Source organism: Ciconia boyciana, chromosome 12 (genome assembly GCF_034638445.1).
Source record: "Ciconia boyciana chromosome 12, ASM3463844v1, whole genome shotgun sequence".
Classification (NCBI taxonomy): Eukaryota; Metazoa; Chordata; class Aves; order Ciconiiformes; family Ciconiidae; genus Ciconia; species Ciconia boyciana.
Genome location: NC_132945.1, coordinates 9,190,144 through 9,261,502, shown reverse-complemented (window position 1 = coordinate 9,261,502; position 71,359 = coordinate 9,190,144). Strand labels below are relative to the sequence as shown.

The 71,359-nt window shown below is 41.5% G+C and overlaps 2 protein-coding genes and 1 long non-coding RNA gene across 7 annotated transcripts in view; 2 read left to right on the top strand and 1 right to left on the bottom strand.

Annotated features, from left to right (window-relative positions):
• PHF6 (PHD finger protein 6) overlaps positions 1-20,745 on the top strand; it is a 27,339-nt gene extending 6,594 nt beyond the window's left edge. The window contains exons 4-11 of one of the 4 annotated variants that reach the window (XM_072877030.1): positions 2,849-2,982; positions 3,292-3,335; positions 12,832-12,998; positions 13,177-13,320; positions 14,552-14,656; positions 15,487-15,620; positions 16,292-16,421; positions 18,026-20,745. In XM_072877030.1, coding sequence (XP_072733131.1) covers positions 2,849-2,982; positions 3,292-3,335; positions 12,832-12,998; positions 13,177-13,320; positions 14,552-14,656; positions 15,487-15,620; positions 16,292-16,421 — 858 coding nt within the window. In that variant the 3' untranslated portion in view covers positions 18,026-20,745. Of the gene's footprint in view, positions 1-2,848; positions 2,983-3,291; positions 3,336-12,831; positions 12,999-13,176; positions 13,321-14,551; positions 14,657-15,486; positions 15,621-16,291; positions 16,422-16,713 lie in introns of all 4 variants that reach the window. The other 3 variants (XM_072877033.1, XM_072877029.1, XM_072877031.1) reach the window with 3 other exon arrangements.
• Positions 20,746-32,044: 11,299 nt separating this feature from the next.
• On the top strand, positions 32,045-54,005 carry HPRT1 (hypoxanthine phosphoribosyltransferase 1). 2 transcript variants are annotated; one of them, XM_072876807.1, is made up of 10 exons: positions 32,045-32,296; positions 32,793-32,885; positions 34,433-34,539; positions 36,042-36,225; positions 41,747-41,812; positions 42,819-42,836; positions 45,176-45,258; positions 47,630-47,676; positions 49,922-49,998; positions 50,639-54,005. In XM_072876807.1, the coding sequence occupies exons 1-10, from the start codon at positions 32,117-32,119 to the stop codon at positions 50,684-50,686; spliced, it is 903 nt and encodes a 300-aa protein (XP_072732908.1). In that variant the 5' UTR covers positions 32,045-32,116; the 3' UTR covers positions 50,687-54,005. The 2 variants fall into 2 exon arrangements, with proteins under 2 accessions (XP_072732908.1, XP_072732909.1); XM_072876808.1 differs by lacking the exon at positions 32,793-32,885 and having other exon boundaries at positions 32,124-32,296.
• Positions 54,006-59,353: 5,348 nt separating this feature from the next.
• LOC140658654 (uncharacterized) lies at positions 59,354-66,303 on the bottom strand. The gene is made up of 4 exons (XR_012044803.1): positions 66,250-66,303; positions 64,429-64,593; positions 61,958-62,032; positions 59,354-60,206 (listed from the first exon to the last, which is right to left on the bottom strand). It is a non-coding gene; the product is annotated as an uncharacterized lncRNA (long non-coding RNA).
• Positions 66,304-71,359: the final 5,056 nt, after the last annotated feature.

Here is a 71,359-nt window from a genome sequence, read left to right as displayed (position 1 = left end):
CTGTGAATATAGATGTCTTATGAGCTATGTGGGTACAATAATGATTACAGCTCTACCAAATTCATGAGAATTGAGCAGCAATGGCTTTTTTTTAATTCCCAAGAAGCTAATTCATTATTTTTAATTTTTTTTTTATTTAGAACTAGTTGTTTTCCATTTGGGGAAATGAGTGAGGCTTTTAAAAAATATTTTTAACAAATGATCAATTCACTCCTCACATTAAAAATTTTCAGCTTAGTTATTTAAAGCACTCTTGTTTACCAGTTCTTGGACTACTAAGAGTAGTCCGAAGTATTATTGTAGAACTGCAACTATATAATAATAGTCTAATATTTCATCCAGTGTTTCGTTTGAATCTTACCCAACGCAGGGAACTTTATTTGCTCTAATTAGCTGAAGCATAAATAAATAACTATTCACAAGTCATTCATCTTATGATTAGGAATTTCCAGAGAACATGGTAGTAAATGGAACTAATGAAACTTTTTGATTCTTGGGTCTCAAATGTTTTTGAAGGTTATTTCTTTTTATGTCATTGGTCGTTTCTGTCTTTCTGCTTCTGAATCTCTTTATGTTCCTTCACTGATGCAACAGCTGGATATATTCTTGGAGCTCACTAGCTGTACGTATCAGGCACTTTGTTCAGCTTTTTGCAGAAAACCTGGGTCTGGTTAACCTAGTAGATTCACAGTCCTGAGATGTTTCCTATTTGGAGAGAATTTGCAAGATAATTTTAGATCTTAACTTAGGTGCCTTATCCCTGTCTGTAGCTGTCAGAAAACTACAGCTCTGAATCACTCCCTGGAGGAATCTGTCTTTCTCCACTGACTTGTATAGGAAGCTTGAAGCTAAATGTTTATAGTTGGCCCAAATACCCCCTCTAAGGTCTGCTTTCTGTTCTGGCCTGTTCTTTTATGTGGGAATGCATTGAGCAAAAATATCTCAGCGTGGTGCACTGAGTTAAGTAATTATATTGATAGCTTGGACTAAATTTGTCTGCTGACAGATTTTACGTAGTTGCCCTCCTTCAGGAGGTGCTGCTGCTGACCAGGTATGCACTGAAAATTGAGGCCTGTTCATTACTGAAGTGATAATGACTGACATGTAGAGCCTTTCTGATGGTAATGTATTTCTGTCTGAGAAAAGTTTGTAGGTTCAGACCTTAACAGGCCAGTCATAAAAACTTGTGAAGTCTAAACATTTGGGAGTACAAGGCACTGATATCATTATTATTTCTGTTAGCTGTGCATGGGAGGATTTTTTTTAAAGAGCTTACCTATTTTGCAGCTTGGCAAACTTCACATGTACCTGATATAACTTGGGAATTAACTAATCTGTTGACAGTGACCGTTTGGACAGCAGGACTTGTACCAATGGAATAAATATTTTATTAATGTCAGGAAACATAGACCAATAAATCAGTATAAAAATTCCTGTGGTCTGTTTTGTTCATACGGATACATCATGATGTTCATAAAAAGAGTTTTCTTTTGGCCATTTCTGGCTTTAAAAATCCTCAAGTACTGACTAAAATTAATTGGATCGATATAATTTCAACCTAGGCTTTTATAAGGAGCCATTATTATATATTAAACCATAACGTATAAAAAATTTATGAGATAAAATAGCCATACAAATTAGATAACAACTAGGGAACGGTATATAACTATACCATTTCAGAACTTGCAGAGGAGTAAATGGAGATGATCCAAGGCTTTGACATTTTTATTGTTCAGTTAACTTTGTTAAAATTGAAAAACAGGATGGTGATACGTAACTTTGGTGATATATTTATTTGGTATATTTGAGACTAACAAGAACTTGACTGAGCTAGTGCGGTGGGCAGAAAGTGTATTCCACAAAGATATATGTAAGGAGTATCCTACGTTGCATGCTTATGGTTATGGATTTGGAATTAATCTTTCGGGGGCGTACGCAATGTGCAGGATACAAACAAAAAGCTCCGGTTGTCTTGTGAGGGGAGTTTAATGGGAAGTTCTGAGATTTTGGGGCAATATTATATATTGGGCAATATTTGGGTCAATAGAAAATAATATAGAGAAAAATATTGTTATTATATCAATGACTTCCTTTCCCAACACGGTATGAGAAGGGCAGTGAACAATTTAGAAGCATGATAGTTGGTGTCTCCTAAGCAATGATGAGTCTAATACGAGAAGAATTAATTATTGGGAAGGAAGAGTAAAGCAACAGGCTCCCATTTAACCTTTTCTGCAATATAAGTATAAAGAGCAAAATTTAGTATAATTGATATAAATTAATTGTATTTAACAAATACTTCACTAAATTCAGTGTTTTGGAAATGACAAGGAAATAACTGTATAGAAAAAAGAGGTAAAGTTAGCTACTGAGGCTAAGGTAAATTTGCAGATCATCAGTATTTCTGACTCTGCAAGATTCAGTGCCAAATGAGTGTCTATTTTTTTTTCTCCTACCTTCATAATGTAATTCAGAATTAAACAGGTACAATTTATGATTTTAACTTTTCTGAAATGTTTAGTATAAACAGACTATCCTTGGGAGTGGGATATTTAGGTGAATAGCTGTGTCGCTTTCATCAAACATATGATATTCCACAAAAGTAAATTACTTATTTTCTTAATTGAATTGATAATCAATGTATGATGGTTATTGTATTGTTGCATAATCGCAACGAATTTCTCCTTGGTTTTAAAATAAATTATGAAAACTACCTGAGAGCAGGAAGAGTAAATGCCAAGTGCATAACTCAATTTATTTTGTCACCAGGAGTGGCAACTATATTATTTTTAAACTCAGAAATACTAAGCCAACAGTAACGTGGATTGTGCTTTCTTTTTCTTTACAGATGTGCTCTTTATGCCATTGTCCTGGAGCAACCATTGGCTGTGATGTGAAAACATGTCACAAGACATATCACTACTACTGTGCTTTGCATGATAAAGCTCAGATAAGAGAGAAACCCTCACAAGGCATTTACATGTAACTATTATTTATTTGCTGTGTTTATTTTTGTATTTATATTTCATGTTCTTTTTTAAAAAAAACAACAACAAAGCAAAACAAAAAAACACTTTTGGAATCTAAACAAAACTGTTGCAAAAAAATTCTAATTATGATTGTGGCATTCAAAATAGTGATGTGCTAGAAAAGCATATTTTCACTGCAAGATTTGTATATCAGTGAGTCTTACAAGTGGGAGAAAAATGTACTGGCATTTAAATTTAAAAGATGAGTAAATAATCTGTGAATCGTGACTGACTTGACAGTTTTCAACTACTTTGTTTATAGGATTTTATGTCGAAAACACAAGAAAACTACGCATAACTCTGAAGGTAAAATTATTCAATATAAATTTTTCCCATTGTAGAAAGATACTTTGGTTAAATTTAATTTTTTTTGGAGAATATAAATGTTTTCAGTAAAAATTAGAACTACTTTTTTTTTGAGAAACAATGAGTTTGGAAGCCCATCTGATTTCTGTATTTTCTCTAAAAATTATTGGTTGAGGTGGAGAAAAACCCAAAACATAAATTTTAGGATGTTCGAAAGATTTGATGTTCTGTCAAAACAAAGTTTGGGTAGAAGTAATGCATTCCCTTCCAGGAAGAAGCTGCCTTATATTTGTAGTTAAATACTCACAATATGAACATCTAAAATATTTTCTCAGGTAATAGCTGATTTTTGGTACTGCTAATGTTCCTAAAAATTCACTATATTTTTGGAACTATTAAATAGAGTTTAACTCTTCAAATAAGAAGGACCCAATAGTAAATGAAAAGGTTTGTGATCAGGTCACTTATATCTATATTTCTGAGTAATTTTGATTTAAAAAGCTGTATTGGATACATTCATAAAAGCTGTGCATCTTTGCAGAGGAGTGAAATGCGCGAGGGGTGATATGCCACAAATGTAGACAAATCGTGTGGTCTGTTGAAATTCCAAACTAGTTGTGCTATTGTGTGTTTATGCAGGTATTTTTCCTTTTTCCTACTGTATCTGAATTTGGGTAAGCGAAGAGTTGTTAGTTTACTTTTTGCATTACTTTCAACTGAAATGTCATCAGATTTAACTAATGAGGGGTACGTGACTTTTTATTTAGTGAAGATCAAATTTAATAAATTACTTCAGTCTCTTTCTGCCAAATGTATTTTTAAAGTAATACATTACTTTTTATGCTGCGGGTAGTAGATATATTAATGGTAAGATATGGATGTTACTTCAATGTTCAGAAAGATACTGAAGGCAGTAGAAAATCCCAAATGAAAACTGATTGATTTTTTGGTTTTAGTCTATTTAAATAATTATTGTCATGTGCTTTGTATAAAACAGTCTTTGATTTTGCTATTACTAGGTTTAAACAAGAAAAGCAGTATACATGTTATATTAATTCTCCAAAGAGACAAGGCCACGTTATCTTGTAGTTTGGCACTTTGTTTCTTTGTTTTGGGGGTTGTTTTGCTGGTTAGCAGAAACAGAGTATGAAAGACATTTGAGTCCAGAGAGAGATTAATCTCTTTAATTGATATTTAAACGTAATCTTTCATACTTATTCACAAATGGCTCAGTGTTTGACATCTATTGAAAAATGCCTCCAATTCTGCATGGAGCCCACTGCCAATGGACGACTTTTTCTGCTTGGAATTCCTCACAGGATCTGAACTTGTGCTTTTCTTTAAAAGTTTTCAGAAACCATTATCTCTAATTCTACGATGTCATTCTCTAACAGCAAAGGCTTTTAAATTTTGTATGGATATATTTGTCTAAGAAGACATGGGAGAAATTACTACAGAGGCATAGTGGCTTTTTTCTTAAATGTTGATGATGGCAGTTTATTGAAACATTAAACTAGACTCATCCAAAGAGACTCTTAGATTGAGGGTATGAGAAGGAGGAATAAACAACATCATTCAGTAAAACTGAGGCCAGAGAACCCAATAGTATCTCATTTAACATTTAACTTTGCACTCATTTTTTTGTTTAAAATATTCAGTTGTTATGCTTTACACTTTTAGAAATATGTGTAGCTATACTTCACATTTTTGGTTTCTGTTTTTCATTTAATATTTGACTGAAATTTTACCCAGTGCTCTTTCCCAAAGAATATGTTCTCTTTTTAGTCCATACAGTTTAGGGAACCATACCCATAGAATATTATTACTTACACTTACGGATGTGATAATGCCAGAAGTTGGGGCTCTTTTGTGATAGACCTCCTTTAAACCAAAGAAAGTAAAAATACATACTGCATCTGTCTTATGGAAATGACCTATAGCGTTGTATAGCAATGGTATTTTGGTACATTGAAAACTAATTACCTTTAGAAGACAGAAATGTACAGGGTGGTTTTCAGAGTTTAAGAAGGGACTTCGGAGGGTTTGTTTCTTAATATTTAAACGCTGAAGTTTGCTCAGTGAAATGGTAACTGGAAGATGTTGGATGGTGAGATTAAGCTTAGTATATGTATTTTGTTGCTTTATTTCTTGAGGAAAATGTGAATATCAAAGCGGAATTTAAATATGAAAGAATGGTAGTGTGTGAAACCAGAAAAGACTTGCAGAGAAGAGTGAATAGACTAGGTAGGGATACTAGATGCTAACATAGTGGCTTTTTTTTTGGTCTTGTTTTTGTTTAATTTTCGTGAATCTTTGCTCTCAGCACTGTTTTCATAACAGAATAGTTAAACCTCATCTGTGGTTACGTCGCTCGATGTAGGTGCACAGAGGCACTGGAATTATCAGTCCTTTTTAATGGAAACTTACTGCTCCTGCTCTGGGATGTTGGGGTTTGGTTTTTTTCTTGGTCGGTGTAGAACATCTGGGTTTTTTATCCTTTGTTCTCTGTATCCAGATTTAATTGTTGCAGTCCAAATATTTTTATTACGTCACTTCTGTTAGTGGATGTTGGAAGAGTTTTTAGGAGTGTTTGGTTTGGTGCAGTCCAGAACAGTTTATTTTCTGTAGGCAGTACTGCTGCATAATGGTGAGATTTTTTCCTTCTGTTCCCTAGAAAATAGATGCTTTTGGGGGCATGCTTGTTCAAGTCTGAGATCTGGCTAATGTACCTTTTGTTAGAAGTTCTAGTTTAAAAGAATATGTTAACCATTTAATAACAGTTAAAGAAAGAAAATCTATTGAGGCTGCATTGAAATGTGGTTGAAGGACCTATTTTGGAATTAAAGTTACCCAGTTAAAACCTAATAAAAAGGACCTCTTAGATGTTATTTATTGCTTTCATGAAGTTCAAGTGGAGTGAGAATTCATCAGACTAAGTATCTCCCTACTCATCAAGACAAAATTAATGAGCGATGGGAGTTCATTTTCCTTTAATTGACAGGAGTTGCTGAACTATCTTCTGTTTTCTTTCAATATAAAAATATGAAACATGGCAGCAAAGTATTGTGCTCTTAAATTCATTATCTGTTTTGGCAGATTGCTGGGTTTGTCTAATTTATCTGTATGGCCTAGCCTTCAGGTGACATAAAATAGGAGAATTGTATTTCTCCTGTATTTCCTTTGTGTATATATATTTCAGAGTGATTCTTCTGTGCTGTGTTCCCACTAATTGGAAAAAGGACAGTAAAAGTGAGGTACTCTCGCACTTTGTACTAGACTTTGGCTGTGGGGTCAACAGATTTGAAGACACCTGCTCAGAGGAGCAGACCAAGTTACTGAAAGCTTCATGTCCAGATTTTTGTCGTGCTGGTTACAAATCTAACAAAATAATCTGACCTGAACTTCAAGTAATAGCTTAATTCATAATTTAGGCAAGCCGTCTTAAGTTTTCAGTACCTAATAGGTTATAGGCATTGGTGCCAGTGCTTTCAAACTATCACAGCTAACTATTAGTTGAATTACTGTTCAGTTTGATACAATTGCATTTATTCTTTTTGAAGAATAGAGTATTGTTGAACCAAGGTTTTGGATCTGTTTGTTGGAGCTTATTCCAATGTACTGGAAATAATTGTTGAAAAATTTAAAATCTGGTATCTTTCAGTTCCCTGCAGGTGGGGCTGCCCTGGCCCCTGTGTTGAATTTAAAAGAAATTCAGCTGATCAGGAATAGTTTAATATAAACTAAGACAAGAATGTAATTTAATTCTTCTGTTACGTAGTAGTAAAACAAAGAATAATGAAGACAGCCATGTGACTATCTACTGTTAGTGTTTGAAACAGATGCTTGGGAACTGTGGGGTCAGAAAATAAAGTGTCCGTAATTCCTATTGTAGCTGTACTCAAAGCCTCAGGGAATTATGCTTCCACAATGGAAATATGGACATTCCCTGTCTCAGCATGCTTTTCATCTTATTCTAAAGACCAAACATGAAATCTGTGCTTCTCATACTGCTCAGTAAGTTGAGTCAGGGTAATATTTCTCTGTGAGACCTATTTAGAGATGCTGCAATCTATATCAAACCGAGTACTTTTTCGAAGCACTGTGTAAGCCAGAGGCTGGCAGGAAAAACATCCAAAACTTTTTGGCGTTCTAGTTAGGTAACATCCTGATTCATCTTTGGATTCTTTAATCCGTGTTTGTTCGTAGTTGCATTTTCTGTAACCCTGTTCACAGCATAAGCTTGCCTAACATTGTATGCATTAATGCAGTCAGGTATAAAAGTTTCCGTAACTTTGCAGTTCGGTGTTGTTTCCGTTCTGCTGGTGGATGGTTACAAATTCTTCCTAGGCTCTGCTAACTCAGCCTTCTTGTCTGTCTTATGGAGAATGCTGCTCTGAATGTGGCGTCAAATGTACAGGTAGTGTTACGACAAAAACGGTTGGTCCAGGCATTAAGTTTGCAATCTCCTATGCAGTCCATTATAGACTAATGAGGTATTCTGCAGAAGCATCACAGTGGTGTTTTCTTATGGAAAAACTCACAGCTAATGGAAAAGGAAAGAAGGTAGAAGTAGTGTGGTGAATGGTTTGTCCTATCTGAGGAGCTGTCCTGTGTTGTTTACATTATAATTCTCCTTCCTATCTAGGCAAGACGTTATACAAATAGAAACTTGGTCAGCTAACTCATACTTAAAAGGTTTATCACACCAGTTGTCATAAGCTTTCTGATTATGCAGATAAGCCAAGTGTATTGTCTGTCTTTGGTCTTTGCTGACGATTGTTTGCTTGAAAAAGCATTCAGATTGGCTATGGAGGACTATTTTATTCATTTTCTATGTTAAATGTATTTAATTAAAGAAATAATCTCAAGTATATCATAACATAGATACTATTCAGTCAAAAAAGCTTTGGGACAAGAGTCATCAGTTCCTTGACGTATCTGGTACTTTTGAAAGACATATTAGTAACGGGACCTAAGGGGTAATTTAATTTTTTTCCTCTCCACTCTTACTTTCTCCAGTTTATATATGTTTCATGTAACTTAGTCCTTTTCCATTTAAAAAAAAAACAACTTAAGAATTATATTCAGTGTTTCGATTGTTAATTTCACATCATTTGCTGATAAAAGCTACTATTATTTATGATCGGATTACCTGATTCCCTATTTGCTTGCAAGGATTTTTATGCAAATCTCTGTTCTTATTAATGCTTATAGATGCATTCACATTTTTATTATTGACTACTGGGACAATAAGGTTTTCAGGGGTTTTAGACATTTCTTTTCAATTTAAAATAATTATGTTGCCACGTATGGTTCATTGGGTCTCAGCCATATTTTAAGGACATCTTACTTGAATATGCTAAAGTACTTTTTCTTTCTCAGTTATATTCCGTTTCTCTTCTAAAAATCTAGTAAGGTTGATTTTGTTCTTTGTAATTTTTAGAGTCTCTTTTTTATCCCAAATGCACTGTAAAACTTTAAATAAATAAGTGTGATTTCAGATTTACATGACAATATGTCTAAGCCACTTCCACATTCTCCATTTTGGCTTCTTTTTATGTACAGTCCTACTTGCAAATATATTTTGCCAGTCAGTTTTGTTTATTATCTTCCTCATACAGACTTAGCCCCCTTTGCTTCTGGCTCACTTAGTCCATTGTTTAAGGTAATGTAGGAGGTGGATGCAGAGAGCAGTATTAGCCTTTATTATACATCCTCTTTTTATTTGTTCTTTCACAACCTTTAAATCACTTAATTCTTTTATTACTTTGCTTTAACCTAGCTTTTGGAAAAGGGTGATTCCATGTATATTTCAAGCTGATGCAATACAGAATAGATCAGTGATATCTCAACCTCTTCTCTGCCAAGCCTCATTTTAAACAGCAAAACATCTTGATCCTTTTTCCTTCTAGTCATGATCAAAGGAGAATTTTTAGATTTCTCTCTGAAGCTGAGTCTCCCTGTTTACAGTTTATGTAATACAGCATTTTGCTCGTCTTCTTTTTGTGGTACTTTGTACTGCTCATGGATTTCTAAAATGCAAATTTGGGGCTTGTTGTTGCTCATCTTTCCACTCATCTGAATTTACAATATCATGTTCTTAGGTGCTTCTGAAAATGTAGAATGTTTCCTCTTGATTTCTACCCCCACCCCTCCTCCTCAGACCGTATTGCGTATTAAGCTTGTTTTTTCAGATACAGCATTTAGGGACTTCTGAATAAAGCTCATAAGATACCTCCTTTGAAGACTTTAGATTAATTTATGTTGAGAATATTGTGATGATTTTAAATATCAATGCAGTAATGGGATATGGGATGGGGGGCAGTTGAAGAATATCTAGGGAATCTCAGGGGATTCAGAGTATGGGTGATATCCATGATAAAACGTCATCTGGTCAGGGAGGAGTTGAACAACTTTTTGTGTTTTCCTTAGTTCAAGCTGACATGAGAAGTTGGAAACACCCAACCATCAGATGCCAGGGAAACAGGGTAAGCTGGCAGTGGGCTTGAGGGGAGGGGTAGGGCACAAACCAAATTGTATATTGAACAGTAAAGACCATCCAAGGCAGGTGTATTTTAAAGCTGGTTACAATCTCTTTCTTCCTGTACTGTTAACGCTAGTTCACAGTGCTGTTAAAAATGAGAGAAACTTTAATGTTTTGCGGTATCGGTCTTGCAGATAGATGTGGTAGAGCAGATCCTCACATCTCGGTGGTAGGTCCATGTCAGTTGTAGTAGGAGGCCTAAATCTGCAAGGAATTTTATTTTAATGAAGGGGTCATGTAGCATCTAGATTTCAATGAACTCTGAACTTTTTTGGAAGTACTAGTTTGGAGCACAGAAAAGCAGTTCTCCTTTGAGGAAAGCTGTGCAATCTTGATTTTTTTTATCTTACACTGAAACCATCTTTTAAAAATATAGCATTTTTACTTTTCAAATCTTAAATATTCTAATAATTGTAGACTACAAAATAGCACTTAAGAACTTATTCTATAAGGAGGCTGTGACATTTCTTATAAAAAGTTGGCTTTCATAATGTGTGCTTGGTTTTTAGCAATTATGATTCACTTCCAGTTGGGAAAGTGTGACTGTAGAGAGTTCAGGATATGCTTCAATGTTATTTAGAAAATAAGTGTGGACTAAGAGGTGGAAAGCATTATGGTTGACAGAATTGATAAGGAGCTTTGGAAAAAATAAGGAATGTTGGTGAATGGACTACATTTTGCTTCATCAAACACAGTAGGGAAATCCATGGAATGATTTCGGAAGGAATATTTTTAACTTCTTACTGATGTTATTTAAAGGGTCATGAATTCAATAGTCACATTTTTGTAAGACTTTTTTTTTCCTAGAATAACCATCTATGATTTCTGTAAATGTAAAACTAGAGACAAAGATTCACAAATTTCTTTTAATACATTGGTGGAGAGTTCATATGATGAGGGACAAGATAAAAGAGAATTATTTTCTTTGAAAGAGGTTTTCAGGTTGTAATAAAGTTTGCTATATGCAGTCTGAGAGGTACGATATCTAAATTGCATAATCTTGCTTGGGGAATTTAGCAAGTAATGATAAATGAAAAATAATGTTAGATAGTAAATTCTGAGAAGAAAATATGAAATATGTTGTTTCATTAGATAATCCATGTCATCACATACCTTATTTTATTTTTTCAGAGTGAAATAAATGGTGCTTTTGTCATCTAATTAGAAATTAATAGTATCTATATTAAAGCATAGGAATGTTGTGGTAGATAGACTAATGTATTTTAGTAGCAACCTGGGAGTATCTGTATATAGCTGAATAATCTGTCAATTTAAGCCAAAATAATGTGCAGATTTGTATTAATTTATTCTCAATTTTTTGCCTTTTTCTAACCATACAACAGAGTAAAGCTTTGGGGGAATTATATTTCATTATAACCTGTTGTGATGCATTTGGATTAGTTTTCTGTCCTTCGTTAATAAATGTGCAAGAAGCTGTAGCTTTCTCAGGGATTAGTGACAGATATGATAGACTAAGCTTAATGGGATACACTTGTACGCAAGGCCTTGGGCCAGTAGCTCAGTTATCTTCTACTCCAAGCTGATGGCTGTGGAATATGCTCAAGTCTTTGACTTCAAACTTTTGTGCAGTTGAGTCGCTGTTAATCATGAGATAGAAATGTGATCTCATTCTTACGTGATAGTAGATAAGAAAGACGAGTTCGGGCGAAGCAGCATTTAGTCTCAAAATAAGATGTCCTGTCCGGATACTGAGACCACAACATAATGGCAATAAGTGCCATAGCAATGCTTTAATAATAATAATAATAAAAACAGTTAAGTGGCCCATTAATGTATGAAGTAGATGTTCCGAATCTTCTGATTAGGACTTCCTTCCGTTTGGGGACTCATACTGATGTTTGTGGTTTGGATTTTGAGAAGCAAGTTCTTTAGCGGTGTGTGTGCATGTTTCCTTAAAACAAGTCTGCTGAAATATCTTTGCAGTTTGAGCAGGGGTGGGTGTTACATGTTAAAAGGAAAAAGAAAGATGGTCCTGCAAGCAGCTGATGATCAGGAAAGTTGTTAGCAACTGAATAGAGCTGGTTATTCAATATCAGGTATAACTTAACTAGATCATATTGGAAGCAATCTTAAGAAGTTTCCAGAATTGATCTGTATTACCTGTAGAGCTTTGAGTAATCAAAAGGACAGTCTGCTAGAATACTGGACTACGGTTCTGTGTAGCATTCAGCAGTTGAGCTGACATTTTCAAAGGAACTTGTCAGACCTCTTTGGTATGTCTGTATTAAAAATATATGTTCTTATATTCTTAATGGTCTATAAATACTTTATCTGGGATATTGTCAGTGTGGATGATTTTCTGTAACCTGGCGGCTGCTTTTAGCTGTAGATGTAAAAATATACTGTAACTAAAATGAAATTTTAGATTTGTTTCATGGAGGCAAAATACATTTCAGTTTTAAAACTTGATGTTAATGTTATAGCCAAAATGGGTGAATTTTTTTCTTAAGTCAAAAGCCATTAATTAATAAAGCAAGGAGAGAGGTGTTATTTAGAAACACTGGCATAATATCAAGGGCAATTTACGTTGAAGTTATGCATCTTAAAAAAAATAAAAGCTTATTTCATTATTGAAAACACTTTCTGGTTTCAGTGTAGTTTAAAAGAGTCTTATTTTCAGTGGAGGTGAATATAGGTATCTGAGGACACGTTTTGGGTCTGAAAGTAGAAGTTGTAAGAAATGCTAAACCTTCTTCATATGTTATAAAGATGCAAAGCTGTGTGATATGTATAATGAAGTAAATAATGTTTTCAGGATCCGCAGTTGCATGTTTGTAATAAATGGGAAAAAGTTGCTATTTTTATTTCTGACCAAAATACAGAAAACACAGGTTATGTTTTTTTCTTGTCTGGTTTTTTTTGTTGTTGCTTGGTTTGTTTTGCATAAAATTTTTGTGAATGTTATTTGATTATGTTTTCTAACTTCTAAAGCAGATTTAGAAGAAAGTATCAATGAACACGAGTTGGAGCCTTCACCTCCCAAAGGAAAAAGGAGGGGTCGTAAGGGAAAGCCAAGAAAAACAAATTTAAAAGGGCAATCAGAAGACACTAGATCTACGTCCTCTCATGGCACAGACGAAATAGAAAGCAGTTCCTATGTAAGCAGTAAATATGCTAAACTTCTTAGAAGACAGAATTGCATATTTCTTCTCTGCAAATATAATTTTTATTAAAATTTGCATTTGTCTGAGCCTCCAGCTGGTGGCCACAGGCTTTTAAAATTACAACCGTATTTGTAACCCAGCAGTATATTTTAGTAAAATGTTTTTCTTTCAGAGAGACAGGTCTCCCCACAGAAGCAGCCCCAGTGATACAAAACCTAAATGTGGATTCTGTCATGCAGGTGAAGAAGAAAATGAAGCTAGAGGAAAGCTTCATATATTTAATGCCAAAAAGGCTGCAGCGCACTATAAGTGCATGGTGAGTAACAGTATTGTTATTAACCAGTCTATTATGTGAATTTTGTCTGAATTGCTATTTTAGATTTTAATACAGTACCCTCACATGTAATTATGCATGAGTATTGTCTGTGTGCTGATGATCTCTTTAGGCGCTGAAGTGTTGCGAAGTGAGCAATTCATTTATTTTCACTGTGGGCAATATGGATAAAAGTTGGCTACGTGCTAAGAGATGGAATTAGCTCAGGGAGACTTTAGCTTATTAAAAATGCTCCCTTAGCATCGAAATGCATACACAATATTTAAAAAGGAAAACAGAAAACAGTTTTAACTAAAAGAATCCACTCCAAAAATAAAATACCTTTACTCCACAGGCATTCAGACAAAATCCGGGACGAATCCATGAACTTCATTAATTTTCTGACCAGTGGATTCAGGCTGTGTGACTCGAGTAGAGTGGGACATGGAAGTTCTAGAAAACCCTTGCCTTTAGATGATCACACTTATAGAACTGTCAGCCTGAAAATAATCTGCTAATTTCAATGAACATGAGCAGATAGTGCTATCTTTCATATAACTCATCCTATGAATGAGGTAGGGTTTTGAGTAACAAATCTCAGTGGTTCCTGTTCTACCTCAAAATGGGTAAATAGTCCAGGCAATCTGTGGAGTATTAATTGTCTTCCTGTACCTAGCCTCACTAAACAGAGACCTGGTGTGTGCCAGCAGGCTTGAGTCTTATTCTTCACTACTTTGTGTACCTGAGCTTCAGTTTTAAGACAGTTTAAGCTGAATATACCAGGATGATGATAGTAGGGATGGTACTTATGTGCTCCATTGTCATCCCTCAGAGCTTTTCAGGTATGTTGACATCAGCTGTGCCATGAAGCTGAATTATGTATCTGTCACAGGGAAGGAAATTGGATATTCCTAAAAAGTTCAGTGGTGTAATTTATAATATTGCCCATTTATTACTTTGTGTTTTCATCGTGTCATTATTTCTTGTCTACTCCTTTGTCTTTTAAAATACATTTCTCCAAGGCAACAAATGTAATTAAAGCAGTCAGTTGGGTATCAGAAGGAATACTCATCATACTAATTACTCAGCATGGGTTTTTTTCCTAGTTTGTTGGTAAAGCACATGCTGTCTGAGATCACAGACGGGGATGTTCAATACTCAGTTATTCCTGCACAGAAAAAAATTTCTGATCATGTTGGTGACCTGAAATGATTTTGACTTGCTTGTTTTACAGTTGTTCTCTTCTGGCACTGTCCAGCTAACAACAACTTCAAGGGCAGAGTTTGGTGATTTTGATATCAAAACTGTACTTCAAGAAATCAAGAGAGGAAAAAGAATGGTATGTATCTGCAGATTGTGATGAATATGTTACTGATTCTGCTATAGCTCTACCTCCTTCCTTTTGTGAAACAATCTTTTCCATCTGTTTCTAAACACAAAATTTAAATGTATTGTTACTTTTGGGACAGGTAGCCAGACAGGAATCACCTTAAAAATCAGTGGTGTTTGGGCATGTGGTATTTAGTGTTCTTTAAGACAAAGTACATAGTAAATAATTATTAGCCTTTCTGTAACTATAAGAGAGTAACAGCTTTGGATCCTGTGTTACTAAAAGCACACTGTGTAAAACTACAAATAAACTTAAGATAATATGTTCTTGCAGTGACATGCTTCCAGCTGTTTTCATGTTTTAATATGAAAACGTATTAAGGCCTTAGAGATGGGGATGTTAGTGAAATGTCACATTGTATTTTATTAAAATTCAGGATGTTTTTAAAGTGGTAAGAAATTTATAGCGGGGAAAAAAGAAAACAAACAGCTCCTAACAATATTGTACCTTGAAAAAAAAAATTTAAGATTCTTCATATATTAACATACTAACTTCAGTGGCAATAAAATGATCTTGGAAGTGCAATAATCTGTGCAATCATGTAGCAATTTTCAATGCAATAGACAGGTAAAACCTAGTGTTCGTATTTTAATAGGTTAGTATTATATAGTTTCTGTTTTACAATATCTTTGATTAACTTTTCATTGGAAGGATGATCTGCCAGAAAAATTACTCTGTTCCAAAATGGTAGCCATAAATATGAGGAACACTAAACTGAATACTAAGAGGCAAGAGACTGAAAGGCTGAACAGTGCCATTCTCTTCTTTCCCCTGCACAGAAATGCACACTTTGCAGCCAGCCTGGTGCTACTATTGGGTGTGAAATTAAAGCCTGCATAAAAACATACCATTACCACTGTGGAGTAGAAGACAAAGCTAAATACATTGAGAATATGTCGCGAGGAATTTATAAGTAAGGACCTCTGTCATTCTTGAATCTATAATGAAAGTGAAGATATTTCATGGTACTTTTTCTGCCTAACTTGGCTAGTCAAGTATGTTATTAAAAAAGAGAATATTATTTCATTTTAAATGATATTTTAAAGTAATTGTTGACTTAGCAGAATGACTGAAATATTTTGCAAACTTAACATTTCTGTAGTAGTGTTGCAATATGAGAAATGAGAAAATTAATTGACGTGTATTATATTTCCCTATTCGATTAATCTGTGATTTACATTGAGGAAACCCTGGATAATTTATGTCATGATTCCTTCATATTGATATGTTTTGTAGCTTATTTTCGGATTTTTGGACCCAGTAACTTTCCATACTTTTACTTGCTGAACTGCTGGCGTTAGTGACTTGGCTGCAGTTGAGTTGCCAGTGTGGTTGTGCCCACAAGAGGGCATTCTCTGAGCAGAGTAGCAGCAGTTCTTGAAAACTAGAATTGATCAAAGTTTTGTTGGCTAGTCTTCAACCTTGTTTTCTTTCTCAGTTTAACTGATGCTTGACAGAAAACCACGAATGAGTTAAAAGAGTTAGCAATTGACTTGTAGCACATCTCAAAACTAATTGAGAGGAAAGTCTGGTTTTGATAGATACTTCCAGTAAAAGTCCTCACTGTTTCTTTTATTGTGCTAGACTCTATTGTAAAAACCATAGTGGAAATGATGAAAGAGATGAAGAGGATGAAGAAAGAGAAAGCAAAAGCCGTGGCAAATCAGGCACTGACCATAATGACATTCCTCAGCAGCAGCTCAATGGAAACTAGGTATGGAAGTTACTCCTGACAGATCTGTTACCGAGACTGAAACGCAATATACATTTAACGTAGTTTATTGCAGTGAAGTATTTAAATCTAGTGTATGCAGATAAGTACTTTTTATTGGCATACTGTAGAAAAATGGGGAGGATTTGTTGTTTTTTAAATCCAGCTGACTTTGTAACAGTATAAGAAGGGAGGCTCTCATTTCTATCGCTAAATATAGATGTAATGTCAGAGCTGCTAAATGCTTTTCTGTATGATTTTAAATTTACTATTGTTTTCATCATTTTTTAAACAGGTTCAAGGGACAGAGTTATAGAACTGGGAATGGCTAAGACATCATAACTACTAATTCTTTTAAATTGTTTTCTAAAATCAGAAAAGGGTTAGTAACTTTTTACTACCCAACTCTGTTAGAAATTTCATTGAACTGCCTGAAACGTTCATGTGTGTGAGCCTTCAGTAAGTGGCAGAGTTTTACATGTCAATATTATGTAGTTTGTAGTCTGCAGTGTCTGGAAAAAATGAAACACTATATAAATGATATGTAATATGTACAGTGTCAAAAGTTAAGGCAGACATTGAAATGAAGTAAGATCTATATTTCTGGACTGAATAAAAACCTTAAGATTTGGAATGTGTAAGTTGTTTAGTGGATTCATGCAATGAGGGAAGGTCTTAGCTAGTTTAATTAACAACATGGACAAGTTTGTGGTGGCAGCAAGCTGGTACTTTGTGAATTTTGCATTTTCTTCATACACAAGTTACGGAGGCTATACATGGGAAAGCCGCTCTCTGTTTTTGCTCGCAAAGCACACAGTAGAAAAGGACTCAGTGTACACCGAAGCACGCTTGAACATTTCAGGTTGTTCCTGTTGTGATTGCTCATTCCGCCGAGCATTGTTTGCGGGAGATTTACTTGAGCAGCTGTTGGTTCTGAGCTGTGAGCTTTAGAACTCATGCCAAAGGGCTGTAGTTCGTTCTTTCCCCAACCACCCACCTCTTTCTATGTCCCTGATTTACAAAGAACGCTTCACTAAGTGTGATTAAAACCTTATTATACAAATGTTTGGACTCTGCAGCCCAATCTCTTTTACTTCAGAGAGTTACAACTCTTAACTCACTATGGAATTTAGCCACCATATCTGACGTCCATACCTCAAGTGTTCTGTGTTGTGTGGAACACTTCATGTTTTGTCCAGAATATGCATAAAGGTCCCATATTCTGTAAGAAGAATGAGGAAACAACCTTTTTTGCTAGATTGGTATTTATTTTTTAATCTTATGACCACTATATGAGAAACTTTGCTTATCATCCTTATTGTTTTAGTGATTATTTTTTCTCTTTCTGTCAAGTCAACAATCACGTCATGGAATTCTACTTACTAGAGTTTGATGTTCCTTTAGGGAATAATCAGATCTAGGCTATACCAAACCTAACAGATCAGTCCTCTGACTGCTTTCAAAACACCTTGTCATTTCTAATGGCTACTAGCTTCTTCAATTGGTCTGTTAAAGCACATTCTCAGACTTACTTAAATAAAACCAAAAAGCTGAATCTAGTCCACATGTTTGTCTGTTGCTATCGCATCACCTTATTGTTTGTTTAGGGTTTTGACTTGTTTCACTCTGAACTCCCAACAAAACTTCTGGATTTGAAGGAAGGAAACAAGCAAAATACACTGATTTGACTATAAACTGCTACAGTTCTTCTGTGATTGGTATTGCAAAAATGGTTCATTTGTAACATGAGTTTCTGTAGCATTTTTTACTTGTATTTTTAAAAGATTTAACGTGTGTCATTTGTCTTCTTATGCATTCCCTTAATGTCTTGAGGGACTCAATTACTGTATATTGGAGTTTCTAACATTTTACCTGTTAGAATTCAATCAATTCTGTTTGCTTTCCTGGAGAATAATGCCATTTTGGAAAGAAATATTGCTGTGTACAGAAAATATTCAGTTACTGCTCTAAACATGATGCCATTGATCATTTTTATTTTGTATTTGTAACTTTCAAAATTAAAAGCGTGACTTGAATTGCAATGACAGATCGATTATTGAAATTGTCTATCAAGGCGTTTTGTTTCTCCTAGAATATGAACATTTTTCAGCCACTCAGAACAGTTTTAGAATGCAAAATAACATCCTTCAATGTTTAAATTACTTGTAGATTTGTGCCTCAGACATGGCCCTCCCATGGAAAAAAGGCACTTTGTTTGCAGCTACTGTATTTTAACTAAGGTTGCATGGGGTAGATCTGCCAGCATACTGATTGTATTTGAGACTGAGCTCTAATTCATAGTGTGTCAGTTGCTTAGTATAATATTCAGTCCAATAATTCATCTGTTACGAAATAAATTGCCCCATTCCATGCCTCGAAGAACCAGAACAGCACTTTACCTTCAGGTAGCAGAAAAGTAAGTGGCTGGTTTACCTGTTACCTCTTTGTGCTGAGATGGCCTGACTAAACTGTCATAAATTCAGAATTCATGGAAACAAAGTCAAAAGCAAAAATCTTTTCTTAGGAGCCTCAAATTTGTCATAACTGACTTCAACTCATGTATGCTGGGTAAAAGTGCCTTACAATGTAAAAACTGTATTTATATGTTCCCAAGTAGCATCACCTGCTGGGGAGTAATTCTGTCGTGGTGTTAATATTTAGAAGAAATGTACCTCAGCAGTGTATTTACTGTACATCTCTTACGTCCTTAATTGTAGTTTTAAAAAGCATGACAATGTATGATAGTATACAACATTTACATCATTTTTTTAAAGACAAAATACTGCCATTACTGTCTTTTTATGTGTATTTTAGCTTGGAATTTCAGACAGTCTGTCTGAAATTTTTTTCTTTTTTTTTTTTTTTTTCTTTTTGGTAAAGCAATGTAATCTTTGCAAGCATATATTGAAGATTATTCTGGAGCATCTACTGCCTTCCCAGAAATGTTAGAAGTAATGGAAGTGCTCTATAGGTGAAATAGGTATGTTTAAATTAGCTAGTTAAATTAATGCAGTCTTTGTTACTGAGATTTTTTTATTAATAGGCACCTTCTGCTTTCATCTCACAATCAGAGAACTCATGAATTTAACAAAACTTGTCTTATGAAACTGGTTTCACTGTATTTAAAAAAAAAAATAATAATTTTTTTTTTTGGCCTTTGGGCATTTCTTTTGCTCACAAGAGTAGTGTGTGCTGTTTAAGACGCCTGAAACCCTCTGAGAAGGGAGGTTTCTCCCCAACTCACTGTATATGTTAACAGATCTCCCCAACTCACTGTATCTCTATATTAACAGATCTGCGATTGTGCTATACCAAGAAAGGACTGTACCAAGGAAGGACAGGCATCAGAAGGATATTTTTCAAATAACTTGAGGATACAGCTGGTGTAATGCCAGAGGCTCAAGGCATGATCAAACACTATTAGCAGTAAGCTGTGCTATCACTCCATTTCAAGGAAGGGTGAAAGACCGGTTCAGTATCAGCATCAGTGCAGCTAGCTAGGATGAAATAGATTAGGTGATCAAAAGATCAACTCATTCAGCAGGTGTTGATCCACAGGAGGTTCTGTGATAAGGCTCTAGTAGGAGTTACACCTACACTCCACAAAGTCTGATCTTTAGGTAGAGAGCTGTGCTGATCTAGACTGGTATGGTTACACTGAATCTGGCCCTAAAATGCAATATAAAGGAAGAGAGCTTGCTTCTTACTGCTGCCTATATGAAAAATAACTTCATGCTAAACCAGAGTGAAAGATGAAGAGGTGATAATCTATGTGAAATATCAGACTTATCTGGCAGGTGATAATCAGTGCATTCCAAAAATATTAATATGCTGAATCAGATTGACAAGAAAATTAATCCTCATTAGATGAAATTAATCTTAAGAGAACTGAAAGTACATTATAGCAAATAGTAACTCTTCTTCCATGTCACCAGAAACAGATTCCACTGTATTAAGTGATGGAGGTCAAAAAACAGAACACAGCTCTTGATTTATATACTTGTTGAAGCAGTTTCTATATATGCATATGTATGCACATTCACTAGTCAGCAGTGACATCTCAACCCTTAAAGAATCCTGGAGAACTGTTGCTTGTCAAAAAGCACTCAGGTTAGGCTAACATTTGCAGCTTTTGCTCTAGCATACATTTACATTAGGTGTGAAGACAAGGAATGTACGAAAGAGGGTAAATGCATTCCTATCTACAATGTTATGTATATTTTGTTCCTGTTATATTGGCTTTACTTCCAAAGTTGTAGTTTGCAGTATTAGTTTCTTTTTATTGGTATCCTTGCATATATATATTCAATAAATGAGTTATGAATTTCATATTTGCATATCTGTCCTTTTTCTGGAAGTATAACTTTTAAAACTGTTGTTTTAATGCATAAATGCAGTATTTCCTATTGAGGTTAGAGGCCCATGAAAATTTTAGCAGGAGAGAAGTGAGAATGCGTACTTACGGTATGCCACTTACTTAGTGGTAACTCTGCATATTTGTGTATTCTTCTTAACTTTGTGCAGTGGGTAAGCTGCTTTGCATTTACCGCTAGTTAATAATGTGAAGTAACTGACTCACTGAAGGTTCCCATTCTCACCTTTCAAGAACTTTTTTTTTTTTCCCCCAAGAGCAAATTAATTTAGACTAAGGTACCAAGGGAATGCAGAGTGTAATATAGTTACACTGCAGAAGAGCAGCTACATCCAGGATGCGCTTTAGAACCGTATAAATGTAGTGTAAGAGATTACAAAACAAAAGATCACTTGGAAAATGCTGGATTTGTCCAAATGCATAACTGCCTAGAGTGAGACAGCAATACCTTTCAGTGTTTTTAAAGTATCAAGAAATGTGATGGGAAAACTCTGTAGGAGGAAGGATATTATTGGCCTATTGATGAAGATTTTATTTTCTAAAAACAACTACATGCTCTTATGTCATCAGCTTAAACAAGGAGTCAACTTAATGAGGACAGTAGGTATTTACCGTGACCTGAGAAAAATCATATCCCCAGCCAGCACAGATATGTGTCAAGGAAAAATCATCATGCATCATCTTCAGAAAGGAGCTGCCAAATGATCAGGTCTTGTTGATAAAGTGTCATTACTGATACTGTCATTCCACATCCATCTTTGCAAAGGTTTCCTGAATAGGTTAATTTAAGACTTTGATAATAAAAGTTGATGTTGGGAGTAGTTTCACCACATGGCTTTTGACGCCATGGAAATAATTACTGGATGCATGTGTACTTTATTTGCTGTATGTTTTTTGTGTTTTAATTCAGTCAGCTGGGATCTTTGAAGGAAGTGCAGGATATTGTTGAGGAGCCTTCTCTGTTTCGTGGATGTGACTTCTCACTGGAATAGCTGGTCACTGAAATCTCGGAACAATGAAGGAGGGACCCATAGACACAGGAGCAAAAGACCTCCATTGTCCTTGTGTTGTGTGACGTTAGGGCAGAGTAGTGAATACTTCAAGGGCTCTCATGTCCTCGCTTAGACAAGCTCTACTTATTCTGCCCTGTGTAAGAGATTGCAGCACAACCACAACAACAGTAGTTATCCTCATGCCTAGATCAGATACCCCATGTGGTAAATTACTTTCAAGCATTAGAGACAAAGGGGGACGCTGTAAACTCTGGAGGCCCAGCTTGTCTCTCTGCTTCTACCTGTCTGTTCAGAACTCGGGGTCAATAGTTTAAACTGGAAAATTAATGGAAAAGGGTAACTATTGGTGAGCTTCTAAAAGAAAGAAAGAAAGATCAAATTGTGTCAAATTAACGTTGCTCCTTCTACACCAAGGTAACAGGAGGAGAAGCAGTGGGCACAGCTTTATTTTAAGTTACTCTAATGACTTTCTGTAAGAAAGTAGGGGAATGTGGTCTGACACCAATTTAAAAGTGAGGTTATAAAAACCTGTTTGGAAAACCCTACTCAAGAGTAATAATTAATCATTCACAGTCAGACTGCAAGGATGTATTGAGTGGGATTCTCTACAGTTCTGCTCTGATTTGATGCTATTTTGTATTTTCATTAAAAATTTAGATGGCATATGCTGATTAAATTGTAGGAAGCACCAGACTTGAGCTAACTACTGACCAAGTAGAAGACAATTACAATTCAAAATGAACTTGATAAATTCAAAAGAGTTAGAATGTGATTCAGTAAATCCAGCAATGGATTTGACAAATGCGTATTTGTACACTTCAGCAGAAGCAACGATCAGCTGAACAAATACAGGATGGGACAGGACAGGCTGCTAGGGTAGCAGTTGTACAGAACAGTTCTCTTGGGGTTATAGCCAGTCACCAGCTGAACATGATTCAACAGCATCCTGTTCCTGAAAAAAAAAAATGTTGTGGAATGTATGAACAGGAATGTAGTCTGTAAGATACATGACGCGGTCCTTCCTCATGTGGTAGTAGAAAGCCTTTCTTGGAACATGGTGTCCAGCTGTAGGCACCGCACTTCATGGAAAATGCGGAGCAGCTGGAGATAGCCAGAGAAAAGCAATGAGAGGATGAAAGTATGGGCTTGTTTCAAGGTGATGGGAGAGACATGTTTTCAAATCAGTAAGAGGTAGCTGCAAAGAAGGAAATACTTTCCCTCACTGCTGCAGGTAGGACAGGAAAAACAGAATACACTGCAGCAGGAGACATTTAGCTTGGCCATCAGAATGGGCAGTTGGCCTTGAGAGCAGGAAGAGTTAAGCTCTGGGATACCTTTCCTGGGCAGGTTGTGGAACCTCTAGAATTTGAGACTTTAAAGGAAAAGCTAGTGAGCATCTTATGGGGCTGGTGCAAATGCAGGTTGGAGGTGCCGGGGATAAGGCTAACTCCAGTGCCTCCCGGCTTGTATTTCTTACGCTGCCCTCTTACATTTTCACACTAAGGCCTTCTGCAAGGGAGTCAGAGAACTACTGTTCTGGAGCAAAACACTGCACTGGCAGAGCTGAGCTTGACCTCAAGGCTCATAGCCATGCGTTTCCTTTTTCATCCTTTCTTTTAAAAGAGCACTTGTGGTAATAATAACATCTGTGGGGAGACTGGCATGCTCTTGTGGAGTGGCCCACGTCTGCATAGTTAGTACAAACTTTCCGACACCACCCAGCATAAGGGACTCTCCACTCTTCCATTTCAAATTTTTGGGAGTACTTCAGCACTCCAACTTTTTGAGTGAATGTGTCCCACACCTTGAATGTACATTTCTGTTGTGTAAGAATAAGCGAAATGACAGGAGTACTTTATACGAACATATGTGTGGGATTAGTGCACACAACTCCTTGATGCTTCTTAATTGCATGCGTACGTGCACTGGGATGATACAGAGTTTGGCGTGACTGATCTCTTACCGAATTATTGTGGCAGGAATCTTAAACCTTTACCTGAATTTTTGCCAGAGATGGTCTCTTACTTTGTTTAAACAGAGTTCTCTGCTTTTATTTTTCCTAAAACAACATTCCAGCTGAGAAGAGAACAACTAGGGCTGGTGCTGCCCTGCTTTTTATTCCCTGGATAGACGTGCAGGTTGCTTGGCACACGTGCAATACCCTATTTCACACTCCTGGCCAAAAAAATGCCATATTCCTCTGCAAAGAAGCAAGCTCCTGCCTGCCAGCGGAGGGCATTACGGAGGCTTGGGGCAAGGGGAGGAAGAAACTGACTCCCTAACTGTATACTAAAAATAGGCTGATGCTGTGCAAACAGCTTTGCTGTGAACTTCCTTCTGGCATGCAGCCATGCAGCTGCCTTACAGTTTTAAGCCTAGATACGTCTCCAAAACAAGAAGTCACTGAGGTTAAATGCAATCAGCAACGCTTTTAATCGTATTACTCCCTGCTGTGTTATGTCAATTTTAGCTTCTTCCAGAGTGCAGGTAGCTTACTTGGGACCAAGTTCAAATTTTTTTACTTAAACCATGGTTAAGACTGGCGCTGGCAATCCCCGACGTCTGCAAAGTTCAAAGCAGGGAGGAGGCCTTTAATCTAAAAATGAAAATACTCAGGTGACACGTCCAGAAAGTGCTTTCCTGCAGAGTAAGAACTGCAGTAGCTGGGCTGCAAAAGGTTTTAAACTCTCCAAACTGCTGTTAACTAAACATCCTTAAATCCTGATGTGATGATATGAAATTGGAAAGTCAGTTCCTTAAATAAGATTAGTTTAAAAAGAATAAACACAAGACTCTGGGCAGTTGGACTGAATGACAGAAGTGATTTATTCCGGCCTTGAAACCTATGGGTTATTTGGTTTTGCCATGTTTTCCAGTGATTTTTACCTACTTATTAGTGCCAACATTTTGCCTTAAAATAAATCATGTCCCATTCTTCTGTACGTTTTGAATATGAAGACTGATGTTTCACTTTAAGTATCAAGCTTCCTTGTTCTTTGTTTCAATAGTTGTTGATTGTTTAGACATAGCAAGATTTACATTTTCTCATTTGTAGCAAGAATATTTTCCAAGACAGTAATTAAATCTCTGGATCATTTTCAGCTATTTCACAGGAATCACTGAAAATGCAGTAATTTTTGCATAGCTGTTTTTTCCCCTCTCGATTTTGTATCGTCAAATACTCCGCTTTTATTTGAATCCTCTGTATCCAATTATCTGATTTGTGCGGCAATTAAACAGAAGATCAGTGTCATTGTACTTTACATTCTTTTTAAACTCTCATCAATAACAGGACCACACTACTCTGTAAGTTTGTAATTTAAGATGCACTTGGCGGGGGTTCAAAGAGACAGGAGCTCTAGTCTGTCTCGCTTCCCCTTGGAAAGCCTTTCTGATGCTGCCGAACAATATTTACATCAGAAGGGAACTCAGTTTTGGAAAACTCTTCCAGACTCTGAAGAAACCAAGCAACCTGAGACTTAGATAAGCCTTGGTGAATTTAAAAACTCTTGATGCTATCACTGTGTAAAACTTGTATTAGCCCATCAGATATCACAGATTTACAATTTGAGCAGTGGATTTCAGTTAATAGGTAAAATTAAGAGCAGAGGTTTGGCAAAAAAATGTTATTTGAAGCAAAATTCTCCTATTGTCATCTCTGTTGAGCACTTTATGATATCTTACATTTCTGCACCTATAGGTACAGGTGCTCAGTTCTGCAATTAACTGAACATACTGTTTGCTAAATAGGGTTAGGGTCTGGAGCCAGAGAGGTTCAAAAAGCATCAAGCTTATTTCTTTTTCTGGGGCCTTCAGCTTTCTAGCTGTCTGGAGAGAGGTTTCAGATAAAGTCCTGTTTTCTCCGTCCCAAAAGAAAGGTTGTTTTCTCCCCTTGCTGTGGGGCCTGGCAGTCCTTCTGAGAACAGTTCTCCTTCACATCTCTGTCTCATGGGGTTTTCGAGGACAGATTTCTGAAGGGGCTTTCCACTGGGTCAAGCAGGATTCTGGGTGGGTGACAGTACGCAGGAATTCTAGCTCCCTGCTGCCTGTTTTTTTATTTTGAGACCCTATAAATTAATTTATTTCCCCTTTTAATTTAGTATATAAACTGAGTTCTAAAAGCATTCTTCCACTGAACTATCTGACTCTGTCCTCACCAAGCATCTCATCCAGTCTTGCACTCTTAACCCAAATCCAGATTCAGGGTCTAGTATTACTCCTAGAACAGCGTTTAATATTTGAGGATCTGAATGATTTTGCCAGCTCATACCATACAACTCAAAAGGTCTTGCAAAGGGAAAGGGAGTCCTGAAGTGCAGTTCCCTCCCAGCCTGGCATGTGCTTTGTCTCTGCTTCCCTTGTAATCTGCCCAGAGAAGATTTCTGAGATACTTGAACGGCTGCCACGATCTGCATGGGAGGCAGGGGCCTTGGCATGTGAGCTCTGCCACCTGATGCCTAGTCTGCATTGAGACAGCGCCAGCTGGATCTGCAAGCCTCGGCAAATACAGCCTTCTATCAGTGAGTTATCTGATCGGGTTGCTGCCTTGTGGTCTCTTGCTGGTCTTCCTCATTCTTCTCCCCTGTTGCTGAAACAGCCTTGCCACCTTCTCTTGCCTTCTCTGAAGTTTCTGTCCTCACACGACAGCCTGTTGGCCCCTTTGTCTGTGCTGATATCAACAGGTTCCAGATTTTTTATTTTTTAAACAATCCTTGTGTCTGGCTCACCTGTGTATAGCTGTAGACACCTCTTCTGAGACATGCAACACAGCTTTTTCTACAGCTTCTTAAAAATGATTCTACAGCTTTTTAGAAATGCTTCCTGGGGTTTGCAGGCAGGTCCTGCACTCAGGTGCCTGCTGAAAGCAGATTAACCTGTTAATTCCTCAGAAAGCAACTGAGCAAGGGGGGGAAACCCCATGTCTCTCCCTTGCCTGGTGGGAAGACCTCCTGCCAGCACCAACGGCCTGCATTCGGAGTCGTCCAGCCTTGCCTCTGACTTCCGTTGAAGGTACAGTACAAATGAGCTTCCATTGCAGATATCCTGGGCTGAAGTCCTGCTGCAGGACTCCCTTGGTTTCTTGCTAGCACGCTTCATCTAAACATTGACTGAAAAAATGGAGGATGTGTTAACTAAGTTGTTGGCTAAAACAAGCTGCTCCACTTCAGCAAGAGCACTTCCCATGCACAGTCCATCTCCCAGAAGTCCTTTTATGCCCATGTAGTCCTAAGAGTCTGCTGCACGTGCATGTTGCAATGTGGACATCTGTCCACTCCTGTGCTGCCAGAGACCATTTAATTTTGAGTAAGCCAGCAGAGTAAGGTGGCTGCCATCAGTTACAGTAATTTTGGTGGGGTTTGCACTGAAATGTGTCACATAGAAGCTTCTGGGTAACCCAGGCATCTTGTTGACTCAAGTGCTGCTGAATGAGGGGAGCAGAAGAGTTTTCCTTGTTACTGGCATGGAGAAAATGTACCTCTCACTAATGCTTGCTGCACAGTGAAGGAAAGAATCTGATTTTCATAACTGGTCTTGGCTCTGCTCTTTGTTCTGCTTTGCTTTTGCAAGGGATTGCTGGGGACCTCAGGTGACTGCTTCAGTGTGTGAAGAGCAATGCGTGCAGAGGAGATGGGTGGGAGGAGTAAAAGGAGGTCAGCCTGGGCTTTACAGTGTCCTTGTGCGCGGGGTTTTCGGTGCCACATGACAACATCTAATAAACGCTGGTGGTTCCCCTCGTGCTGCAGCAACGATGCTGCACACGCTTGCAGCAAATGGTTAGTGTAACAGCTCTGAAGGCTGCTCTGCAGCAAGCACAGAGCTATTGTCATGTTAAAACAAACTCCTCGTTTTTTACCTTTTGCTTCGTGAAAAGTCAGCAGCTCCATCAGGCCACATTGTTCAGTGAGTCAAGTTGAGCTTGAAAAACAGCTGTTTCAAACAAAAAAGACAAACGCCTTCCTGGTAGTTACATTGCTCAGGCTTCAACCTTTGTGTCAGGACAGGTTGAAACAAAACCAGTGTCCTTTGGGTGGGTCTCTAGATTCAGGTGTGCCTTCCTCCCCAGCCAAGCCACTTCTCACAGCTCTCCCGTGCCTGGGGAGCAAGTTCCCTGGAGAGTGGGAAGAGGAGCAAGCCCAGACCTCAGACCTGTTGGGAGGAAGGTGAGTGCCCCACGTGCTCGGTCACAGCAGCAGGGCTTGGGCTACTCAAAGTCTTGGATGCCTCCGAGGCCATAGGGCCCCACGGCATGGGGTTGTGCTTCAGGTCTGGCAGCACTGAGCCCATGCCAGCTGCTCTGCTTTGGTGACAGGATCTGCCTTTGCTTGTTTTCTGCCATTCTAAGATAATCCTTGTTTAAATTTGTGCAGGCCCTTAGGCTAGCTGGACCTTGGAAGCGCATGGGTACTCAGTAAATCCCGTCGGGTAGGACTTTGGTGTGTCTTTAGGTATGCGTAGTGCCAAGCGCCAGCCTCTCCGCTGTGTTGTGACAGATGCCGTCGCGTGTCTGGTCCCACACTGCAGCGCTGAACCAGGACCACTAGGATAATTCTTAACGGATGTTTGCAAACGAAAGCCAATAAATGCCATAAATACCAGCCCAAAGTGCGGCGTTGTCTGCAGCAATCCAAGTCAGCGTTTCTGAGGATGGTTGACATTTTGTGATAAGCCAACACTGAGTGTTCTGTAGTAATTGTGTAATTCTTGTGACAGAGACCATTCCTTGCACTACTGAATAAAGTGCAAAATATCTGTAATTCCTCCAACCCCCTGCCTAGAGTGTGAAAGCATTTTTCCATTGAAGGTCGACAGAAGCAAAGATGTACACAAAAAAGGAAGTTACTGACAGCTCCAGAGAAGGAGTGCTTAGGGTCAGAGGTTTTGCTTATTTTCATTTTGATAAGTAAATTCTTATTTATTAGCTGAGCAGGGAGAGAAATCTTGGTAAACTCTCATCATCCAGGAAGTCCCAGTCTTGAAACAAGTAGGTAGATAGACACTACTTTCCAAAATCCATGGAGACTGTCACCACTGAGAATCACTTTGATGACTAATTTCTGCAAAAGTCAACAAGACAGAAAACAGGAGTAACATTATTTAAAAAGGTATTTTGCAACAAACAACACCCATTCCCTATTTCTTAGGAAGGGTGTGTCTCTTTTTAAACGTGGTTTTGGTACATCTGGCTTTCTCTCCCATTTGAAACATTAGCCTAGAAAAATAATTTTAGGCTATTTAAATTACTGGTCAGAGTGGAGGGATTTCTTTGTAACCATTAAGAAGATGGGATGCTTGCATGCTAAATTCATATTTTGGTGAATGCTCTATATATCATCTAAGGACATATTCCTTTTTGATTTTCCTCTGGATTAAAAATGTTGGTGCTCATATCAGCATCGGTTTAATATGCCTTGAATTCTCCATTTTTTCCCATTCTGTCTGCACAGACTAATTTCTGGTCACAAGGGAGTCCTGCTGGTCTCAGTTGTTAATCTGCTGAAAAATCACTGTGCTCTTTGCTTTTTTAGGAGGCTTGTCTTGTGAAAAAAAAAAAACAGCAGATAAATTTTGCTAATTCCCTGTGAGTCACCCAGCAGCAATGGCAAAGCTGGGAGGAAAAAATGGGGGAAGAGGGGGATTGGTGAATGGGCGGTGACCTGAAGATCTGACTCAGAGCACGCCATTTCAAGTGTTTCCAAAGGATGAATACTCAGTTGTTATCTCCAGGTATCCCGCCACTGGGGCATGTGGTTACCAAGCAAGGTTTTTAAAAGTCTGTTAATAAAGTTACATACAACTGGCACTCACGCAGGCCATGGTTCACTGGGCCTAGGCACTGAGATATGCCTGACTGGCAGCAGAGGACAAAATATATGACATCAGGAATCTACTCAGAGACACAACATATCTATTAAATTATTTTGCCTTCAAAAAAGCTGTGCATACCAGAGACATTGACTCTCCTGCCTTATGCATCATCTAGACAGAAAATGTACAGCTCCCAGATACCTCTGACCCCCCTCCCTTCACCCTGCCCTGCAAACCTCGGTGGCTCCCATACCAGCAAGAACAAAACTGGTCATCTACTAAATCTGTTGCTGATCTCAGCTAACCAACTTCCTGTAAAATCAGCAAAAAATTCTGCTTTTGTAAATCTGTTCTTCCCTCCATAACGGGGTGCCAGCAGGATCAGGAATGCTTTGGATCTAGAAATGTGCTGGTTGGCAGGAGGAACAAAGAAATTGCTCACCCAGAAGGGCGAAACAGGACTAATGCTTTTGTCTGCTGGGGAGAAATCGCACGGAAGTCAAGCCAACAACTTTTGCATGCAATCAGAAAGGTGCTGTTGGATGCTACTTCTAATGGCAGACATTGTTATTGGTCATTAATGAGAAATGCCTTCAGTAACTAAAATAAAAGCAGATCCTGAAACGCTTCTGTGGTTGAATGATCTCTCGACAGATACTGCCCACTGCCCAATACTGTCAGGCTCTCCCTGAACTTGACAGGGCAGCTGCTGTTTTTCCCAGCCTTCTGGAAATAGGCCAGCTATGGCATGTTCCTGATATTAGCTGCAGGGCGTATTTCATTCTGCTGCTCTAGGCAATTTGATAAAGGCTCCTTACTCCCACTCCAGAGTTAACCCGCCCAAACTGTAGCTGAACACCTAGCTGTAACAATACCGCATTCGCTAGGGAGCATGCCTGTTTGCTTAGCTAAAATTTGCTTAAATTGGTTGTTTCATACAAAGGAACACTTACATTGATTTCATCGTGTTTTCTGAGCCGACAGTAATAATGCTAGATGTATAGCTGGAGTTGATTGCTACAGCTCTTTATGAATAAAGTTATTTTTAAGAATCATTATCCTTTTCTTGACACCAAGTATTCGTGCAGCATAAAATAAAACTTGGTCTCCACCCCTTAGAGAAAGAAGGGGAAAGTCTTCAGCTGATACATAACTGTTTAAGCTAGAATATAAGAAACCGTGAATTTCCATCTGGACTGTTGCATTGTCCTTAACTCCAGACCTACAGGAAAAGTTGACACTGGGGAGGGGGGTCCCATTTGAGACCACTGGAGCTATCCAGGCATTTCCATGCTTTCTTATTATTTTACCTCAAGATCAAATATTTCCTTCAGACAATTAAAGATATGGACAGTATCGGGAGGCACAGCTCAGCCTTATCTTCCAGCAAATGGAGATGCACTTAATAAAGTGCATTTTCTATCCACCCCGTGAGGGGAGGTGATGGGGTGCAGGGGATCCCTTTCATTTGTGCATGGGAAAGGGGCACCTGTCTCTTTGCTTAGTGAAAAGGCACAGTCATTACCCACTAAGGCCTACTTTTAAAGCATAGCAGTTCCCTGCTCTGCCAGATGTGGAGTGGCATCTCCTAAGGTTCCCTGCACCATGTCAGAGCAATGGTCGGTTGCTAGCTGTGACCGCAGTAATGCTGCAAAGGAAAGCAGAGGAGAAAAATCCCACAATCAATATATTCAGACAGTTGTGCACCCAGGGACCCGACCCCTGCAAGCGATCAACTGGAGCCCCGAAGCACGAGATTTGGTTATCACAATTGTCCTGACACAAAACTGCCAGCATCATTAGCGTGCCGAGCTCAAGGCAGGCGACCCTGCCCTGCCCGAGGGCTGGCAGTGCCCCCAGTGCCCATGTGTGCCAGTCTGATGGGTATTTAGGTGTATTTTCCCCACACCCTCAGCTTCCTGTATCCGGAAGCTGGATTTCCTATGCCTGGGGAGAAAGAGGCTCCAGCGAACCCCGTGATTCACAGGAACACCCTAAGTGATGCAGACAGTCCCTTTCTTTCTTCCTTCAAGGTGCGCGAAGCAGCATTGGAAGACAGGCCTGCCTTGGCAATGGAGAAGAGGAGCCTGGGCAACAATTACACACCCTGTTCCCCCCTGGGGATAGCAGTGATCTTCCCAGGGAGACATGGGGGGACAGGGGACATCCCCACATTGCGCTGGGGACGGGAAGATCATTTCTGAAGACCCAGGGATGGGGGACAGCCCAGGGGACACCTGCACCCCTGATGGGGTGGGGACAGCCCTAGCGAGGGAAGGGCACCCGTGAGGGCACGGGGACGGCTCCGGCCGGGAGAGGGGACCCGCGCCGGCCAGGTACCGCCCCGTACCGCCGGGGCAGCGGTGCCGCCGCGGCTGAGGGCGGCTCTCCGCGCCTCCGGGGAGGCGGCTGCCGGCAGGGCCGCCCCGGCCCCGGCCCCGGCCCCCGCGCCGGGCCGGGACCGCTGCAGGCCGCTGGCCGCCAGAGAGGGCGGCGGCGCCGCGGCCATGTTGAGGGCGGGGAGCGCGGAGGGCGCGAAGGCGGCACCGGGGCCGCTGCGGGGCGGGGCGGGGCGCGGCGCCTACCCGCTCCTCGCCGCCCGCCGCCGCCGCTGCTGCTCCTCGCCGCCTGCAGCCGCCGCCGGCGGGCCGCCGCGCTCCATGGCGACCCCCAGCCCCTGCATCGTGGTGAGTGCGGCCCCCGGCGCCGCTGCGGCCTCCCCGCGCGGGGAAGCCTGTCCGCTGCCGCCGTCGCGCCGGGCCGGGGGCTGCCGGGCGCCGGAGGGGGGTGTCTCCCGCCTTGCCGCCGCCGGCTGAGGGGAGGGGGGTCCCGCCTGCCCCCAGAAATCTGGTGATCTGTGAGGGAGCGGAGCGGAGCGGAGTGGGGCGGGCGGGCGGGCGTAATCTAACCCTCAGCGGCGGGAGCCGCCGCCCCGCGGAGTCACCTTGACGGTCGCCCCGGCCTCCCGGCGCCGGGCCCGGGGCTTCCACCCCTGCCCCCCGGGCGAGGCGCTTTCCCTTCGCCCGAGCGGCGCCGGGGCCGCTGTGCCCCCTCCCGCCGCCGGGCAGCGCGGGGGTGGGTTCGCGGTCACGGGTGGCGTCTCGGGAGGATTTGAACCCGGAGGACGGCGGGGACAGCCGGAGTTGCCGCTTCAGAAATGAAGATGAAACAACTTCCCACCAGATACGAACCGGCGCGGCACAACTTCCTATTCCTGTTGCTTTTCGTGGCGTGCTGGGGAGGCACCGGTTTGTTAGTGAGAGCCGGGAGTGCGGTGTAAGTCGCTTAAATGTTTAAGTTAGGATGTATTTTTGGAGAAAGAGCATTCGGAGGATTTTTTTTTGCGTCATTGCCGTATTTGCTAAGGCTCTTACATATTCATTTTTATTATTTTTTTAAAGCCAGTGCCGGCTGCTCATGAAATACATGTGGTGTCTTACGGCTGAGAGCTGTGCCGGCCACGAGGTCGTGACTGTAAATCCCTGCAGTCAATAAAAAAACCTGATAAAATGTGTAGGAAGGGCCCATTCCCAACCAAATGCGGAAAGGAAGATTTAGTAGACACGCTAGATAGAACGATGGGTCTGAACCACAGGAAAATACCATGTGTTTGGGGAGGGACCTGTCTTAATACTTAAAATAACAGCCTGCTCTGGATTGCAGGGACCCTGATCAGGGACTCGATGCCTGAGCTGGGTGCTTGGGTAGCTCATACAGGGTCTGTTTTGGATGGGAGAGTAGAGTACTCACGAAATTCCCTGTGTGAAATACTCATTAGGGGTTATACAACAAAAAACCATGTAAACAGTTGGCCTATCACAGGCCAGGTAAGTGCTTCCTTGGGCACCGAAATAAGACTGTGTCCTGCAAGGGCAGTGGTAGCCAAAATGGATACTTAAAATGCCTGCCCTGGTGAACTGTCAGTAATAAGCTTCGGTTTTCCCTCTGAAATTCTTAACTTCATTTTACATGTAATAGCATTCAGCTGCATATCCGGAGAGTGAAGTAATTAAATACATTGTCATTTTCAAGTAGCAGCAGGGTTAAGGTTCAGGGAAGGTTATTCTTGATGCTGTTGTGACGATATGCCCTGAACTTCAGCAGTGTTTGGTATAATTACATACATATACTAATCCCTTGTCCTAATTAGTATACACTTGCTAATATTGCAGGCCGTTTCATACGAGGAATTTGCCTGTGCGGAGCAGGTTGCCGAAGCAGGGCTTTAATTTCAGATTCTGAAAGATCTTGAACCTCCACGGTTTGCAGATGGTGGTCTGAGAAGGCTTGCTTCACGGCAACATAACTTGGCATGCTCATGTAGCTGTCTTGTCTTGTCCTGAAAACTGGCTCATGTGTTTTGTTGTGATTTGGTGTTGTGGAGATTTGGAAGATGTCCATGTCAAAACCTCTGCTTGCTTAATTGCAAATGCAGGTTTTGCATTACACTAGGAAAATCAAAGGTGTTAAAAAGCTCCTTGATTATTTTTTTAATGGAATAAAGAGATTCATTGGGGTGTAGTATCTTCATTTTCCCACTCTCCGATGTAGGAGAATGTTGTTAAGACTTAATTTCTTCCCCACATTGTATTGCACAACAGCTTGTGTGGTATTTCAAGCAACTTTTGTGAACCGTAGGTTCTGTTAGATTACACTTTACGCTGTGTTCAGTGTGACTAATGTTTTTACAGAGAGGGAAAGTAAGGTGACCCTGATGAGCGTAATGGGTTTAATAGTTTGCTGAATAAAGCAAAGGACTTGCAGTTTCTCACCACAGACTTTCTATAAGGCTTTGTAGAAATCTCACCTTATTTCCTTTTCAGATTGGCGATGATGAACAAGGTTACGACCTGGACTTGTTCTGCATACCTAAACATTATGCAGATGATTTGGAAAAAGTCTATATTCCTCATGGGCTCATCATGGACAGGTTTGTTTGACTTCAGACAGTACACTGCTCCAGCTGATTCCATGATGCTGGAATAAACAATCTTCCAGTGATAGTTTTGCTGCCTGGTGACTGTCTAAATAGATTACATTTAATTAGAGACTAAGAAGTACAAGTGCTAATTTACTCTTTCTTATTTGGCTTCTAAGAGTTTGTACATTTGCAGTTATGCTATTGTTTGGAAATTTGTCATAATACTCAAGCGAATTTTTGTGGTACATGGCAATATACGACTTTCTTTCCAGTGTTTCTTTGATGTTTTACCTTCTTAAAACCCAATTAAAGATGTTATTTGTTGTGCCAGTTCAGTCTGAAAACAATTATAGTCTCTTGAATTTCCTTAGGATATTAATAAATGTAAATTATTGACCACATAATCTTAGACTTTCTCATGTTCGTATGGTAGGTAAGTAATTCAACTTTCTCCTGCCTTCTGGGAAAGGCATTAGTGTGTGCAAATATCAGTCTGTCACTTCTGTGGTTGCTGAAATCTGTGATGTGCTGTGGAAGTTTTATTTTGTGTGATCAGAAATGAGTGCATAAAGTCTACAAGGCATTTTTGTTTTACTTACTGTTTGATAGTTGCTAATTCCCTTTAAGAGAATAAACAACAAATTCAGTAACGCAGTTGTTGGAGACACACGACCATTTAAGAGTGGTGCTGGGTGGGTCTTCCTGGAGATCTTGTGAATAGGAACACATCTAGATTTTGCATGATCCTGTTTGATTAGATATAATAAACATTCCTATAAAATGTTTTTTTAAAGTATTGTAAAAACTTTGCAGCGTAAGTCCATATAGAGGAAAAAAATTGGATAAAAGTACATGTCATTAAGTAATTGATGTAAAGTTTATAATGGTAGGCTTTCTCCAAGAAACCTGCTGTCAGCTGGCACACAAGAAATACATACCATGCTTTCTAAAATAAATTACAAGATAAATTTAGAAACAATGATTGCGGGAAAACGGTGCAGTGTTCTCTTGCTCTGCTTCGTTGGTATTGTATTTTGCAGTTAGGACAGATTTCTGGCATTCTAGCTTGGCAAATAAATATAAACTCTTTAGTTTACAATTTGAAAATTTTCTTCCTCCTCAGTTAGTGAGGGCTACTGCCTTTGTGGTTGTGTTGGCTTACGTTGCTCTTTGCATGGAAGTTGAACCTGTCGTTGGAAGGAGACAACACACCTTTGTGTCGCATGTCTGACAGTGAAACAGCTTCAGGGTGTTAAGATTTGCTTTGGCTGAGTGTGACGTATGAAAACAAAGGCGTTTGGCAGTGCCACTGTTAGATTAACCTTGAAAAGCAAAACTTTGTTGACCGGTAATGTCTAAAAGTGACTGAAGTGGTAGGCAAATATTTCTGAGCAAAATATGTTTCCAGGTTTGATGCAAGTGTTTGCTACTGTTAGCAGTATAAAATGCTGCTGCTATAGTAAGCAAGTGAAACGTGTTATGACAGCTGACTCTCTCTTTGTTTTGTATAGGACGGAGAGACTGGCACGAGAAATTATGAAGGGCATGGGAGGACACCACATTGTAGCACTCTGTGTACTCAAGGGTGGCTATAAATTTTTTGCTGATTTATTAGACTACATCAAAGCACTGAACAGAAACAGTGACAAATCAATCCCCATGACTGTCGACTTCATTAGGTTGAAGAGTTATTGTGTAAGTATATCTGCAGTGCTGTGCAATTTTTATATATTTGACTAACTTCAAATTATTAACAGAGGTGGTTTAATATTGTTATTGGCAGAATGTGCTAGTATTAAACAAATAATTAAGGGAATTAAGAGTCACAAGCTCATTTACTCTTTCTCTACTTTATTATACAATCTGTTTTCTTTTAGACCTTGATATCTCCGTAGCCCAGTACTATCCTTATGCAGAGCAGACACCCTTTCCATGTCCTTTACTTGTTAAACTATTTCCTCTCTGCCCACCACCCCATCTCTAAAGCTGTGGCTCTGAATAATACAGAGGATTCTCCTGCGACTACGGTTACAAAAATTTAATTCTAGGATTTTTTATGTGGCTTAGACATCATTCATTGGACAGGAAGACTTGAAAGCTGCAAAAACAGTTATACCTGAGTTCCCTATCTCATCTTTTGTTTGGCTCAACCAAACAATGAACAAAATTAGTTGTATATGGCCTTGAGGAGCTACTAGATTCATGAACCTAGATTTATGATTAGTGGCCACTGAATATGGCACTACCTTTTCAAGACTAGGCATAGGTTGCCTTGGGTTTACATTTTTGGAAAATAATTTATTTTCATTCTGAACACAAGGATTTAACTTTGTAGAGAAATTAACATTCTGTAACATGAGGTAATGTGTAAGCTTTATAGAAGGAAGCACGAGGTTATGTTGTGCAGGTCAAAGGAAGAAGCAGATGTATGTTAGTACTGTATGCTTCCTGACTTACCGACAGCCTAGTCTTGTGTTTTCAGGATGGTATTTATGATTTGTTCCATAAGACCATCTGTAGCATGGAAATAATGACATTTTTGGTTTCAGTTTAGAGTGTTTGAATAAATTGTTCTGTAAGGTTATACTGTTAGTTCTGTCTCAGCGACTTTGCATTCAAGTCAGCAGTATAGGCTGCTTGCCGCAGTTGTAGACGATTGCCTATTCCAGTAGAAAAAAATAGAGATTACTAAATTGGAAACCTCATCCTTCATTTCATTGAACTGTGAACCAGAGGGAGATATTTGCAGACTTAGTTTGGACTGTCAAAGAACTTCATAAATTCATGATTGCTGTTGAGCGATCCGTTGACATTTCACCACGAAGCCCAGAGCTGCATGGGGCTTTGGTCAAGTCCGTTTGCAGGATGAGCAGCCCTGGCTGCCCAAGGCATACACACAGCTGGCCGTCCAGGGGTTACCTGGAAACCATGTCCACGTTTGCTGAACGCGAGGCAGTAATTTAGCTATGCTCTTTAACGAGAAGGCAAGGCTGAGCAGAAAAGTTCGTGCCAGCCTTTGGTTGTATCTCACAAGGCACTCTCTGTGCTTGTGCACTATGTTTAAATCAGTGGGCGAGAGCTGTTTGACACCTTTTCCTTCTGCTCCCTCTGAAAGATTCAGGCTCCTACCACCAGTCCATGTAACCACTAAGCTACCACATGCTCATGTATTCTGCCTGTAAAAGCCACAACAAAAAGCTGAATATCTCTATTACACGGTAGTATGTTAAAGAATAGGAAATTATGACTCCCACCTTTTTTTGGTGAGGAAATTGTGTATCTTCTGCTTTCTTCAAGGAACACTTCCAATAACTTACTTGGCTTGTTTAAAAAACAATATAAAGACTACACGCTTTCACTCTCTCCACTTTCTGACTAACTTGGAAAAAAACTATTGGAGAAATGGTTTGAAACACCTGAAAAAAAACCTCTGTTAAAAAGCAAGGCTGCCTTATTATATGCATGTTTTCTTTGCTCATACTGGTGTGTTAGGCATGCTTTGGTTTATTTCTTTGCTACAGCTGCTTTTGTTTATTACTAGAACTACAGTGTCTTGATATTAATAGGGGAGTGAGCAGCAAAATAAGTTTTATGGAAATTAAAAGCCTGCTTTTGTAGTAAAAACGAGTAGATGAAGAGAAAATTGGAGAAATTTAGACAGAAAGCTGTCTAAGCAGAATGTTTTCCTTGAGGTGTTGGCTTCAGGGTTTTTGGTTTTGTCAGCCAACTCTATAAAAGAATGTTTTCTTGTTCTAGATGAGTGAGGAGCTCCTGTTACCTGATGCCTCCACTACAGTATTTACGAGCATTTCATTTCTGTGGACTCTCTTAGGTGGTTATTAATATCCAGACTTATGTCCTTTAGATTGCATTACTTGATAGACTGGATAAGATTGTCCTAACATGAACATGTATGTAACAGATTGACTAGGTCTTCTATCATTAATAGCGTCCGAATGCTAAATCTGCTCTGTAGTTTTTATCTGTGCTTTACTAGATGGAGAGGTCTGTGTTTAGTGATGTGAAAACCGTCATAAACCGTAATGGACAGTTGAAAGTGGAGCTAGCTCTCTTGTTGCTGTCTTTGGATGTGATTACTAGATCATGCTGCCTGCCTTTACAGGCTGGATAAAAGATGTTAAAAATACCCTGGTCGCATAAACAAAGCAGCTGAACTTGTGTAATGGTTCTGAAATTAATGTAATTGAAGTTCTATTCTTGTTTCAAACCAATCATTTAATATTTACAAGCATATGGGGTTTTTTTGTGTTGCAATGCAATGTTCATACTGTTCTGCACCCAAAAATAATTATCTAAGAATACTGACGTGATCAAGCTGTGATTAAACTTTGCTCACAACTCCAGCTTTCCGAGTCCTTACAGATGAATTTTAATGAATCTGGCAAGCTGTTAAGAAATGGAAAGATAGTGTTTGTGAACAGACCCAGATCTCAGTATTCTTGACAAACATTTTATTTATTTTGTGCTACAAGAAGAATGGCTTTTCACCAGTCTCCTGTATTTAAACTTGGAAATGAGCAAATGTTGTTTATGTGGTCATGAAGGGCAGCCAAAAGACAGTGGATGTGTTGCACTGTCACTTGGGAAAATAGGGATTTTCAGTGGTAACCTCTGGTAAACTCTGGTTAGGCTGGTCACAGCAGTATTCTGAAAGATCTCTGTTAACCAAGCCTTATACCAAATACTGTAAGGAACTTTAAATGCCTTTTTAAAAGGTGATCTTGGAGTCACTTGAGTCAGGAGTTATGATCTTGTAAAGCATTATTGTTTTCCAGCAGTGACAACCGGGAGGCAGTGAAAACAGATCTAAACAGTAAAACTCTTATGTGTTAAACCACAAGCATTAAAGTCTTACCAGTACTGAAATCAGAAATAATGCTCCTGAAGATAATTAAAATATTGCTTAATTATTAAAGAAAGTTCTTTCTAGTGGAAATCTGGTTACATCCAGTATTGGAAATTCTTTAACTGTTTTTTGTCCTTTAATTGCTGAGGAGCTCAGTACCTGCATAGGAATGCAGGTTTCTATGCCAATGAAGATTTATGTTTTGCGTTAAAAAGTGTAGCCATTTGTATGATTTTTGGTGGGAAGGAGCAGGAGAGTTTCTGTAGATTAGATTGTTTTTTCTTTGCTGATCCTCATACTTTAATATGCATAATCCAAAGGTTTACAGTAACCTACAGTTTTGTGGTGTTCTTGTTTGAGTATAGTGTGTTGCTTTGTAGCCAAACAGATCATCAGGAACCTGATCTTACGCATATACCAAGGAGTATGATTCTGTCATCTGTGCCTGTAATTTTAATGGAACAAATACCTGTAACATCTTTCTCCATCATTGTTTTGTAAGGAATGATGTTTTTTTACATCCTTCCATGGAAGGAGGATGAAATTCCTGTTAGCGTAGGAAGAGATAAGAGAGAATCCTGTAACATAAACAAGGAAAATCTTAAAGAAGCTGTCATTTAAGATAATTTTAAGATAGGGTGAACACAGGAAATGTCCTTTAGCTTTATGAATACAGTGCTTAATTGAATCACGTTTTTGTGGTTGATCTAGCCAGTATCTCAGGCATTCGGTAGCAGTGTGTATACCTACTGGGTCAAGCAACAATCATTTTGGACATCATTGTTTTTGGACTTTTTCAAATAGTTATTTTAGTTATCGTTTGCACTGTTATGGAAGCACTGAAACAGTTGGCTACTTGTAAAAAAAATGGATGTTCCGTATAGTAATGAAACATGGCACTTCAGTGTAATTTCAGAGTGGTATAACTCAAACTAATGTTTTCTTTAAAACACATGGGGTAAAACTGAAAAGATACTTTTTCTAATAATTTATTGGGGGTTTTTTAATGTTGTGTCATGGGGATCTTAAAGTGAAAGTATCTGTTAGTTTTATCATCTGCTTTTACATGCCTAGAGCTGTCAGCACTTCTTTATCCTAGACCGGTGACACCACTGCCCAAAAGACTTTAATTTAAAGAGAAAAATACATTTTCTCTTTACTATCGTCCCAGTGTTACTTATTGTGTACTTGGCATGTGCCTCTCTAAATCATTTGTTTCCCCTTTTTTGTGATAACATTTTTAGGTTTTGCCTACAATTCATATAGCACAAATATCCATCTTCATGTGGCTGTAAAAACAGGAAGCTGTGCGTGGCTGTCTCTCTGTTCCCTTGTGGTCCCCTCTGTATTGTATCTGTAATTTCTGGGTTTGGGGAAGGAACTGCTGTTTTGCTGCATGCCCGCATAGTTGTGTGGCACACTTGCGCTTCAAGGTGCAGCAGCAAAATGCTACCATTTTTCTAAAAGGAAGATATGTGGTAAGGAGTTACGAGAATAAAGTTTGATAAGCAATATTAACCTTCGACTGAAATAATTAAATTGTAGGATAATGTCATCATCTGTAAGTAATACAATAATAAGCATATCTCATCCAATATGAACTGTGAGACACTGTCAAGGTTTAAAGTCAGTTGAATGACTCTAAATAAACTGCAAAGATCCATGAAGCACTCCTAGCAGCTGTTTTTAACTTTCTTATAGAACAGTTCATTTACGTTTGTATCAAAGTTTAGTTTTACTGAAGCAAATGCTGTGTTGTAGTGATAGTGTAACTATGTTGCTGTTCAATTACTATAAAAAGTAATTAGATCGTTGCTAATATTTGTTGTAAACTAGGCAAACATAAGCTTTTCTGGCTATTTTTGTAGCTTATATTTCTAAATATTAATCTCTGCCTTGTTTGCTGGCTATTCTTGTTACTTGTTATAAGATTGCTTATTCTTATTCAAAGAGAAAGGCTTTCTAAAGCATTAAAGCTTAAAATGTAAATTACCAGCTATATAGCAGCATGCAGCTTGGAAACTGAAATGCTTTTTGTCTTATTTCCATATCTGTACGGAATGCATAGCAAATCATATTTTTTTAGATACATATGTATATATAATGGTCACAGATGAGAGGTGGTGCCTGCATTTATGCAGATCTCTTGTCAAACAATCTTTAATCTGAAATACCATCTTTGAATTTGATCACTTTTAATTTCTTAGTTAATAGAGAGACACTGTTGGTACTGTGTTTCTGAAAGCATTAACATTCAGTGGTTATGTACTTTGCAGTTTTGGTATTTACTGGAAGAAAAATTACTTTAATTCTGGTAATGCTAATGCTTGCCCTCCTCTTTCTTATTAGAATGATCAGTCAACTGGAGATATAAAAGTCATTGGTGGGGATGACCTCTCAACCTTGACTGGAAAGGTATGGCTCTTTGTATGTTTAAGAACAAACAAACAAACAAACCAACCCACTAAAGAACCCACATACCTGCATGGTTTTAAGGCTGCTCTTTTAGTGTGTGAAGATCATAGAGTTTTAAAAAACCCTAAAACTTAAGAGTTTCCTTTAAATATTCTCCACTGTAGGAGAGTGGATAAGCCCCACCAAAGCCATCAGTTTAGCTTGAACTTAACAAAAAAAACTCTAATCACCATCTTCAGTATCAGCAAGTTTTAGGAGATTTCTTTTTCTGCAGTGCCTGAGAAGAATAATGTTGTGTGGGTTGTTGTCTACAAACTACCTTTAAAAGAAAGCGGCATTATTTATTTGCTGTATTGGCGTTTCACTGAAGTAGTGATGGGAATTCGTACTGTTGAGATGTGTAATGTGCAGCCCAGGTTAGGAACTGAGGTTCCTGTTACAGGCAGTGAAGGGAGAAGGAAATGGGAGAATGCAGATTGGGAGTCTGCTTTTCTCCAGTGACTCTATGGAGATCATTGAGCCACATGTCTGGGGTTAAAGCATCAGTGCCTCCTGCTCTGTCAGAACACATTACTTCCCCTTCTCCTTACACATGTGATCTTTAAGGCATGTATGTTACAGTTCAATATAAAGGAAGCAGGTATGACAGAATCGTACGTGTCTTTATAGTATGACACTCTTTGCTTTAGAAGAATACGAATTGTGTAGACTCTGTTGTGATCTCTTTTGCGTATATCTAGAATTCTCAAAGTCTAAATAATTTAAAGACCACTTTGTACTCAGCTTGAGATGTTGAGGAGAATCTCATTGCCAGCTAATTGTTATTAGAGCATCAGAAATGTTAACTACATAGAATTCGCTGTTACATGAGTAAACATACATAAATGGTGGTACAAATATTTAACTGTAATGAGAATTAATAAGTTATAGAGATTAATATATATAAGCAATGGCTTATTCTCTAGGTATTAATGGATTTTTCTTTTTGTCTTTTTCTCCCCACCAGAATGTTTTGATTGTAGAAGTAAGTATTATGGTTCACTTTGAAGTTCTAATGTGTGACCGGTAAAAGAGTTTTAATAGAAGTTGTTCTTAAGCCAGAAAACCTACAGTTTCTGGTTTGAAGGCTTCCAGCTTCTGATTCCAGGCCTGAATTTGGCAAGTGAGCTCTGAATTTGAAATGATCTGTGTTTTGAATTCTCAAATTGCATTCAACTGCCAAATTTAACAAGGGAAATATCAATGTAAAATTGTTTGCATTTGCTTTCAGTTTTCTGGGATTCTGTCAATTCTAAAATGTTTGGGGTTTTTAAAATGTATTTTATTTTATTTTTAAATTTTAAAAAGTAGCCTGAACAAAGTGATATTAAGCATATTATTGTTCTGGGTTTATAACAGCCAGCTAGGAAATTAAACTGCAGGGATAGAAAGAGGTTCCTAGTAGGAATATCCTAAAATATGTGAAAAACAGATCTAAGCCCAATATCCCTGTGTATAATTTGTTTAGAGAATAGTGACACAGAGAGTGCTAATTCCTAATTAGCATTTTGCAATTGCTAAATTCCTGTTCCTCTGTCTTGTCATGGTTCTTTGGATGATACCACGTACAGTACACCTCGGTTTGATTTCCTAGTAGGTACTATTCCTTAATTCTTGCTTTCATACCTCTTTCTTGATGGACAGTGTTGCTTGTGTTCAGTAAGTATCACTTTGACAAAGGATGTTCTTGAGTAAGATTGCCTCTTTCAGGATGGGGAAGCAGCAGCAGTAGACAGGAAAAATGAACAGGCAATCTAATAACGTCTTAGGGCTCCAAATAATGGAAATGGCTTATTTGTAAGCAAAGAAACAGCTATGGCAACTGATTTAGCAGTCAAAGGGAAGGATGGCATAAAATGTGGGATTTATGTTTTGGTTGTTTGGGTTTTGTTGTTTTGTTTTGTTTTTTTTTTAATTTGAGAAGGTTATATTATTCCACAGGAAGCACATTCAGTTCCAAAACTCCTACCAAAATAGTATGTATACAGCAGTCATCTGTGTGACCAGTGGTGTCCTTTGAAGTATATTTTGCTTCAGATAGGCAGATGCATTTAATTATGTGTCTGCTCCATTTCAGATGAATGTATGTCTTTAAAGTCCCAGACGGCTAACTAGGTTAGTTTCTCATTTGTTCAGTGAATCATCTATCCAGTAACTTGTCTTATACACTGTCAAATATGACCAGCCACCGTTTTAACTGTCAAACAATAAAAATATACATTTATTGTACGTTTAATATCTTGTGCACCAGAGCACTAGGCTTTTCTATACAACATCCCTTTAATGTGCAAAAAATCTGAACAAAATGGAGATTCACCTCCAGTAAAGAGATAATCACACAATACAAAATGAGTAATAGGTTCTGTTTTTATTTTAGAGTATGGAAGTAGCTACTTCTGTTTATTCACCAACTTTTATTTTTATCTATATATATGTGTGCCTTTAACTTTTCTTGAGTTTATAACCATGATTATAAGCATTAAGTGTTAAAGACGGTATAGCTGACAGGTGCTCTGAGTTTTTTTGTTTGATTTTTATTTTAATTGGGAGTCATAGGAAAATAAGGTGAAACTAGAACGTTGCTGCTTCTGTCTTATCTACCTCCTTCACCTCAAACAGACTTGATTTCAGGCCAGGGTAAGGACTGTCCCTCTAAAGATCATGTGATTATTTCAGTCCAAATGAGGAGTCCATTTCTGATGCTTCAATTGTAAGCCATATATTCTTTTTTTCTGCTTATATGTGCAGTGGATGGGATTAAAATGGTGTGTCAAAATTCATTTTAGTGTGTTTGAATATAGACTTTAGAACTGCACCCAGATATCCCCAGTGCAATTTCTTTGGCTGTTTCTTGGATCTGTAATGTAAATCACACTCCTTTTTCTTTAATTGCAATAGTGGGTTGTTCTGCCCGTTTTCCCTTCTTACTTTTCTTTCTGTTGTATACATCTGTCTCTGTTACTGAGCTCAACAGCAAGACTAATGTTACTCTTATCATATTCGAATTAAACATTGTTTGTCTAATAGCTGCAAGGAGCACAAGCCATAAGATCTCTAAAAGGAGCCAAGGAAGTTATAGTTCAGTAACTGCTTTCAAAGTCATAGTTACCCACAACAATTAGGAACTATTGTTAATGTGTGTGATCACTTTACTGAGCATAGTTGTATAAGCACAACATGGTATTACGTCACCTATATTTGATTATGAACCATATTTTGGCATATTTTCATGCTATTGCGGATGAGCAATTTCTGTTGTAGAAACTTGAAAATGCTACTCTGACATGTTTAATATTATTTCTTAATTGAGATTTTTATTTTCAGGATATAATTGATACTGGTAAAACAATGAAAACATTGCTGTCTCTACTTAAGCAGTACAATCCAAAGATGGTGAAAGTAGCCAGGTAAATTTTTAATTATGATTATTTGTATTTGTAATTTGTATTATTAAGGTATTTCACTTTAAGAAGGGGACACAGTGTAAAAAACAAACAAACAAAACCAACAGAAAAACAAACAAAAAACAAATTCCATGGAAGAGAAGTGGGAGGGAACATTTAAGCAGGAGTCATAGGAGTCATATATGATGTGATCTGTTAGAGTTTAGTATTTGTTTAAACTCCAAAAGCACTTTTGCTTGTTATGAGAACATATGTTCGTTAAGGCTGGTGGAAACACTATTTTTTCGAATCTTATTGCTGGAAGAATTCCAGTGCTTCAGAAGGGGATAGCTTGTGCATGCCTGGTACATATCTTGCCTTACCATGTTATGGTAAGGTTTGTGGGGTTTTACCACTGAAGTCCAAGTTATGTTTAGAAGTATATGGAAGAATTTAAATCTTTTGGGCTTAAAAAAATACCCTTTCAAGTTGGTAGAGATATTTTCAACACAAATTTAGTTCATAAATGTAGACTTTTTTAGAGATGGGGATTAAAAAAATCAGTGGTTGTCACTTAAGTATATGTAGTCCTATCCAAACATATTTGTTTCTGCTTGCGCTATCTGCAGCTTCAGTATACTGCAGTAGTGTACCTGTGCAATTGAGACCTTTTCTTAGTTTGCCCTGTTTAATTGTAGAATTAAATTAGTTTTCACACTAACATTATTGTTTGTGTAGGGTGCATACTGCAGCTGAGCTTTAGAGGTCATTCTGTGAGAGTCACCCAGCCATATGCTCTTCCAGGCTTTTCTACTTAGTTACATCTTTAATCAATTAGTTTCAAAACATTTTATAATTAAAGAACTTACAACTAACAAGAAACATTGAGGATACTGTTATATTATTAACCAATATCAAAATTCTTTCTACTTCTTTTTAAATTGCATCTTTTATGCTGCTATGCTGTGGTTGTGTATTTTACAATAAAAGCATAATGATTGCTGGGGATTAGAGATAAAGCAGAGCTGTGTGTAATATCTAATCAGTTGTGTTGCCATAACAATGTCAAAGCAGTTGTTAGATGTACGGGAACAGCTCTTCTTGCTGATAATCTGGAGGTGACCTGCTGAAGGTGAGGTTGTTGAGGATTTCTCCCTGGCCGGATTAAGTGTGCCAAATTTTAAATATTTGTCACTGAATAGTGCCCTAACACTGCAGCGTACATCATGAATATAACATAGTATGAGCAAAGTCCAGTTTCCTGTTGATTAAACCTGTTGCAGTAATTTGGGTCTGCCAAAGACTTGAGCAGGTAAACGTGATCGTTCTAGATAGTCTGAAGTGTAATGTTCTTACTTGCCTCTGTATTTTTTTTTTTAATTTATTTTATTTCTCTCTGACAATTAAGCAGTTGTTGCAAGGACATGTGAATTAATGCTAATGTTGATTTTTGGGGCTTCTCAGATCAAATCTTACACCAATTATCAAAAATAAGGTCTCGCAACTAGAAGTTTTAGTAACTGTCTAAAATTGAAACTGTGACTCTAACAAATGAAGCCCTACCTTTCGGGGTGATGCAGGAGGGAAGGAGGTCTGTGCTTAATGCACAGAGTTATGCTGACTTCTGTCTTAACATTCAGCCATCGGCCACCTTTTCTTTTCCTCACAAAGTCTCTGTATGGCTAAGACAGACAAATGTCAGGCCTGTGGGGTTGTCTTCTAAGAGGTAGAAGTGCTCAACGGAGTAATGAGGGAATCAAACTAGCAAGGCATTTCTCTCTACTACAATACCCCCAACTCTGTATCTCCATGCTTTTTACACCTCTGACTGTTAATTCTGGAAAAGTGGAGCTGGTTTGTAATCACCTGATCATCAGAACCAATTACATTTTCTTTATGGGGGTAAGTAGTATTGCCAGTGAAAAGCAGTTTGAGGACATGTTGCGCAAGCACAATTGAGGTTGCATTTAAGCAGCTGAACTTTTGCTTCGTAATACTAATGCTTTTGAAAAGAGCTCAGTTGGTCTGGCCAGGTCCCAAGTTGTTGCCTCTCTACCTATAAGCTAAATTGCGCCTGAAGTTCCTAACACATAAAACCCCATTAAGTCACTTTGCACAATGAAAATCCATCCAGATCAGTATCTCCTAGCCTCTTTCTTGCAGACCTGTTAGTTATCCTTTAGGCTGTGGACCATTCATGATTCTAGGAAATACTGATTTTTGTCATTATGATCAGCTGCACCTGCAAATAAAATAATAGTTTAAAATATGTGTACTTATGCTTTCAGTTATGCATATTTAGGCTGAATTCAGCTTGTCTGTCATCAAAACAGTCTCATATATTTGCACCCAGTGCTTTTCCATGTTTCAGTTTTACATTGGTTTTATTTGACAGTTTGTTGGTAAAAAGAACTCCTCGAAGTGTGGGATATCGGCCAGACTGTAAGTGACTTTTTGACAACCGTTACTAATTTTTAAAAGTATGTCATTGTATTGTGTACCCTTTGGTCAAAGTCCGAGGATGTTCCAAATAAGTTTTCACTAATGATTCTTGATAGATTTTGCTCTTATTAGGGAATTTAAATATTTGGCATGTATTTTGACAGAGTTAATCTGTATTTGATCTGATCTTTTTTTTTCTTAACTTTTTGTAACATTTTACTATATGAAAAGCAAACTTTGATATTTTGGCCCAGGTTATACCCTTTTCAGGTGCAAATTCTCCCAGCTTGCATGTAGTCAAATGCTTTGGTCAGCAGAATCTGCTGGATTCACCTTTGACACTTTTGGGAGTGATTCAGGTGTCTAAACCTAGCCACCCCATGCCATTTGGATGTCCCCAGGAATGTAGGAGGACCACATAGGGTAGCAGGTCTGATAAAAGTTTATAGTGGTAAGATGCCTAAATTGGCACAAACCCGGTTATGTCTAGGCATCTGAATTACTCTCTTCTTGTCTTCTCCTGTCTGTCCCAAGACCATAAAGAAAGGAATAGCTTCCAGAGCTGACAGTGATACCAGAGTGATGGCACCTCATGCCTTGGGAAGGGCTATGTGTGTTAACCCTGTTCCAGAGGCTAAATTCCTATTAATCTGGACTATGTATTTTCACTATGGAAGTGGAATGAACTTAGCAGCAGAATCGCATCCTCTTACTCCTCCTTTCCAAGGTTGTACGATATTCTGGAACTGAAATTTTCCAATGCCTTAGAAGCTTAATTGAGGTGTTCCCCTCAGTCAAGGATGCCCCTCACTCCTGAGATCTCATTATAGGCTTAGCTGGGTTAATGGTCTGCCTTTTGAGCATCTTGCAGCAGATGACTTGTTTTGCCATCTGTCCGCAGAGGCAACCTGTTCAGTGCAGGACAGTGAGCTCTCAAAGAAGAGACAACAAGGCAGTAAAGGCTGGGCCTCCATTTATCCCTGTATTATAAGGCCAAGTAGATGCTAAACATTGCCTTAATTTTTCAAAAAATGCACACAGCCTTTCCTTTGAATTATATGATTTATCTCCCTATTTTCCTTACGGAGCCTCATTGTAGCCAGGGAGAGAAAAACCGTGCAGCTTTCCTCTGCTCGGGAGTCTTTAATTTTAGCATGAGGGGAGAAAGCCATTTGGAAATTTTATATTACTTTATATCATTTTATATTTTTGGTCATTTTATAGTGTGTGTGGACAGGTTGGACTGATACTGCTTGACCACCCGCAAACTGTCCTGCTAGAGCTGTTCAGACAATCTGTGGGATAGCTGATGTGCTCTTTTTAGGCAGCTTCTCTGGGAGAAGAAAAAAACAATACAACTCAACAAAACCCCCCACCCGTTTCTGAAACCTGCAAGTGACTCCATAAAGAACAGAGTGCCCTTTGCTCTTCACTGCTCTCTGTACTGAGAGATTAGGACCTGAGACGTGCTTTAGCAGAGCTGTCCTGCAGTCATAGCATATTCCTACGTATCAGGTCATGGCCTGCGAGTTGCGAGGGTGGAGTGCGGAGAGTGGGCAGTTGTTCAAAGGCGAAGGATTGGTGTCCCTGCAATAACTGTGGTTCTGATATTCACATTATTCTGTGCTCACTCTCCCAGCCCTTCACCGAGAGTCTTACTGGACTTGCACACCCATAGTTTTGAAGGAGCTGATGACTGAATCTGCCTACTTGTTACGCCTTTGGGTACCTTCCTGCAGCCCTACCCGAGGTGCAGGTCCAGCTCCCAGAGGTGCTGCCTTTTGAATGATGCTGTGAGGCTGACTTGTGCTGTGCTCACCAGTTCCACTGCTTCTGCACTGGCACGTCAAGCATGCAGGAAGTGCTGGGAAGTACCAGCTCTTTTTCTATGTATTTACAAAGTTGCAGGAAATTTTAAAGGAATTTTACATTCTGATAATTATACCCTGTCTGTAGATTTAAGTGCTTCCATTCATTTCTTGCAGACTGCGTGCTAGCACTATGCTGCTGTGTGGGAACCAATAAATACATCTATTTAATTTGCTTTAGTTGATGAAATAGATCAACAAAGTAAGTTAAGATTTTAAAATAGCTCGAATATTAATCTGAGGATGCTTGAGTGGAAGAAATAAAGTGAGTTAAGATGCATCCATATCTATAAAATTCCAGATTGTCTCTGTAAAAAGGTCTCGTGAACTCTAGGAAGTTCTTTTCTAACATACTGGTGACTTATGGTCTTTTTCAGTTGTTGGATTTGAAGTGCCAGACAAATTTGTTGTGGGATACGCCCTAGATTACAATGAATACTTTAGAGATTTGAACGTAAGTAATTTTTCCCGTATGTTTTTGTCCATTTAAAACTAGGGAGGAGGAAGGAAGGGAAGTCTCCACACATCACTCTCCCTCCTCTGTAAATCATGCCTCGTGCAAATCTGTTCCGCTGGTGATGCAATGATGAAAGCAAACCCTACAGCAGCAGGACAGTGTTTTGGAGCTCTTATGAAATTAAAATTTGTTTTGCTACATGCAGAATGGAGGCTATACATCTGTCAACATGGAAATAATGTGAAGCTTGTGTGAAGTTTCTTATCTTACCAGATGTCTACAACAAATAAATGCATTTGCTTAGTTATATAAGAATTAGAGAAGAGAGACTTTGGAAGTTAAAAGGGGTTCACTTTTTATCCTAAGTCATTACTTCTTCATCTGGGTCTCACCAACCTTATATCAGACAGTGGGTGGGATAATGAGAGGGAGGAGAAAGAAGGCAATGTTGAGATTTTTAGGTAAAAAAAAGGCTTAAGTTGTTCTGCATGAACAGCATCACAAGATTCTTTTGTACTGAAACGTGTATAGCATGCTTGTGGTTTTTTTTCAGAAGTGCATTATTGAATACATATGTAAAACATTGGTCTCTTACATTACTTTTCTAACAGGAGCTTTTTATTTTATTTTGTTTCAGCATATCTGTGTGATCAGCGAGACGGGGAAGCAGAAGTACAAAGCATGAAAGCATAGTTCAAGTGCTACGACACTTGAGCTTTGAAATGTTTTGTTTACTGAGTCCTATCTTTCACAGGCTTCAACTCTGGTACACCAGCTAAAATTGTAGAATGCCCCAGTCCCATTGTCATATGCTTACTATAATTTATTGCATGTACAGTATAAGATCTCGTCTTGTTCATTTGTATTTTAGAAATGTAAACAACTAGTGCAATTCTGCACTCCTTATTTTGATTTGCACTATGACTCTACCGACTATTGCTGCCCCTGGTTGGGTTGTGCTGTTTGTGAGCTCCAGAGTCTAACTCTTGCAGTGGTAAATTGCTTAAACCTCATCAACCCAGAACTGAAATAGTTCAAGTACTGTAAATGTAAAACATTTTATGATAGGGAAGTTTATTAGTAATATTTTTAAAATCTGTAATTTAAGTTTTATATTTTAATGCACAAATGTGTTTGTGATTAATGGATAGTTGCACCTTTGGGTGTTATAAAGCATGAGGAGCAGCCAGTTACAGTATCTGTAAGCTCCAAGGAGCTCATTCAGATCTCCCGGAGTTGCCTTATTGCTGTAAAGGAAGTCTGGGTGAAAAATGTCTTTGTTTGTTTGTTTGTTTGTTTTAAAAGACATGGAATGGCAAAACAGAATGTTTAAAATCTAGTTTTAGTTGAGCTGCCTGTTTCTGTTAGATTTTTTTTTTTCCTTTAAAAATATCCATCAGCCAGTGGAATTGCCTTTTAAATTTAAACAATTTTAATATATTTCTGAAAAAGTATTGTAATGTTTACTTTATAAGATCTACAAAACAAAGTACTTTAAATAAAGGCTGTCTCTTTAAAATAAGCCCCATAAATCTATGCCACTCATTCTGTATATTAAAGTGCTCTTGAAATTTTCTTCTCAGTAATATTTTTCATAAGTGTTTCTGACAGTGAAGGCAGACTCTACATTTGTTATCTTTGTAGAGCTTTTGGTTAATGTTATCCTGTCTACGAGAGACAATAAAGTGCTGACGGAAAATACTGAAACACTTGCATATTCCATAACCAAACTAGATTTCGCAGAAAATGGTTTAAGCACTGTCCTTTGTTCTGTTTTGGCAAAAATGAAGAGTGGAGATTGTATGTTCATTAAACATACACAGGTGGGGGAAAAAAACCACCACAATAATTTTGTAAGTAATCATTTGCATTTGTTTCTTTAACACCTCTGTTCGTGTGGAGTTTAATTCTAAACACGGCAGCCCATCTCACACCTTGTCCTTGAGCCGTGCTTTTCGGTCCCTTAGCTTACATGGTTCTTGTACTTCTGCACATGGATTCTTCCACTGTATGCTTGGATTTAACACTGCTCAGTGCTTAATACATAATTAAGTTTTTGCCAGCCTGTTTTGACAGATTTCTCTGTGGTTTTGAAGTTTGGGTCATGTTTCTGTACTTTTCCAAGTACTGTGCATTGTTGTCCATCCATGGCGTGCTCAGTTACAACTGTAGTAGTTAGTAGCAGACTTAAAATATGAATAATCTACACAATGTAATTTAGATCAAATGACCAGAATGTGTAAATCTATTTGTAAATCAAAATTCTCATTAACAAATATTAGAACACTGACCGCGATTATACTATACTTTTGCAATGTTATAGTTAATGTTCCAAAGAGCTTTTTTTTCTAAATGCACTACAAAGACTGATTGTATTTCTCAATGTCCTAAATAATGTTTGTGTATATGCCTTTTTGAGAACGTGTACTGTCCCTGGAATGACTTGTTGCAAAATATATGATGCATCTCCAAGAAGAGGAAGCACAAAAGCAACATAGAAAAATATAAACCCACTTGAGAATTATTACATCCATTCAAGTTTTCGCTAGTTCTGGTTGAACTTAAGGTCTCATCTTAAAAAGTAGTGTTCTTGTCAACTTTCTTGGTAGTTCCTACTTCACAATGTGTTTTAAAATAAATTAATGGCAGCTGGAGATTACACTAGAGAGATGGCTTAAAAGTACCAATACATGCAGGAAAACACTGAGAACTTATGATGTCCACTATCTTTTAGGACCAAACCCTTAAATTAGTTCGTCCTGAAATATTTTCCTGTCTTGGTTAAGACAGTTATTCAAATGCTGTGATTTGGGAAAGGGAGGAGAGGTTGAGTTAGTCATAACAAGGGGTTTATCTTGAAAACCTTAGCTGGAGTGGAGAGATTACTGGTCTGTTGGGGGTAGGAGTTGCAACTGCATGGATATGTGCATGTGGTGTAGTCACAGAAGAGGTTTGGGAAGATACCCTTGAGCTACACTGACCCCAGGAGTGATGCTGCAGGATCCCAGGTCTGCCTTCTAACAAACCTCGCCTGTGTCTGATGGAAAAGGTCAATATAAAAAAAAAAAAAAAAAAGTTCCTGAATGTTCCCACTTTTCAAATGCTAGGGAACAGGCACTTTTTTTTTTGCACTTCCTTTGCATAGGTGCTTGTCAGATGAAGTTTATCATCACCCCAGAGGGCTTCCTCGTTCAAAAGCTTTTGTTACTCTCTATGAAAATTGTTCAGATAAAAAGTTACCCCCTCTCTCACCCTTGCTAGAGCAGTTCTAACATACTGCAGCCTTTTACAGCACCTGTGTGTGCACTACAGGAAGATAAAGTCTCACTTGAAAAAAGTTGAAAATGCAATCGTTACTTTTTATTCAATACTTTTGGTTAAAAGACTGGGGTTTTAGTCACACCTTTGCAAGTGAAATGCAAACTTCATGTAACCCAGACACATATTGTTAAAACATTATGAAAGCACAGAGAAAATCTTGTATTTGAACATTTATGTGGCATTTGAAATTCATTATGGTTCCACATTTTATGAATCACGAATGTATGCTGGAAAAATAATTTTGAATATTTATAGGCTTTACTATACTGTCTCACCCTGTGACATCTGGCATTTCTGTACATTTTGATAATTCTTGCCTGCCGCAGACCACTGACGCTGCCTGACTTTGTACCGCAAATGTGTAGCTCTGGTTTGGAGTGTTTATTCTTCTTCCTCTAAATTCACACTGATCGGAATCTAAAGTGCTCTAGACAGAGCTGGGAGATGTGGTTAAAAGTCTTTATGTGAACTGAGCTGGCAGTTCACTTGGGGGGGTTAATCCTGGTTTTGAAAATTGAGACAAATGAGCATCTTTCAGTTGCCTTGTAATTGTATATCCTGAGTGATTAAATGTTGGTGGTGTTTCATTGTCTATTATGCTCTGAAAATCCTGTCAAGCATGCACTAATCCAGCAGTGAGGATCTGACACTACTTACAGGGAGCTGGTTACTCACGATTCATTAAAGGACTGTTTCTGCCGTGTCTGCCTGCCTGTCATTCCCATTCAGGTTGCACCTTGCAAGATCAGATCTCAACTGTATGCAAGTACCTTTATAAGCAAATGAGACATCACCGTGGTCTTTTTTTTTTTTCTTTTTTTTTTCTTTTTTAGTGTATAAGGACTTGTAATTTATTTAATTGCACAAGCAGTTGTAGTTTGACAACTATTTTGATGGGGAAATTGCTCTGTAAACATGCCAGTACTCAGCTGCAGACACAAAGGTGAAGAAGGTAGGGCTGGAAAAGCAGAGATTCAGCACGATGTCAGAATTGGCAGTGAGGGTTTTCGTCCCTCGGGAAGCTGCGAAACGGACCATGCTAGCAAGTGCCAAGTGACAAAGGCTGGTGTGTGGTGTGTGTTGGGGATGTGTTTGAATGGCTGCAAACGTACTTCTGCAGACAGGCTTTCTTGCTCTGGTAAAACACCAACTGGTGAATTGCAACATCTCAGCAGGTGAAAGTCCTTACGGAACCCGGTAGGAGAGGCAGGCCTGTGAGGGTGAGTAAATCACGATGCAGGTAGATTAACCTGTTCCAGTAAGAGGCTGGTATTTATCTAACATGATTATTGGCAGCTTCTTCATTCCCCCCCCTGCTGTAACCAGAAAGGGAACCAACCCTTTGTGTCTTCTGCATTGCTCCAGTTGCCCATAGCAAATTGCTGTGTGTGAGCTACAACTTTGGGCGTTAGGTGTGGGGGTTTTTCCAAGCCAGCCTGTGCTGTCCGACAGGCAGTGATCGCCCACCCCTGCCCTTCACAAAGGTAGCCAGGACCCCAAAAGAGAATGTCTGTGTATATAAATAAGGACCTATTTCTTTCCAGCTCCAGTCCCAGCTCTGTTAGGTTTCTTACAGCTGGGTAGCTTGTCTATGCCCAGTTTGCAATCCTGAAATCTCGGGAGCACTGGTGGGAACGTGTCAGGATTGCTTTTGGAAAGAGACTTAGACAAAACTTAATTCTCCTACAATATTTTGCTACACATGGCAGCAAAGTAACCCTATTTATTTCACCTGTTGCAACCCTGCCACTGAAAGCACCACATCTCCCCATCAATTTTGCATGGGGAAACACACCAGTGCCCTGTATGTTGTGCAGAGTCCGTGCGTGGGGCTGGGTTTGCTCCTCGAGATCCAGCCTCTGCCGGGAAGGCCGCCTCTGCCGCGCTGTGCCGCTGCGAGCACTGCGGGCGAGCAGCCTGCGAAGCAGCTGGGGCAGGGTTTGTCATAAGCACTATGTGTTGGCTTAGCTGTCCTTCAGCCAGGGAGGGATAAAATCCTTTTCCCTGGGAACAGACTTTCTGGGTGTTGAGGACACATGCTGCCTTTCCTGCGCTTTCTGCTGGGTAACCTGTGGGGACTGGGAAGCGCCGGAGCAGCGATGCTGATACTTCAGTTGCCTGTTTCCCATCTGAGGAGCTAGGACGTGGTAAAGCGAACCTTAAGGCATGGGGAGGAGAGTATGGGGGTGTGTGCACTTTTAAATGTGCATTGCAGTATGTTTATCAGATCTTTTTCTCCTCGATTTCCTTTCTTGCCAATTTTCTCTTTTCCATTCACAAAATGCAAAGTACCCAACAGCAATCAGAGAATACAAAATAAGAGGTAGAAATGTTCTTTGCAATGTAAACTCCTTATGCTTGCAATTAGAAAACTATCTATCTTGTGCTTTCTAGTAAAGAATAACCACAACCCCCCCCTCTTGTCTAGCTGCATCCTCCACACCACCTAGTCCCCTCCCTGCCATCAGACCTTGCCTAGCAGTTGTGCACAAATAATTTCTTTTCAGTATGAGGTGGAAACTATTTTCTCTCGCAGAGCATATGGCATGAGAACTCGCTCTGGACATTTATAAATGAATATATGATCTACTTGAATCATATTTTCAAGTAACCTTCAATATTCTGTTACTTGAACAGCACACAAGAATGGGTTTACATGAGAAATTGCTGAGAGCAACGTCTTATCCTTTGCCTCAGAAATGAAAAGATTTGAAATTAATTTTTCTCCCATTTGGTGAGTTTGTTGCCAAGAACCACTGAGTCCTCAGGGTGCCAGTGCCATCGTTTGCTCTCGTCATCACATTCTTGCTTTAGCAAACTCTTACTGGTAGAGCGGGTGAGCTGGCTACTGCTTTGCCATGTGGCTCCTACCTGCCATGTTTAATTTAACCCAAGGAGGTTTTGTCCTTCGTGCAGCTTTGCATCGGGGATACTGGCTGCTTCCCACTGAAGCCAGCTGCGTCACTGTGTACACAGAGTCACCTTACTTAGCCAGAATTACCCTTGCTAAGAGAGCGCAAGATGTATAAAGTCTTATCTTCTCCTCTTCAGTGCAAAGAGCAAGACCTGAACTTAGTAACATCTAGCACTGGGAGCTGCTGTTGTGCAAGGCACTGCACAAACACCTACAAAAGCCAGTCCTGGCTCAGAGCACACTGCATGTGAGCGAAGGAAAAGCAGATGAGGTGGGTGGGCAAGAAGTGCAAAGAAAGCAAGATAATGCTGGATACCACAATGAGCTGCCAACCTTTGCTAAAAATTCCTTTTGCATCAAAGGAGGTGAGCAAGAAAACGCTGAAGGTTGATAAGGTGGCTTTTTGGGTTGCTTTTTTAGTGTTTACAGAAATCTGCAACACCTCATTTGGCTGCCACACCACCGCCTCTCTAATGGAGGTACCTGGTACTGTGAGCAGGGTAACATAACCTCAGTCTTAGCATGTGGGAGGGTTTCGGTCTGGATGAAATTAAAAGATTGGTGTAGAAGCGTGCGATTAACAAGCTTGTCTGGTGTCTACCTACTAAACCCAGCAGCCACGCAGCGGTGCAACGTGCTGCATGTGTTTACCTGCCACAGGGAACTGCCACCATCCAGCTTGTTTATTAAAAAAAAATCACACCAAAAAACTACTGTGGAAGCTCAAAGACTTTTCCTCCAGAGTGGTCATATAAGTTCCTGATGCAGCACTCATCACATTTAAAAAAATATACATCTTGCTTTATCCTATACAAACAGAAAAGCTTGCCCAAGCTGCTTTGCATGTGCTGCTGCCCCTTTGCATGGCTGCACGCCGCTTAACAGAGCTGCCCCTGGCAATGCAGCACCCGCGGCAGCGCCGTGCCATAAGGGTCTCCGGGTGACTGAAGTCAGACCAGGGATGCTCTGCAAGGGCTTCTGTTGCCTTTTTTTTTTTCCAAGTGATTTGTGCTCAAATGCAGTAGTGAAGTCAACCTGCAAGCATGTCGAAGGCAAACTTTTACATTTAAGGAAAAAAAAATGACAGGAGCTGTCCCAGCTTCTCGGACAGAAAAGCACAGCTGGATGTCTACCCCCTGGGCTTTCTGTATTAATAATTGGCAATATCCTGAAATATTTGGAGCAGAGCAGAGATACGCTCACAAGGTACGGGGAGCAGCAGAGGGGAGCTAACACCGCCCGGCAGGCACCGCGGCGCTTTGCTGCAGCAGATGCAAAGCCCCGAGCTGCACCCGCAGCCCTCGCTCCCGACACCCCTGCGCCCCAGCTACGGCACATCCATCGCCCCAGCCGGGGGCCAGGCACGCTCCCACGGCGCGGTGCTGCGTACCCACAGCACGGCCACCTCCACGGGCACATTTTTCTGTCTCCCCTGGGATTGTTTTTCCTATTGGCTTAATTTAGCCTCTAAATTTTAATCTTGCCTGCTGCTCCAAAAACTCTGCGGTGCTTCTACTCTCCCGTTACTGTCAAGTCGTTTTGATCCTGGCAGGAGACTGTAGCCCGAAAGCACAGTTTTAGCAGGAGCCTTCTGTTTGTGAATGAGGTGGAAATCTCTTTTTCTAGTGGAGTAAAATCAAACTGATCACAACAGAAAAGTCTAAAAAGAAGAAATAAACCTGGTTTTTTAACTCTTACGCTCCACCTGTAAATGCTAACAACAGAAAACTTTTCTAAAAAAATCTGATGTAAAATTAATAAAAGTATAGAAGTACAGAATTAATCACTTTACTGACCAATTTCCCTGTAAACCAAGTTATTCATCAAGTTGTTTTCCTGAGGGAAAGCAGTATTCTATACGGTGATTAAGGGCTTGACTTGTAGGAAGTGGGAATAAACTGCTTTACAGACACAAGCGAAAGAATACCAATGTCTGATTTGAAATGGGTTCGTTGTGTGTCCAAATATCGTGACTTCACCTTTTTGTGGGCAGAGGCTTTTAAAAGCTGCTCCTACCTGCTCAAAAAGCTGCTTAAAAGCTGCTCCGCGCAGACGCCTTTTGCACCTCCCCTATGCTAGAAACATTTGGGTGCCAGGGGGTCCCTTGTGCTGATCTCCTGGTGGTACCGACGCTCGCCGAGCAGACCAGGAGCCACGGTTAAGCTGTAAATCAGCAAGAGGATATTCCCCCGCCACTCCCCTGCCCCGCATCTATTGACCGTGATTTATTAATTCCTAAAAATAGTTGAAAAAAACAATGTTCTGTGATTCACGGCCACCAGCACTCATCAGGAGACCACCGGATCAGGGCTGTTAACGGTGCACCGTTAACAGGAGGACAGGCAACCTCCCTCCCACCACAGAGGATGGATGCTTGACCAGGAAGGCACCATCCCAGCCCTTCCCAGGAGGAACATCCTTGACCCCATGGTGGTCCCTGCATCTATCCCTTGCTCCCACCAGGGCTAGGAAGCTGCTACTTGTTGACACTAAGGGCAGAGGAAGGAAAAACTCTTTCACCTTGGTGCTGGGCTTGCTCTGGAGGAGCTCACTGCTGCAGTGATGGGTCTGTGGACAAACCCTCAGGTGCTCCAGGCCCACCAAACTCTTCCCACCATGGCCAAAGTGCTGCATGGGCGCTGAGCCCTGCCAGCGCCCCCCCCCCCCAACCCCGGGCTGTGCCTGACCTGGGTACCCCGGTGGTGGCTGGGGCAGCTGCATGGGTCTGGGGAAAGATGGTCCCTTTTGGCAGGGCTTCCCCAGGAGCACCCCTGCCACAACTATGGGACCCCTCCTCCTTCCCACCCCGTTGAAGCTCCAGTCCCCGCCAGCCCTCGCACCCCCGCACCATCCCCCAGACCCACTCCCCAGCTGCCGGAGGGGCAAGCACCCAGGGACCAGCACTGCCCCTTGTCCCCCACTGCCCCTGTGCACCCCCAGGCCCTCCCTCCCCACAGGAGATGCTGGGGAAGGGCTCAGCCCCATCACCCGGCCGAGGCCCCTGTGCCGTGGCAGTGCCCTCTGCCCGCTCCAGCCCAGGGCTGGGGCATCAGGTACCCACCAGCACAGGGGTGTCAGGGTACAGCCCCCCCCCCCATTAACGACACCAAGCCCTCGTTCGTTGCTGCCTCCGCAGTGGTTTATTGGTGTGGGAGCTGAGAGCCCCCAGCCGCAGCGTGGAAGGCACCGTGGGGGTGCCGAGGAGGCACCCTGAGAGCCAGAGCCCCGGCTCCTGTGGCAGAGACCCATTTCCAGCCTCACTAAAGCAGCAATGCAATACTGGAGAGCAACAGGCAATCCCAAACTCCAGTATTTACGTGCTGCTAGAGCACTGCTGACAGCTCTCCGTCCTAGTGCCTCTCCACAGCCTCCAGACCCCCCCCCCAGCGCAGGACAACAGAGTACCTTGGCCAAGCCTTTGCCAGGGAAAGGACCGAAGAGCAAGAGGTGAGGGGCAAGGCACCAGCTGAAGGCAGGGTGCTCAAGCCATGTTTGGGAGAACAAAAAGGAGCTACAAGTCCTTCCTGCCTGCAGGGCCAGCCCCGCTGAGACACACACACACACAAACTCAGGGAATATATTTGTAGCTGCAAAGAATGTGCACCGATACAAGCACCAAGAGAACTTATCTACACATACCTGTTCAACTGAACTAAAGAGATACATGGGAATGTGTTAGCTTCCACATCTATGATAACCAGAAGCTCACTTTCTTGTCTTATCCTTGAGGTAATGAGGCAGCCCAGAATGGTCTGTATCTCCTTGTCCCTACAAACCATGATGTGCTGCTACATCTCCTCAAAGCCCACTGAATGTTGACATTCCAAATGGTATTTTGAATATATATATATTTTTTTAAACCATGATATAAGGTACTGAAGAACACTCTACAGTGAAGACATTTAACGTGCATGCATTACCACCATGGGACATTTTTTTTTCTTCACGGGTGCTATCAGAAAGTCTGTAACTATAAGAGAACAAGCAGTTACACAGTGCAAACAAACCAGTTTCAGAAACAAAATCAGAAATTAACTGTTCCCCCCCACCCCCAAAGCATACTTAATATTTGGGTCCCAGCAGATCTACACTTTCAGATCTAGCAGATCTGCTGCTTTTGCTACTGTAAAGAGCCTGCAGACCTTCCTGGCCCTTCCAAATGGTCTGTGGGGAAATGTTACCTTGTACTTTCCTCTTAGGGGCTGCTGAACATCAAGGATTTTCCAGGAGTTGCAATCTTAATATTTCAGATAAATAAATCCAGATTCCAACAGTTCAAACCTGTTAAGTTTTCCTTAAAATATTTTTATTCAGCTCGTTTTGACTTTTGTGAAAACTAAAATAAACCCCTTATTTTTTGAAAGACTAGATTACATTCATTTACTATTTGAATGGAAAAACCTTATGTGACCAGAAATTAAAGATACCTTGGAACTTCATCACCTCCCGTGCCTGTACCAGCAAAGAAAATACCAGCGCAGGGCAGAAAGGAGGCTGCAGCTCTGAAGCACGCAGCTGCCAGAGGCACTTACACGCCAGCCTGCCAGGGCTGCCCAGGAGCCCTGCAGATAGCCTGACATTTTCTGTGTTTCCTTTTGACTTTTTTTATTCCAGTTATGTGACAACTTCCTTCAATTCATTTTCTTAAAAAGCAGCATCACAAAAAACCCTGAACAATGTCAGAAATGACGGCATTAGTTCAAATGCTGGTGCCGTCCCCTTGCGCTAAGCACGCCACTTAGCCGAGTTCCAGTTTGTCCTCCTCCTAGTCCCTGCCTGTTTAGCAAACTTAAAAATAGGAATTTCAAAAGCTCTCGTGACCCGTGCCAAATTATTGCAAATTTTAAATCAAATATTTGCCAACAAAAAAAGCAGTTATTTTTTCACCACTTCAGTGTCCTCAATACCGATAGCACCCGGTCCAACTAACGAGGGACTGCTACTTACTGCAAAGCCAACAAGTACCCAGAAAGTTAAACCTGTACAAGCTAAAACAAAACAACCCCCCATGTAATTTTACTGTTAATTATTTCTGTAACAATGTTTTACTTGACTGTACCTGTGTAGTCTTATTTCTTTCATCTCTTCAAGCGACTCAAAAAAAAAAAGGCAACAGCAAACAAGCTCAGCTCTAGAATCCATTTTGATTGTGTTTGAGGTTCACCTTTTGATTAATGTTTTTATATATATATATACACATATATATATATATGTGTGTGTATATATATATATATAAACCAGTCTTTAGCCTAGTTCGACAAGGGGGGCAAGAGCTCTCTTCAGCAAGGAGGACTTTCCAAAGCAAGGGCTCAATAAACCTCCACCAGCCTATTCTCTAGCACAGAGAGAAAAGTGAAATTTCACACTGAGTATTGGACAAGTGGAAATTTGAGATAGGCAGTGAAATACATAGGAGAAAATACGCATGTTTATGACATCACAGCATAAATATTTTAAGCAACAGAAAGCTGTGTTTGAATCATCCCATCTCACACTTTAACTTCTTTCAAACTTAGTTTGTGCTTTGGATTCTCAACGTTAAATCAGAAAGATGGCAGCTGAACAGGACGATTTCAGTTTATCTCAACCTCTCTGAGGTGTTACCTGCAGCGCCCAAGAAGGGGTACGCATTTCAGAGGAACCTGCATTTATCCAGAGGGATGCAGATGCTGCAGGTATTTCGGAGCAGGTCGGACACGCAATCTTACCTTCCCAACTCACCTCTGAATGCAGGTGCATCGGCTCCTTCTGCATTGACTCTCCCTGGACACAAGGCAATCGCTGTTTCAATGGGAACTGGAAAGCAACACACAGAAGGGTTTACGAGGCGCTCGCAGAGGCACTGCTGTGCTTCAGCAGGGGGGATGGGGGCTGTCGGGCAGCCTCGGAGTGGTCCCCTCCCCAGGCACGCACAGACCACAGAGGCTTGGATGGGTGCAAGTATTTTTAAAATTAGGGACAAAAAAAATAAAAAAAAAAAATCAAGTTTTCACCTCCAGATAGGGCAGACTACGAAGCAGCGCTTAAAGAGCGATCACATCCCTCCTCTCCCCATTCCTGCAGCCGGGGCTGCTGGCACCATTGCCGCCAGGAGCATGACTCTGGGCAGTGGCACCCAAGGCGCAGTGGTAACCCCGAATCACAACCCAGGCGCTGTACAGCGAGGAGGGATGACACGGCTCCTGCCAGCCAAAACCAGCGACAGCTCCAAGGTCAAGCAGGAAAGCCACCGCACACAACCACGGCCGGCAGCAAGCCCACCTCCCTGCCCCGAAGGGGTTAAAACAGCAGCGGCAAGAGCAGCCTATTGGTCTTGGCAGACCAGAAGCAAAGGAAACATCTTATTTATGCTGATTTAGGTGATAAACCACCCTCAGGACAAGCAGGTAAGATGCAGAGAGGCTATTCGGGGTTTTTTTGGTGGCACCATCAGGCGCTCAGCCCCTTGCTGCCGGGGGAGGCAGCATCCCAGGAGCACCCCCAGCCTGTGAGCAGCACCCCACCACAGCTGGGAACTGAGGTCCCCGCTGTGCCGATAGCCCCAGGTATCAAGAGAACTGCCCCAAAACCTCCACCTCGATGCAAAGGCATCGCAACAGCTCTGCTGCTGCCACAAGCTCCACGCCCACGGTGTATACACCAGCTATTTCTAGAAATCGAGACTTCTACCTGTCATCTACGTAAGCCAGCCACCTACAGAGGTTTAATTAAATCCCCCAAATAACTGGGGAATTTGAACATGCAGAAATCCATTAATGTAGTTCACAAAACAATGCAACTTCTGCTTGCCAAAGTATATTGGACGATTAAGTAAAAAACACCCCCCCTGCCCCAAGCCCAAACACACACACAAAACCAAAAGAAATTCACCCTGAAATACAGGGTTCCCTTAAAACACAACCTAGTCCCTCCGCACTGACACTGTAACCAGGAAAGAAAAAAAAAAAGGGGGGAGAAAAAAAAAAAGAGAGTGCCATGGGAAAGGAAAGGAAATAAATATAGGAGCCCATGACAGGACAGATTTGCATTCAGAGCCTTCACTGACTCACACACTTCAGGGACAGGTAAGCTCAAAGACAAGTCAGTATTAAGCATTTCCTATATATATATATATATATAGCACAGGAAAAAAAAAAAACAACCAACTCTGCTATCGAACAGTTTTTCAGGAGACACGCACAAACAAATCCTGAAGTCATTGTTCTAATTTGAAAGAAGAATTAAAAAAAAAAAAAGGGTATTTACTATTTTACAAAAAGACTAAAATAAATCATCTCGTTACAGCTGAAGGTCCCAGACATTAATTAGTGAGACACAGTTACGGTAACAAAACGAAAATAAGGGGGCGAGTAGCACCACCGAAACACTTTCAGTGCCTGGGTCTGAAAAATCACACCACTTTCATTCCTGCCTCCCTTTGAACAATGAAATTCAAACAAAAGTCACGAATTAATATTTACAGATGTGACTAATCGCTGGAATCAGACCCGATGCTTGATCGACAACCACCAAATGTTCCAGCTATTACATTTCTGATACGACTTGCCTCGCAGGGCTGCTGAAGTCGAGCGAGGGCTGCGCGAACAGAAATGACTATTAAAGAGCACTAACAGTCCGACGTGGGAACAGCACGCAGCCAAGTTACTTTCATTTGTACAGGCATCTACAGCACATCTCCTTGGCGCGCACACGTCACGCCACAATCCCTGCTACGCGCGTTTTAGCCAGCTAAGACTTCTTCCTGGGTGGCACAAAATAAATGCATAAAATATATTTTCTCCCTGTTTGTACGTCAAAGCTATATGAGAGTGGATAATTTCTCATACAGTTTATTAAAAATAATTTTTTTCTCACTAATTTACCCAGAAAAAGGTCAGAGAAGCGGCATGTATTTCACATAAATAACAGCACATTACAGCTACATTTTAATTTTAGCACGGCGTACCTTTCGCGCGTTAAACCGCACGATGTTAACGTGCTCTTAGGTGGGGCAGGACACCCGAAACCAAACCGCAGCTACAAAGGGCAAATTCAAATGATGCAAAAAATTAATTCGTTAACTTTACTTGATTTGAAACTCAACCCCGCCATTGTTACTAGCGGGATCGACTGTATTTATCAAGACGGGGCTGTTAACACGAGGGAGAGCCACTGGTGCTCGCAAAGGCCTGCGGGATAAGACTTCAACTTACAGTACTCCAGAAAACCAGTAAAATCCACAGTAAAATTCCAGGATCCACAGTTTTTTCTCAACACTGCTGAGAAGAAAAGTATGATGCTTCTTGTTACTTCCATTTTTTTGCATTGTCATCTCATCCAGTTTTAAACAACAGGGGACAGATCTGGAAGCCCGACTCCTATAAAGTTTATTTGTTAAGAACAGGAAAAAAAAAAATTTTTTTTTTTTGGTCAGATGAACATTAATTCAAAACATAACAAGCGCACAGTAATTTTATTTTATTTTTTTATATTTGGGTCAGTTCGCCTGAAGCATTACTTAAAGCTTCCCTCTTATATTTCATAAATGTTTATTGCATTAGCAGTTCAGTTTTACTGCGTTTCCCACCAAAGTGGATTAACTAAATACAGACTTTCGCAGTTGATGGTGCGCAACGGAGTTCTTTGGCTTTCTTCAGAGCAGAAGATGATGAAACCTGGCAGATGGTCCCTCACCTACACACGTACACACGCGTACAACATACAAGCACAATTTATTTCTTTCTTTGGGGGGAGCAATTCATGTTTTAACCTTGGAAAACTCACTCTCTCAATGCCCAAAAATCGTCTTTATGTACCTGATGCACATGCGGGAAAAATATGGTGTTTAGGATAAATTAAAAAGGGAAAAACCCTCAGCGCGGCGCGCGTTGCTCCCATCACCGCAGCTCCCCGAGCGAGCAAAGCTGCGCTTGGAAGTCGGCCTTTGCCAGGATATTCAAATTTCCTGTACAAAGCAAGTAACCAGCACGGGGAAAGAAAAAAAAAAAAAGAGCAAGAGCTGGGTGCCAGCGGTTTTTTAAATATTTTAAATTATTTCGCCGAATTATTTTTTGGTTATACTCGCGATTTTTTTTTTTTTAATGTATAAAACTACTTTCTCACGTGCGCCCGCTTTGGCAGCGGCAGCCGGGGCGAGCGCGGGTGGCCGTGGGGGCGCGCAGGCCCGACGCCAGGACGAAGCGGGGCCCGGCAGCCGCCGAGCTCCCCGGTTTGTCTTTTAAAAAAGAGGGAAACGGGCAAAAAGGAAACCCAGCCCCGCGCCACACCTGCGGGGGGCGGGCGCGGCTGCCCGCGACGCAAGAAAAGAGAAAAAAAAAAAGTAATTATTAAAAAAGCCACCAGGAAAAGGCGCCGGGGGGTGGGGGGGGCGCGGCGGGGCGCCCCGCACCCACGTGGGAACCGTCCCCCCGCGCGGGTCGCGCGTGGCGCGGGGGAAGGCGCCGCGCGCCGCTCCCGCCCTAACGGTCCGGCGGCGGCAGCGGGGGGCCACCGCCCCGCCCGCCCCGCCCCCCGGGCCCGGCCGCTCCCGCTGTCACTGCCCGCTGCGTCACGGGCCGCCGCTCCGCCGCCGCCGCCCCCCGGGGCCCCCGCCCCCCCCCCCGCGGTGCCGCCTTTGTGCGGCCGGGGCGGCGCCGGGCGGGCGGGCGGGGGGCGCTGTTGGTGCCGCCGCTCTCCCTACCCGAAAAAGTTTTTTCCACGGCTTTCCTCCCTTCTTTCCCCCCAACTTTCTCCCGGGCCCGTGTCCCCCCGGGGAGCGGCGCGACCCGCCCACGGCGGCGCGGGGAGGCGGCGGGAGGGGCCCCGCCGTGCCCCCCGCCGGCGGGCAGCGCAGCGCAGCGCGCCCCGTCCCGCCGCCGCCGCCGCCCCCCCGTGCCGCCGCCGCCGCCGCCCCCCCGCCGAGCCGAGCCGAGCCGAGCCGAGCCGTCCCGCCCGCGGGGGAGGGAGGGCGGGGGGCGGCGGTCGGCCCCCCGCGGCGCCCCGGCCCCGCCGCCCTGCTCGCCCTCCCTCCTCACCTCCGAGTCCACTCGAAAATGGCGCCTAAACCGAAAAAACTTCGCAAATTTCATTGTAGGCGGTTGCAAGGGCTGCTGGGAGCGGGGGCGGCGGCAGCACCGCCCGCCGGGGCGGGACGGGGACGGGCACGGCCGCGGGGACGGGCACGGGGCGGGGCGGCCGCGCCGGGTCCGCGCGGGACGGGGCGGGGCGGGGCGGGACGGGACGGGACGGGACGATGCTCCTGCCGGGAGCCGGGCGGGCGCCTCCCGGTACCGGCCTCGGTGGGGCGGGCCGGCGGGGGCGGGAGATGAGCGTCCCCGTGGGCGTGTTCCCGCGTGGGTGTGGAGGCTGGCTGCCTTTCGGGCCGGCGTAGGGCAGCCCCGCGGGTCGCAGCGGGGCCGGGGAAGCGGGGCAGGTGGGTTCACCTGCCCCTGGCTCTGGTGCCGTGGCGGTGCGGTGAGCCAGGACTTCTGTACCTCCGCGGCAGCCAAAAGCTGCGTTTCTTTTTCCAAAAGAAAATCCTCCGTGGGGAAAAAAAACTAATAAATACATCACAAGAGCTGCACGGGATTGATGGGGAACCTCGGCTTTGCACTTCGTGCAAACAGGCTCGCTCCGCTGCCTCCTCCCTCCGCAGTTTACGGCCTCGTGTAAATCATTCAGAGGAGGAATGATGCTTTTTCAGTCTTGGGTAAAAGTCGGTTTCTTGTTATTTGGCGTGTGCTTCAGTCCACACACTGTACACGATATCAGACTGAGGTTTATAATTTTTTTTTTCCCCCGATTACTGTTCGCTCGAGTTCTCCACAAACACTGATTCGCAGCTTTCCTTTCCCCGACCCGCAGGCTCAGGACATGTTCCCCGCCGTGCTCCCGTGCGTGGCTGGCACAGCTCTATAACCTGCCCAGAGTCGCACAGGAGCGATGAGAGCTGGATTTGGGGGCCCGCGTCGCACGTCCTCGGCATGGGATGGCACCACGACACAGTGGTGGGGAAGACGGGTGGTTTGGAGACATGGCGTTCTGAAGATTTTTGAATCTAAAGAGTCAGAGCTTGGGAGGATGGTAATTCGTGCTGGTAGGAAGCCTGGCAAGCCGAGGCCTGGGGAAAAGTGATGCTGGGCAAAGCGGTTCCTTCCGAAGGGACAACCTGGGTCAGACACTTCCAGGTTTGTCACATCCGTCGTTAGGAATGGGCAAAGCTGTGAGGTCTCTTGTTGACTTGGTGGGTTCGTAATCTCCCTGTTGCAGTTCTTACTTCTACCCCCACCCCAAACAGCAAAAAAAACCCAAACCCTGTTGCTAAATAATTGCTCTGTTCTCACAGGTGAGCAGTGAAGCTCAATTAATTATGCTTTGTGAAGCGCTTCTGATCCTCTGATGGAAACATGTAAGGGCAAAACATTATTATTTTGCAACTTGCAAAGGCTGATAAGAGCAGTGAAAACGGAAAAGGTCTTACCACTGAAGGGTATTACAGCCCTGCGCTTTTTTCCACTCAAGGTCTTAGAAACTGGCTGATGGCTGCTGCTTTTCATTTAGAAGGGTTTTCCCCCCCTTTTGAAAGAAAGGCAATCACTACCAAGTATTCTGGAGGGACTTCATCTTTAAACAAATAATGTTTTTCTTGTTGGGTGTGCACTATTATTTTCTTAATTATTCCTGGATTTCTGCCTGTTCCACCAAGAGTTTTCTCAGATGGCAGAAACAATTGGTCCTTTTTTATTACGCTAATAGCAAAAAGTATCCCTAATAAAAAGACTCCGTACATCCCATAAACTCAAACAGGACACGTTTTGCCAACAATCACACCTCTTCATTGAGGCATCATATATGCTTCTTTTTTTTCTCTCTCTTTTTTTTCCGCATTACTACTATTGTTTACTACTCGGCCTCGCTGGCTGACTGCGTTTTGGTGTCAAAACGAAAGGAATCGAGTCATTTATTTAGCACCAAAGCCCTCCCACTCACCCTTAGCGTGTATGTCTCGATCTCAGCAGATGTGGCGGGGAACGAATGGGCGAAGAGATTCACCTACACCTCTCACATCTACTTGTGGGTGGCCTCTAATTAATTTGGCTTCGAGGCTCTGCTGCAAGGTAGATGGGTTAGAAAGTCTGGCCGGGAGTCATCTGTTTGAATCATACCTATTTTATGGAGAACTTCATTGTGTAGCTGTGTCTGACCCACACCCTTGCGAGAACTAATTAAAAAAAAAAAAAGCCCCACACTTATTGGAATGTCAAATATAAATGTCAGCGTTTCAAATGAAACGGTATCTTGGGAGGCTCCTGCACATTTAATCAGCCGGTTGCGCCATCTATATCGTGGACTCAAAAGCAGCAGTGAGAACCATGAAAGGCACTGGCTTAACATCAGCAAAAGTGTTTGCCAAGCTTGGATTATGTCACTGCTTTATGATCTTGCTTTGTAAAGGGAGAATACTCTTGGGGAGAAAGGACTCGGCATGCTGGATCTACAGCGAGAGCAAGGAATGAATGCTGCTCGCAGAAACCGGGGGGGAGGGCGAGGGATTGTGTTTGCTGGGGTATTTTTGCAGATGGATGCTTTATGGCCGCCTTCTTCGAGCAGAGATGCGCCCCGCAGATCACTCAGGCTGAAAGCAGAAAGCCCAAAATACCCCAGCGAAGCTGTTTGCTGCTTTCCCCCGCGCTGCCCTCCCACAGGCACACCTGCCGGGGCCCCTGTCTGGGCGCTGCCCCCCCGGCAGCCCGCTGGCTCTCCGCACATCGCCGTTTCGCTCCAGAGAAAGTGGCAAGCGGCGCCAAGGCCCGCTGGCTTTCCCTCGCCCGCGGGGTACAGCAGCCGGCCGGGTTGGGGCTTGTCAGATAGTGAAAACCTGGTGCCGTTGCAGAGGTGGCAGCTATGGAACCGGTTAAAAAAATAAACATCCCTGCACTGCACGTATTAAACATGGCCCACTGAAATGCTTCTGCTCCTCGCAGCGGGGACGAGCCGTGGCCACCCCTTCTGTGCTGCAGGTTCGTGGCAAAGGTAGGAAACTTTCTCTGAAGAGATCCCGTTTTGTTTGCCCAGTGCCAGCCCGAATGCCGGGCGCACCTTTGCTGTCTTTGCTGTCCACAAGTGGAAGGAGAATAAAGGGAAAAGCTTGGAGGTTACGTGCCCTTTGAGGAGTGCTGTTGGTGGGAGAGGGGACATTGGAGGGGACAAATGGCTCAAGAGAGACGTCTCTTCAGAAGTAGCCCCTGGGGTTTGAGAGCTGTGCTGCCCGCGCTGCACTTGCCTTCCTGTTGTAGCAAGAGCCTTGTGCGGACCCCGCTCCCCCGCCCCTGGCTCCCTGCCAGAGCATCCTGCCCAGCCGGGAAACTTTCCACGGCTACTGGGCTAATAAACTGCGGCTGCTTCTGGGCGAGTGTCTGGCCAGCCCCAAACCGCATCTCGGCACTGGGCATGGAAAAGGGGGTCCCTGTGTCTGCAGGGGCTGTGCGGGGCACAGGGAGCATGGGTGGGCAGCCCGGGGTGCCCGGGGCAGTGGTGGGGAGCAAGCGTGGGCGTCCACGGCCGCAGCACCTCATGGTTCCCCATGTGCGGAACAGGGAGCCATGCCTTTTCTTTATTGCGTTACCCCACGCGGCGAAGTAAACTGCCCATCTCGAGCTCTGGCTTCTGCACTAACCCTTCCTCCAGTCCCTTGCAACCAGACTGAAGGCTTGGGTTTGTTCTTGGTTTCTTTATGGGTCTCCTTCATCTGACCTTGTGCACTAGCCCTGGCATTTTGCAATTCCCCCCAGCTTTATGCATGGCGTGGCAGTCCCAGCCTCGGCTTTCTGGGCACCATCAGGGTTTGTAGCGGCCTCAGCCACTCGCTGCAGTGTGGAAAATGGGTGTGGTGGTCGTGCCGACGGGTTTTTGGCAGCATCTCTTGCCTTCTCTTGGCTCAAAGAGTGCCCGGAGCGTAGCACTGTCTGGACAGGGATTTCATTACCCGCCATCCAGCCTGCCAGCGCAACCTTGTCATTGCAATTTGTCACACATATTTGGTATGTGTTTAGTATCTCGCTGAGGGCTTGTTTGCCAGGCGATTCATCTAATCGCTACTCGTCTGCTGCAAAGAGCGGCTTGGCCTTTGCTGGGCCAACACGCGGTTGTGCCGTGGGGCTGTGCCGCGCTCTCGGAGGGAGCGCTGGTCCTCCAAAGCAGAGAGGTGTGAACCAGCAGCATGAGATTCCCTACCAGCAGCCTCCTTTTTCTACTAGAGGGGGGTTGTTTTTGTAGAAAATAACTATTTTTGTCAAAACAGTAATTTTAAAGGACTTTTTGTTGTTCAGGGATGGAAACCTTCTGCAGAGGCACCAGCTCCCCACTCCTCCCCTCCTTGTCTTTGCAGTTATTTGCTCTATTTATTTACTGCAAAATTTGCTGTATTGCCTGACATTTTTTGGTTATCAAAATATTTTGATTATGTGCAGGGGAGGGGGCGGGTTGATAGTGTGGCCGACATCTCGATAGAAAATTGCCTGTAAAATATTCTAACTAAATTCAGGGTGGAGAAGAGTGAGATACTCCAGCCTGTCCTAGGCAAACCCTTAGCACTGCTGCTGTGACCTGGGCCTGCGCAGAGCGCCGGGTCAGCTCAGACCCATTTCCCTGGATATTTCCAGCCCTTTTGGGTTCAAGAGCTTGGCTGGAGTGTGAGCTCTCCCCACGGATGCATCAAATACAGCAACCACGGAAAGGAGGGCAGAGGAGGAGATGCTGCTGTGCGAGACATGACCTGAAAGTGCTGCGGAGGTTTTGATGCAGCGTCAGAGGGAATGGAGGCAGGATACAAAAAGCAGAGCTCGGAGCGGCGGGAGGGGAGTTGCACGTCAAGGTCACTCCAAAAGGGACTGGAGCACTTTCTGCTTTGTTTTCTCGCACTGTGAGAAGCAGAAGTGTGGCTCTCCTTGGGGTAACCACCAGCGCGTTGGCCGTGGAGATGTCCCCTGGCTTCGTCCTTAAGGAAGTGCCATCAGCAGAAGATGGGCTGATTCGTGAGTGAAGAGCCACTCACATCTTGAAAGCAAAGCTACTCTCACGCATTTGAAATAGCGTTGAGAAATTATCTATTCTAGCAGCTCTCAGGCGTCTGTGTGCAAAGCTGTT

Coding starts and splice junctions, on each gene's coding strand:
- HPRT1 (XM_072876807.1), top strand. CDS start 32,117: ATGTTGAGGGCGGGGAGCGCGGAGGGCGCGAAGGCGGCACCGGGGCCG. Junction 45,259..47,629: donor AAGATGGTGAAAGTAGCCAG/GTAAATTTTTAA, acceptor TTTATTTGACAG/TTTGTTGGTAAAAAGAACTC. Junction 47,677..49,921: donor TGTGGGATATCGGCCAGACT/GTAAGTGACTTT, acceptor GGTCTTTTTCAG/TTGTTGGATTTGAAGTGCCA.